Source organism: Cnephaeus nilssonii, assembly GCF_951640355.1.
Source record: "Cnephaeus nilssonii genome assembly, chromosome: 6".
Taxonomy (NCBI): domain Eukaryota; kingdom Metazoa; phylum Chordata; class Mammalia; order Chiroptera; family Vespertilionidae; genus Cnephaeus; species Cnephaeus nilssonii.
In genome coordinates, this window is record NC_137077.1 from 90,092,032 (window position 1) to 90,154,890 (window position 62,859).

The following is a 62,859-nucleotide window of genomic DNA, read 5'->3' on the forward strand; positions in this document are numbered from 1 at the left end:
CTGATCTCCCCAGAGCAATAGGAGATTCTGCGAGGAGAAAGCCTTTGTACTTGAACTGCAACTATTCCTGGAGTCTCCAGCATGCCAGGCTACCGCATCAGATTTTGGACTCTCCAAGCCTCCATAATTGTATGAGACAATTTCTTAAAATAAATCTGTCAGGATATATATCCTGTTGGTTCGGTTCCTCAGAGGAACCTTAACAAATGCATATGATGTCCTCAAGGTTCATCCATGCTCTAGTATGTGTCAGAATTTCCTTCAATTTTAAGGCTCATTGAAGATACCACATTTTGTTTATTCATTCATCCACTGATGGACACTTGGGTTGCCTCCACCTTTCAGTTATTGTGAATAATGTGTCTAAAAACAGGGAGATTCAAATATCTGCTCAAGTCCCTGCTTTCACATCTTTTGAGTATATACCCAGAAGTGAAATTGCTGGATCATATGATGGTTCTATTTTTAATTTTTTGAGGAACTGCCATGCTGTTTCCCATAGTGGCTGCACCATTTTACATTCCCACCAGTAGACACAAGGGTTCCAATTTCTTCACATCCTTGCTTACCCTTGTTTTTCTTCCTCTCTCCTTCCTTCCTTCCTTCCTTCCTTCCTTCCTTCCTTCCTTCCTTCCTTCCTTCCTTCCTTCCTTCCTTCCTTTCTTCCTTCCTTCCTTCCTTCCCTCCCTCTCACCCTCCTCCCTCCCTGCCTTCTTTCTTCCCCTTCCTTTTCTTTCTTTCTTTCTTTCTTTCTTTCTTTCTTTCTTTCTTTCTTTCTTTCTTTCTTTCTTTCTTTCTTTCTTTCTCTCTCTCTCTCTCTCTCTCTCTCTCTCTTTCTTTCTTTCTTTCTATTTTTTTTTTATTTTATTTTTTTTAAATTTCTTTATTGATTAAGGTGTCACATATTTGTCCTCATCCCCCCATTCCCATCCCACACCCCTCCCCTTGGATGCCCCAACCCTCTGTTGAACTTAAGCATTGGTTAGGCTCATATGCATGCACACAAGACCTTTGGTTGATCTCTCCCCCCTCCCCCCACCCTCCCCTATCCTCCCTCTGAGGCCCGATAGTCCGATCGATGCCTCCTTGTTTCTGGTTCTGTTCTTGTTCATCAGTCTATGTTGTTCATCATTTCCCCTAGATGAGCGAAATCATGTGTCACTATAGATATACTTATAAGAATTGAATGTGCGACGAGCAATAATAGTTATGCTGACAGGCAAATGAATCAGTCTGTAGTGAGTTTCTTTCTGGACCAACAGTTCTTTTGAGACCCAATATCAATGTCCACCGGTTCCCTATGAGTACATGTCGGCACTGACCCCTCAGCTCTGGATGGTGGACAAATGGTGGTAATGCAGGTCCGACTCCCTCTGGTTTGGTCTCGGCTGGACCCAGGGGCACTGCTTCACCCGGATCCAGGGGCCCACGGCCTCGCCCGGACCCGGGGCCAGGCTCACCCGGATCCAGGGGCCCGCGGCCTCGCCCGGACCCGGGGCCCAGGGCTCACCCGGCTCCAGGGGCCCGCGGCCTCGCCCGGACCCGGGGCCCAGGGCTCACCCGGCTCCAGGGGCCCGCGGCCTCGCCCGGACCCGGGGCCCAGGGCTCACCCGGCTCCAGGGGCCCGCGGCCTCGCCCCGACCCGGGGCCCAGGGCTCACCCGGCTCCAGGGGCCCGCGGCCTCGCCCCGACCCGGGGCCCAGGGCTCACCCGGCTCCAGGGGCCCGCGGCCTCGCCCCGACCCGGGGCCCAGGGCTCACCCGGCTCCAGGGGCCCGCGGCCTCGCCCCGACCCGGGGCCCAGGGCTCACCCGGCTCCAGGGGCCCGCGGCCTCGCCCCGACCCGGGGCCCAGGGCTCACCCGGCTCCAGGGGCCCGCGGCCTCGCCCCGACCCGGGGCCCAGGGCTCACCCGGCTCCAGGGGCCCGCGGCCTCGCCCCGACCCGGGGCCCAGGGCTCACCCGGCTCCAGGGGCCCGCGGCCTCGCCCCGACCCGGGGCCCAGGGCTCACCCGGCTCCAGGGGCCCGCGGCCTCGCCCCGACCCGGGGCCCAGGGCTCACCCGGCTCCAGGGGCCCGCGGCCTCGCCCCGACCCGGGGCCCAGGGCTCACCCGGCTCCAGGGGCCCGCGGCCTCGCCCCGACCCGGGGCCCAGGGCTCACCCGGCTCCAGGGGCCCGCGGCCTCGCCCCGACCCGGGGCCCAGGGCTCACCCGGCTCCAGGGGCCCGCGGCCTCGCCCCGACCCGGGGCCCAGGGCTCACCCGGCTCCAGGGGCCCGCGGCCTCGCCCCGACCCGGGGCCCAGGGCTCACCCGGCTCCAGGGGCCCGCGGCCTCGCCCCGACCCGGGGCCCAGGGCTCACCCGGCTCCAGGGGCCCGCGGCCTCGCCCGGACCCAGGATTCAGCCTCACCCGGACCCAGGAGCGCACGGCCTCGCCCAGACCCAGGATTCAGCTTCACCCGGACCCAGGGGCGCATGGCCTCGCCCGGACCCAGGGGCACGTGGCCTCACCCGGACCCGGGGCCCAGCCTCACCCTGACCCAGTTCCCAGCCTCACCCATACCCAGGGGCACGCGGCTTCACCCGGATCCGGGACCTACGGGGTTTCGTCTTCTTGATCCCAATTCCTGTTGGTCAATTCCCTCTCAGCAATTCCTTCGGCCATTTTCTCAGAGTTCCAGGGCAGCCACCGCAGAACTCGTTGGGCGGCGGGCTCGGCGAAGCTCCGGTGTGCCCGGTGCGCGGCGGCGGGCTGGTCCGGGGTGGCTGCGTCGGCCCTTGGGTCTGCAGCGGTGGCCGGTCGCCGAGCGTGCGCACCTGGCCGCTTCCGGGGTGTTGAGATTCTTGAAGGACTCGGAGGTCAGCAAGCGCGTAGTCTCCCGCCCCATGTCTCCCAGGGGCTCGTCTGTCCGTGCTCGGCAGCGAGTGAAGCCTTCCCCTCAGCCGGAGACCGCTGGGGGAACTGCACCGAGCACATTCCAGGCCACCATTGTGTCGCCTGAGCCGTAGTTTTTAAAGTGTGGTCTTTGGGTCACCGGCATCAGCTTCATCCCGCGTACCCCTCTCTTTTATTCTAGTTGTATAGCATCCGCTCAGTTAGCCCTCCGGTGGTTCTGGATGGTGTCTGCTCTGCTCTCCCGTTGTAGTCTCAAAACCGTTGTGGTAGGCAGCAATCAGGCTTCTGCCCTATGCCTCCATCTTGGTCCTTGTTTGTATAGTTAAGTCTTGATTGTTGTTGGTGTCACTGGGAGGAATTGTCCTCCAGGCCTATTGGCCGTGCGGACCCTCTGTGACTATAAAGGAAGAGTTGCTGTGCGGAAGACACGCCTATGTGCCGGGTCTTGGTGCAGCAAGGCTTCGGCGCTCACTGCGTCTGCCTCTTGAATGTGTCCCTTATGGGAGTGGTCGAAGTCTGGTGTCATCTCACACCGACCACTAGATGCCCTCATTTCTGGGTCTCCAATGTAGTGTAGGTCAGCTACTGCCTGTGGCCCCTCAGCAGGAATTACAGCATCCCTTATATTCGTGACCTGTTTCGGTGCCTTCCCCTTTTGGCTGCCTCCCTATCGCTCAGCTTCCCCAATCTCCCTAGGTGGTCGCTCTTGATATCCCCCTTTGTGGGCTGAGTGCAAAGTCTTGGTGTTGTTAAGCCTTGATTGCTGTTGGTACACTGGGAGGATGTGACCTCCGGCCCAATTGGCTGTGAGGATCAGCTGTGTCTATGCCGGGAGACAGCCCCATTCAACTAGACTTGCAAAATTGTAAAAGCCTCTGTGTTCAGCTTGGATGGGGCGGAGTTACAGGGCGGAGCCTACCGCCTTGGCTTCCTGTCAGCCCCGCCCTATGAGGTTCCTGTGTCCCTCCGTACTCCCAGCAAACACCTCTGAGAGAAAAGTGCCCTGGAGTTTCGCGCGCTGCCAAACAGTCTAGTCTCTCCCCCAATGAATCTGGATTCCCAGATTCTCTCCCGGAACTGGGTTTCCGTGTAGTCAGAATTGGGGCTCACCTCAGTCTGGCGCTTTTGTCTCCTTCCCTCCAGGGCGACTCAGCGGCACAGTCAACAGCCCATCCTCCGCGCACAATCCCCTGCGCGCCTCCGGTGCTCTGCTCTTCGCCGCCTCTCTGCATCTCTGCCCCACAGCCCAGTTTTCCCCAGTATGAGCCTGGCTTCCCCGGGTCTTTCCCGGAACTGGGGTTCAGTGCAGTTGGAACTAGGGATTCAGCACAGTCCGGAGCTTTTGTCTCCTTCCCGCTAGGGCAATCCAGCGGCACAGGCAACAGACCCTCCTCTGCGCGCATTCCCGTGCGCGGCTCCGGCGCAGCTCCTCTGTGTCTCCGTCCCACAGCTCAGACTCCCCCAGCATGAGCCCGGCTTCCCAGGGTTTCGCCGGGAAATGGGGTTCAGTGCAGTCGGAGCTGGGGTTCAGCACAATCTGGCGCTTTTATCTCCTTCCCGCCAGAGAACGCCAGCCAGGCCGTCAGCCGCCCCTTCCTCTCCGGCTCCGTCTTCCCCGCACGCTCGCGGGCTCGTGTCTCCGCCTGTGTCTCCATACCTCAAGCTTTTACGGCTTCTCTGATTTTCCTTGTGGTTTTCTTTTTCCTTCTAATTGTGGGCATTTCAGTCAGCCAGCTTTCCTGTGGTTCTGGATGATGTCCGTTTTGACTTTTAGTTGTGTTTTTGATATTGTTGTGCCCGGCTGTAGGTTAGGTGTTTAACCTATGCCGCCATCTTGGTTTCTCCCTCTTTCTTTCTTTCAATAGCCATCCTAATGAACATGAGGTGGTATCTCATTATGGTTTTGATTTCCATTCCCCTATGATTAGTGTTGAACACCTTTTTATGAGCTTGTTGGCCATTTGTATATCTTTTTTGGAGAATTATCTATTCAACTACTTTGCCCATTTTTAATTGGGTTATCTGATTTTGTTGTTGAGTTGTAGAAGTTCTGTATATATTCTAGTAGTAGCCTTTTATTGGATATATGATTTGTAAATATTTTCTCCTATTCCATATGTTGTCTTTTCACTGTTGATTGTTTATTTTGATGCACAGAAGTTTTAAATTTTGTTGTAGTTCAACTTACCTATTTTTATTTTTTCAGCCTTTGTGTTTGTTATATCCAAGAAATTATTGCCACCCACTATCATGAAGTTTTCCCCGTTTTCTTCTAAGATTTTTATAATTTATAGTTATGTTTAAATTAATTTTAAGTTAAGTTTTATAAATAGTGTAAGGTCCAACTTCATTCTTTTACATGTGGATATCACACACACACTTTTTTAAAACTATTCACTCCTTCAGAAATTCTATCACTTACCATAGGTTTAGTTTTTTTACCCAGGGGTGATCAAATCCATACATCCAGACTGCCTCTTTCCTGAATTCTAGTCCCCCATTATGGAATACCTCTTGGAGTCAGTGAAAGTGGGGCAGCCAGGAAATTCAGTCTGATTAATTACTCACTATTAGATGAGGAAAGAGAATATGTCCCATGCCCACTACAGTGTGGCTTAATGAGCAAAAGTAGTATAATTAGATGTAGACTGGACAGTTATCAAATAAACTGAGGTTGAGAGAAACAAGTATTATTAGGTACACATTGTACTGTTCCAGGGAGAGGCACATGGGATTGGGAACAACTGGTCTCTAGAAAGGTGTTTTCTCTTAAAAGAAAGGCACATTTCATGGGACTTTCTTGGTGCCTAGGTAATATGTCTCACTCAAATCCCTATGTTTTCCTGGTTTTGAGTCTATGATCACCAAGAAATTCCAATTCACATCCACTTCCCAAATAGAAAATTAGCTTTTGCTCACTGGAAAGGGCTCCTTTATAAATACACATCCATTAGCAAATGTAAATACAGTGATTATGTATCTGTAGTGAGCCTGATACTTTCTGAGTTACTAAGATAATTCAGTTTCTGGACTGATGCTCAGTTAATGACCTTTCCTATAGCTGGTCATGTGGTTTAGATACCCTGACCTTTCCTCCCTAAACATAACATCTAGGCCTCAGTTTTATTTCAATTCCAGGCCCAGAAAAGCAGCAAAACAAGGAGGGCAAGCCAGGACCAGCTAACTAATGACCCCCTTCCCTGGCATTGACCAATCAGTGGAGACCATGGCCCTGAAAGGATATACCTGGAATAGCTGATGAATATTCTATTAAGATCCTTCTCTAAGAACTCCTCTAAACTCCCAGCCTTTAAAACCCTCAAGACAAGCACCCAGCTCGCAGGGAGTGTGCTGTGCCTTTCCCTTCCCCCTGTTCATTCCCCACAGGCGTGCAAATCCCAAACTCTAAGGGGCCCCCATGAGTCTTGCAACCAGGGGAGCAATGGGCAGTGGCAGCTCATCCTGGGTAACTCCTGAATCTGTCTCCAAGGCCCTTTTCTCTGAACCAAAGTAGCCCTGCCTCAGCTCATTTCTTTCCTATTTCCAGAGGCCAAAGCAGACCACCTAGGACTCCTGTTGCTTCTTCTATCCTAAGCCCTTCCTGTTTCACTTTCCCCAGTGCTAATAAACATACGCTTGAAATTACCTGGACTTGTGTTGTGAAATCTTTCATGCAGGAAGTCAAGAACCCACACACTACTGGCCTGCCTGAGGCAGACTGCTATGGGCCCTCTCTCTGTCCAGTAACTAAATTAACTCCAATTAATATTAATATTAGTAATGGTGGAACATTTTTAGACTTGTATAATGCAGCATGCAAGGTGCTAAGCCCTTTATGTTACCAAGAGGATTTCAATGATCTCACAAAAATCCCATACGATAGGTCCTTTTTCCCCAAACTGTAAGAGAAAATTTATCTCAAAAGGTAGAGGTAGAAGAAATGAGCAGTAGAAGAAATGGGCTCCAGAGACAAGTTACAGGGGCAAAAGAAAAGGACCCTTCGAACTTAGGAGAAAGAGAGAGGCAAGGAGAACCGGCCTGGGGAGAAGAAGAGGGAGGAGGGAAGGGGCGGGGAAAGCCACAGGTGTGCTCCCAGGAGGGAGATCTCCAGGATAAGATCAGTCATTATCTCCATTTTATAACTAAGAAAACTGAGGCTCAGAGGCTTTAAACAACATTCCAAGGCCACCCAACTAGTTAATAGTAGAGGAGGGATCTGCATCCAAGCAGCGTGACTTTACTAGGGCATATACTTAAAATTAGCAAGAAGTAATGAGAACAGGGGGAAAAAAGTATCAAAAAAGGGGAGAAACCAAGATGGCGGTGTAGGTAAACACCTACACTGCTGCCTCTCACAACAATTTCAAAACTACAACTAAAATACAAAACGTCTATCACCCAGAACCAGGGGAAAGCTGGCTGAATGGAAGTTTTACAACTAGAAGGAAAGAGAAAAGAGCATTGAGACGTGCACAATTGCTGAAAAGCTGAGGTACGGAGGCACGTGAATCGGGCTGGCGGTGGTCGACTGGGTATGCAGCTTTTTTCAAACTGAAGGGAGACAAGCTCCCAATTACTCTGAACTCCTGTTTCTGGGGAGACACTGGGGACCCAAACTCCTACGGGGAGAAGCTGGACTGTCTGCCATTGGGTCGGAAAGTGAGAGTGACTTTCTTACAGAGGTGCGCCCAGCAATCATTGTTTACTGTGCGGGGATGCAAACCGCGGGGACTTGGAAACGTGGAAATGCAGAGATGGCTGACTGGCAGCCATTGCTGTTTGCCATGCCCTAGACTAGTGACTCCCTGAGACCCCGCCCCACATAATCTACAAACCCACCCAAGCTCCACACAGCGGCTTTTGCATATAAATGGCCTGCCCTATCGCAGCTTAACCTAATAAACTTTAGCTCTGGTCAGACAGCTCCAAAACCTCCAAACCCCAAGCAAAGAGGAGAAAACTGTAGTTCTTGCTGTAGCACCTGTTGGGTGGCCTCAGACAGTGACCTGCACCCCATTAGAGATCCAGAAGCTAGTGTATCTAGAGGTCAGTGTAAGACAACACCAGATTTCAACTACTCACATCCATAAATGACACATTCCAGAGGCAGACTCAGCGAGCACCAAAGCCCCATGAAGCAAGTCCTGCCCCATAAGCGTATCTCCAGCACAGCAGTTCTTCCCTTATAGACATAGCGGGTCCTCACAGCCAATTGGCCTGGAGGTCAATTCCTCCCAGTGACACCAACAACAATCAAGACTTAACTACAACAAGGCTGTACACACAGTCCACAAAGGGGTGCACCAAGAGTGTCCACCTCAGGTAACTGGAAGGCCGACCCACTGGGCCATATAGGACACCTAGCACACAAAGCCACCCTACCAACTCAGGGAAGCAGCGAAAATATGGAGACAAAGAAACAGATCACAAACAAAAGAAATGGAGGAAAACAAACAACTGGATATAGAGTTCAAAACCACGGTTATAAGGTTTTTCAAGAATTTCCTAGAAAAGGCCAATAAATTTAGTGAGACCCTCGAGGATATGAAAAAAAGCCAACTAGAAATAAAACATACACTGACCGAAATAAAAAATATTATACAGAGACCCAACAGCAGACTAGAGGAATGCAAGAATCAAGTCAAAGATTTGAAATACAAAGAAGCAAAAAACACCCAACCAGAAAAGCAAAAAGCAAAAAGAATCCAAAAATTTGAAGATAGTGTAAGAAGCTTCTGGGACAACTTCAAGCGTACCAACATCCGAATTATGGGGGTGCCAGAAGAAGAGAGAGAGCAAGATACTGAAAACCTATTTGAAGAAATAATGACAGAAAACTTCCCCCACCTGGTGGAAGAATAGACTTACAAGTCCAGGAAGCACACAGAACCCCAAACAAGAGAAATCCAAAGAGGACCACACCAAGACACATCATAATTAAAATGCTAAGGGCAAAAGACAAAGAGAGAATATTAAAAGCAGCAAGAGAAAAACAGTTAATTACCTACAAGGGAGCACCCATACGATTGTCAGCTGATTTCTCAACAGAAACTATGCAGGCCAGACGGGAGTGGCAAGAAATATTCAAAGTGATGAATAGCAAGAACCTACAACCAAGATTACTCTACCCGGCAAAGTTATCATTCAGAATGGAAGGTCAGATAAAGAGCTTCAGAAAAAGCTAAAGGAGTTCATCACCACCAAACCAGTATTATATGAAATGCTGAAAGGTATTCTTTAACAAGAGGAAGAAGAAAAAAGTAAAGATAAAAGTTATGAACAACAAATACATATCTATCAACAAGTGAATCTAAAAATCAAGTGAATTAAAAATCTGAGGAACAGAATAAACTGGTGAATATAATAGAATCAGGGGCATAGAATAGGAGTGGATTGATAATTCTCAGGGGGGAAGGGGTGTCGGGGGTACGGAAATAGACTGGACAAAAATCATACACCTATGGATAAGGACATTGTGGGGAGGTAAGGGCAGAGGGTGGGGTGGGAACCGGGTGGAGGGGAGCTATGGGGAGGGGGGAGGAGAAACAATTGTAATAATCTGAACAATAAAGATTTATTAAATTTAAAAAATAATAAAATAATAAAAGTATAAAAAAAATGCTGGCCAATGAAGAACTTAAACAACACACAATACTTAGCTCTGTGATTACTAGCAAAAAAGGCAAAGAGGAATACATAACAGGGTTAAATAGCTCTCACTGTTGAGTTATAGAAAGCATATTTGTACATTATGTGGACAAAAAGGGGCCACATCTAAGCCTGACAAGCGCAGGGGAAGCCTTCGGGGAGGCCTTACAAACTCAGAGACCTGAAGTAACCACATAGGATGGTCTGAAATTAAAACTCTAAGCAAAAGCAGTTCATGGCTGGTAGTCATGTCTTAGGCTAGAATCTTCCCTGACAAAAGTCAGTCTTTCCCTTAACTGAGCCTGTCTATGGCCTTTTTTTTTTTCCTGAGCCCATTTCTTCTATAGCCACACTGGCTGGGCTAAAGGAACTTCTTTAAGGAGAAAAGATAAAACATATGAATAAGAAAATATAGGGAATCACTGGCTGTTTTGACTCAGTTGGTTAGAGCAATGTCCCATACACCAAAAGGTCATGGGATTGATTCCCAGTCAGGGCACATACTAGTACCTAGGTTGTGGGTTCAATCCCAGGCCTGTTCAGGAGGCAAACAATTGATGTTTCTCTCTCTCCTTCTCACTCTAAAAAAGAAAATAAAAAACACTCCACAAACAAAACAACAAAAACATGTCCTCAAGTGAGAATAAAATAAAAAAATTAAAAACATAAAATAGAGGAAAGAAAAAGCTGACAAAGGCAAACAGTAAAAGTAGTGGATTAATTAACTATACAGCTAGTACAAAGGTTAAAAGGTAAATGTAGGAAGATCATGTATAATTACAACAATAAATTAAGAGACACACAAGAACTAAAAATAATGACAAAAACATAAATGTAGAAAGGATGAGTAAAAATTGTAGTGATTCTAGAATGTGTTTGAACTTAAGTGACTGTCACCTTAAAATAGACTGCTAGAATGCTATAAACATAGCTTGGTATAGCACATACAAACCACAAACCAAAAATTGACAAGAGATATAAAAAAAAATAAAGAAATCCAAGTATGACACTATTGAAAGTCAACAACATGCAAGAGAGAAAGCAAGGGCATAAAAACAAACTGAGAAGAACAACAAAAACAATTAGAAAACAATGAATAAAATGGCAATAACTACATACCTATCAGTAGTTACTCTAAATGTAAATGGACTAAATGCTCCAATCAAAGAGATAGGGTAACTGAATGAATAAAAAAAATGACTTATATATATTGTCAATAGGAGATTGAAAGACACACACAGACTAAAGATAAAGGGGTGGGGGAAATGGTATTTCATAAAAGTGGAAATAAAATGAAAAAAAGATGGGGTAGCAATACTTATGTCAGACAAAACAGACTTTGAACCAAGGGCTATAACAAGTGACTAAGGCATTTCATAATGATAAAGGGATCAATCCAACGACAAAATTCTTGTAACTATGTATACCTAATGTGGGAGCACCTGAATATATAAAGCATATATTGACAGACATTAAGGAAGATATCGACAGTAATACAGTGATAGGAGGGGACTTTAACACCCCATTGACATCAGTGGATAGATCAATCAGTCAGAAAATCAAAAAGGAAACAGTGGCTTTAAATGACACATTAGACCAGATAGACTTAGTTGATATTTTTAGGACAGTTTACCCCAAGCAGCAGAATATACATTCTTTTCAAGTGCACATTTTCCAGAATAGATCACATGTTAGGTAACAAAACAAGTCTCAATAAATCTGAGAAGATTGAAATCATATCAACCATCTCCTCCAATTACAATGGTATGAAACTGAAATCAATTACAAGAAGAAAACTGAAAAATATAAACATGTAGAGGCTAAATAACATGATACTAAACAATGAATGGGTTAACATGAGATCAAAGAATAAATCAGAAGAGACCTTAAGACAAGTGAAAATGAAAACAAAACAACCTAAAATCTATTGGACATAGCCAAAGCAGTTCTAACAGGGAAACTTACAGCAATACAAGCCTACCTCAAGAAACAAGAAAAATCTCAATACAACAATCTAACATTACATCTAAAGGAACTAGAAAAACAAGAAGAAACAAAGCCCAAAGTAAGTAGAACAGAAATAATAAAGATCAGAGTGGAAATAAAGTCTGAACAAAACAATAGAAAATATCAATAATATCAAGAGTTGGTTCTTTGAAAAGATAAATAAAATTGATAAACCTTTGCCAGACTCATCAAGAAAAAAAGAGAGCCCAAATAAGTAAAATCAGAAATGAAAGCAAAGTGACAACACCACAGAGAAACAAAGTACTATAAGGAAATACTATAAATAATTTTATGTCAACAAATTGGACAACCTGGAAGAAATTATAAATTCCTAGTTATATACAATCTTCCAAGGCTGAATCAGGAAGAAACAGAATATCTTAACAGACTGATAACTACGAAATCAAACCAGTAACCAAAAACTTCCAACAAACAAAAGCCCTGGACCAGATGGCTTCACAGATAAATTTTACCAAATATTCAAAGAAGAATTAATACCTATCCTTCATAAACTATTCCAAAACTCGCAAAGCAGTGGAAGGCGTCTAAACTCATTTTATGAGGACAGCATTACCTTGATACCACAACCAGACAAAAACACTACCAAAAAAAAAAAAAAAAAAAAAAAAGAAGAAGAAAGAAAAGAAAATTATAGGCCAATATCTTTGATGAACATAGATACAAAAATTCTCAACAAAATATTAGCAAACAAAATTCAGCAATACATTTAAAAGATCATACAACATGATCAAGTGGGATTTAATCCATCAGGCTGTTTTAATATCTGCAAATAAATTAATGTGATACACCACATAAACAAAAATGAAATATAAAAATCACATGATCATATCAATAGATGCAAAAAATCATTTGAGAAAATTCAACATCCATTCATGATAAAAAAAAAAAAACTTAGCAAAATTGGTATAAAGGGAACATATCTCTAGGTAATAAAGGCCATATATGACAAACCCACAGTTGACATCATACTCAATGGTGAAGAGCTAAAAGCCTTTTTTTTTCTTTTTAAAATCTGAAAATCTTTAAAACATATTTTTATTGATTTCAGAGAGTAAGGGAGAGGAAAAGAGAGATAGAAACATCAATGATGAGAGAGAATCATTGATTGGCTGCCTCCTGCATGCCCTTCACTGGGAATCAAGGATGCAACCCAGGCATGTGCCCTTGACCAGAACTGAACCCAGGACCCTTCATTCCTCATGCTTACACTCTATCCATAGAGCCAAACTGGCTAGGGCTAACAGCTTTTTCTTTAAGATCATGAACAAGAGAAGGATGTCCACTTTCACCACTTTTATGCAACACAACCTTGGAAGTCCTAGCCACAACAATCACATAAGAAAATGAAATAAAAAGCAAATTGGAAAGGAAGAAGTAAAACTGTCATTATTTGCAAATGGCTTAATACTATATATAGAAAACTCTAAAGAATGTACCAAAAAACTATTAGAACTAATAAATGAATTCAGTGAAGTTGCAAGATAAAAAAAAAAATATTTTTCAGGAATTGGTTGCATTTTTATACAGCAACTAGAGGCCCAGTGCTTGAAATTTGTGCATGGGTAGGGTCCCTAGGCCTGGCCAGCAATCAGGGCCGATCAGGTTCCCTGCCTCCCTGCCTTCTGCTTCCCTTGCTCCCTCAGCGCCCTGAAGCTGCTGCTGCTGCTGCTGCTGCTGCCACCACTGGTCACCCATCATGTTCTGTGATGCCCCCTGATGGTCAGCACACATCATAGCAAGTGATTGAACTCCCAGTCTCCCATTTGAACTCCTGAGGGGACACTTTGCATATTAGCCTTTTATATAGATAGATAACAAACTATCAGAAAGAGAAATTAAGAAGAGAATCCCATTTACAATTGCATAAAAATAAAAACAACATACCTAGGAATAAATTTAACCAAGGAGGTAAAAGACCTGTACTCAGAAAACTATGTATAAGGTATTAAAGAAATACACTGAAGAAGATACAAAGAAATGGAAGGGTATAGCATACTCATGAATAGGAAGAATTAACATCATTAAAATGCCCATACTACCCAAAGCATCTTACAGATTCAATGAAATCCCTATCAAAATACCAATATAATTTTTCACAAAACTAGAACAAGTACTCCTAAAATTTAAATGGAACCACAAAAGATCCTGAGGAGTCAAAGCAATCCTGAAAGGAAAACAAAGTTGGAGGTATTGAGTTACATGATATCAAACTATACTACAAAGCTATGGTAATCAAAACAGCATGCTATGGCATAAAAAAGCAAAACACATAGATCAATGCAACATAATAGAGAGCCCAGAAATAAACCCATGTTTCAGTTAATCTAAGACAGTGGAGTCAAGAATATATACTGGGGTAAAGACAGTCTCTTCAATAAATGGTGTTGGGAAAACTGGACAGATGCATACAAAATAATGAAACTGGATTGCTTTCTTATATCCAAGAATAAACTCAAAAGGGATTAAAGATTTAAATGTAAGACCTGAAACCATAAACCTCCTAAAACAGTGATGGGCAACCTTTTGAGCTTGGTGTGTCAAACTTCGCAAAAAAACTGAGCATAACTCGGGTAGTGTGTCACTTTGAGGAAAAAACATTATTTCGCAAATGTTTCATCCTCGGCATGCGGCCGCCTCAGTGGCCGCGTGTCATCAGAAATGGCTACGCGTGTCAGTGCTGACACGCGTGTCATAGGTTCGCCATCACTGTCCTAGAAGAAAACATAGGCAGTCAACACTTTGACATTGCTCTTAATGATTTTTTTTGGGGGGGAGGGATATTTCCTTGGGCAAGGGAAACAAGAAAAAAACAAAAAAGCAAATGGGACTGTCAAATGAAAAAGTTTTTGCACAGCTAAGGAAACAATCAACAAAACGAAAAGACAACCCAGTGAATGGGAGAGCATATTTGCCAATGATACATCAACACCAAAAAACCCCCTAACAATCCCATTTAAAAATGTGCAATGGACCTGATTAGATACTTATCCAAAGAGGACATACATACGGCAATTAGACATATGAAAAGATGCTCAACATCATGAATCATCTGGGAAAGCAAATTAAAATCACAATGAAATATCTCCTCACACCTGTCAGAATGGCTATCATCACTAAATCAACAAACAAATGTTGGCAATGATGTAGAGAAAAGGGAATCCTTGTGCACTGTTGGTGATATTGTAAATTGGTGCAGCCACTGTAGAAAACAGTACTGAGGGTCCTCAAGAAAATTTAAAATAGAACTACCTTATGACCCCAAAATTCACTTCTGGATATTTATCTAAAGGAATCCAAGACACTAATTTGAAAAGATATATGCAGCCCTATGTTCATTGCACCATTATTTACAAGAACCAAGATATGGAAGCAACCTAAGTGTCCATACTTAAGTGGATAAAGAATGAATAAAGAAGATGTGGTACATATATAATAGAATATTACTCAATCATAAAAAGAAATGAAATCTTGCAACAAAACAGATAGGCCTAGAGGGTATTATTCTAAGTGAAATAAGACAAACAACACAGGATTTCATTCATATGTGGAATTTACAAAACAAAGGAACAAGCAAAACAGAAACAAAATCACATACAGGGAACCAATCATTGGTTGCCAGATGGGAGGGGGTTTAGGGAATAGGTGAAAAAAGTGAAGAAATTAAGTACAAATTGCCAGTTACAGCCCTATCTGGTTTGGCTCAGTGGATAGAGCATTGGCCTGCTGACTCAGGGTCCCAGGTTCAATTACCAGTCAGGGCAAATGCCTGGGTTGCGGGCCATTCCCAGTAGGGGGTGTGCAGGAGGCAATGATCAATGATTCCCTTGCATCATTGATGTTTCAATCTCTTTCTCCCTCTCCCTTCCTCTCTGAAATCAATAAAAAAATATTTTAAAAATTGCCAATTATAAAAACAGTCATGAGGAAGTAAAGTAGAGCATACAGGAAAGTCAATAACATTTTAATAGGTATGTATGGTTTTAGATGGGTACTAAATTTAATTGGGTGATCACTTGGTAAGTTACATAAATGTCCAATCAATATGTTGTACTCCTGAAACTAATATAATATTGCATGTCAACTGAAATTGGCGGGGGGGGGGGGGGGGGGGGGGGCGAAAGACGTCCAAGTTCCTGTACAGTCCAGTTGAGGCGTGTACTGCCCATTCAGAGGTAAAATAACACATTCACATACTGCATATTAAGGCCTGACAAGAGGGAGGATCAGAATACTGGTTTCTCAATTCTCTGCTACAGCCTTTTTGCCCGCGGTGTTTAGTAAAGATCGGCCAATTTCTTCAAGTCAATCAACTGTGGAGATTAGTACATCTGCGCTAATAGGCAGGGGATCAAACATCCTGCACCGGGCAGGACGGCAAGGGAGGTCGCAAGTTGGCATTAAGCCCAAAGGCTGTGGTCAGAAACCAGGACCCGAGGGTCCATCACCCGCAGCTTTCCCACCTCCAGAAAAGTCCCGCCACGAGCCAGCCGCGCAGGCGCAGTAGTGCAGAGAGACCACGCCCAAGTCCCCGAGTGAGCACGCGCAGTGGCGCGGGGCGTGGCAGCGCTGCACGCTCCTCAGGGGATGGAGTCGTAGCCACGCTTTTAAGGTCAGCGACCTTCTCTCTGATACCGCAACCTTCTGGCCTGAAGCGAAGCTGTCTTCCCCGGGAAGAGAGTGATCACGGTGTCGCGTGGTAACAAAGCTTAGGACCAGGAGAAACGAAATGAGAAAGGACGTACTCCGGTGTAAGTGCTAACTGGTGGCTGTTTGGGAAGGGGTGGGGGCCGTCGGGAGCGGGAAAAACCTTCGCCAATAGGGGGGCGGAGCTGACGTATGATTGATAGGCGAGAAACTATGCAAGGGCGAATGGGAGGTGAGTGAGGGCGGGATCTGCATTTGAACCGGAGCGGTGCTTTGGAGTAATAATAACTAACACGCACCTGGGACTTCAATAACCAATCTATGCTAACCACTTTTTATAAATTACCTTATTTAGTGGTCATTAAAATCTTATGGATATGCAGTTTTATCTATCTCTCCTTTACACGTGGGGAAACTGCGGGTTAGGGGTATTAACTTAGGCAGGAATACAGCTGGGGTCCCAAGTTTAGAAGCCTGACCTCAGAGCCCATACTGTTGATGGCTCTGCCCTACTGCCTGCCCTTCAGAAAAATCAAGGTGGAGTGGGATCCAGTCAAGAGGATTCGGTTGAATGGAATTGACCAGATTGTTGGAGGATGTGTTATGAAAAGTGGAAAAAAATACTATAGCAGGTTTTTCCTACACTATGTGAGAGCTCTGAGGATGGAGCTGGGAGGCCGGGCCATGTCCCCTGCTGTGGCAGCATTGCAGCCCCGCTGAGTGTTGTGACTGGATTAACAGTAGGTGCAGAAAACGTTTTCTTTTGGGGCTGTGTTGTCTCCCAGGTGTGTGAAGTTAAAGCATTTTAGGAACTTAAAATGGGGATAGTGCTTTTAAATTGTTCCTGTCTTCTCTGACTGCCATAACAAAATGCCATACATTGGGTGGCTTAAACAACAGTGTTGTTTTTTGTTTGTTTTCTATTTTAATTCTCACCCGAGGATATTTTCCCCATTGACTTCTAGAGAGAGTGGAAAGGAAGTAGGAGAGGGTAGAGAGAGAAACATCGTGAGAGAGACACATAGATTGGTTGCCTCCCGCCCCTACCAGGGCTGGGGAACTTGCCACTGAGGTACCCTTGACCAGGACCCTTGGGTGTGCAAGCTGATGCTCTAACCACTTAGCAAACTGGCCAGGGCCAGAGTTCTTTTTTTTCCTTACAGTTCTAGAAGCTGGGAAGTCCAAGATCAAGGTCCCAGCCTATTCTGTTCCCTGTCCGGGACCCTTTTCCTCTCTTGCAGAAGGTCGGTCCCCTTCTTACTTGTCCTCACATGGCTGGTAAGGAGAGAGGTGTCTTACTCCTAGAAAGCCACCAATCTTAATAAGGATTAGACCCACTGTTATGCCTTAATTTAATCTTAATTACCCTTTTCATTTTATGCTAATTACCTCCTAAAAGCCCTCCCTCCAAATAAAATAGAGTCTCATGTTGGGGGTTAGGGCTTTCACACATGAATTTGAGGGAGGGTGGAACACAGTTCAGTCTGTAGCAATAGTTTATACCCAAGTAAATAACAAGTGATAATTGAAGACTGAAGAAAATGAACACTTTCAAACCTTATATGTACCTGAGGTTCTTTCACATAACCTCTTATTACCTCATTTAATGAACGTAAGGTTTGTGCCTTAGCACTGGTGGGGAATTCTAGGGAAAACTTGTGTGGGAGGTCATGGTTGTCCTTCAGACAGCCAATCTGAAGAGGTCAGAAAAAGCTACACCAAGCATTCTTAAAGCGTGCTTAGTGTATCAACTATTGGTGGATTTATCCAAATCCTTCTTTAACTTCTGACTTAGCTTGTTCTGTTTCTGGAATAATGAGATCAATAATTACCATCCACGGGGAATGAAATAATAATTACTTTTTTTTTTTAATCCTCACCCGAGGATATTTTGAGAGAAAGTGGAAAAGAGAGGGAAAGACAGAGAAATACCGATGTCAGAGAAACACATCGATTGGTTGCCTCCTGCACATGCCCCAACCTGGGCCTGGGTGGGGGAGGAGCCTGCAACCGAGGCATGTGCCCTTGACCGGAATCGGACCTGGGACCCTTCTGTCCGTAGGCCGACGCTCTATCCACTGAGCCAAACTGGCTAGGGCAGTAATTACTTTTTTTCTGTATTGTTTCCTGTTGTTATTCTAAAGTTTGGTAACCAAGTCTGTTTTCACCTTACTTACCCTGGTGAGAGAAGAGTGAGGAAATACAAAGCCTAGCTGCTTGAAGGTCTGGCAGATGTGCGTTCAAATCTTGGATTCAGGCAATTGCTGTGAGACTGTGGGCAAGTAACTTAACCTTTCTTTAAAATATATATATATTTTTTTTATTGATTTCAGAGAGGAAGGGAAAGGGAGAGAGAATCATTGATCGGCTGCCTCCTGCATGGCTCCTACTGGGGATGGAGCTTGCAACTCAGACATGTGCCCTGACCAGGAATTGAACCGTGACCTCCTAGTTCATAGGTCAGTACTCAACCACTGAGCCACACCAGCTGGGCAAATCACTTAACCTTTCTGAGTGTCAGTTTTTTCATCTATAAAATAGAGCTAGTAATAATACTGACCACATGGTTGTTGTGATGTTATATTAAAACAGTTTGAAACTACTAAAGAACTGGCCTTGGACTAGATATTTAAGTTATGGGACATCCTCCACTCACACTTCTTTTTTTTTTTTTTTTAATTTCTTTGTTGATTAAGGTGTGACATATTTGTCCTCATCCCCCCATTCCCATCCCACACCCCTCCCCACGGATGCCCCCACCCCCCTGTTGTCCTTAATCATTGGTTAGGCTCGTATGCATGCACACAAGTCCTTTGGTTGATCTCTCCCCCCTACCCCCACCCTCTCCTACCCTTCCCTACCCTCCCTCTGAGGCCCAACAGTCCGGCCAATGCCTCCTTGTTTCTGGGTCTGTTCTTGTTCATCAGTCTATGTTGTTCATCATTTCCCCTAGATGAGTGAGATCATGTGTTACTAGAAATATACTTATAAGAACCGAATGTGAGACGAGCAATAATAGTTATGCTGACAGGCAAATGAATCAGTCTGTAGTGAGTTTCTTCCTGGGCCAACAGATCTTTTGAGACCCATTTTCAATGTCCACCAGTTCCTTATGTGTACATGTCGGCACTGACTTTTCAGCTCTGGATGGTGGACAAATGGTGGTAATGCAGGTCCGACTCCCTCTGGTTTGGTCTTGCCTGGACCCAGGGGCGTGGCCTCACCCGGACTCAGGGGCACGCAGCCTCACCCGGACCCGGGACCCAGCCTCACCCGGACCCAGGGGCGCGCGGCCTCACCCGGACCCGGGATCCAGCCTCACCCGGACCCGGGACCCAGCCTCACCCGGACTCAGGGGCACGCGGCCTCACCCGGACCCGGGACCCAGCCTCACCCGGACCCAGGGGCGCGCGGACCCACCCGGACCCGGGATCCAGCCTCACCCGGACCCAGGGGCGCTCACACTTCTGAAGAACACAAACCTCCACCTACAGCCCCCATGTCAAGATGGCTATTTATTTATTCATCAAATTTTTATTGAATGCCTGCTAGTTGTCAAAGCACCTGGCATTCTGAGTGCTAAGGGCAGGTAAGAACAAGACAGACAAAGTTCTTTCTTTTATGCAGCTTATACTGTAGTGGGGAGGACTAAATAAATTGAGTTGAGTGCTAAGAGCTATGAAGAAATTAAGTGCAGGGTAATGACATCAAAGAGTGACTTAAAGTAGAGCGGCCTGCGTGTGTGCATGCACATGTATTTGGAAGGAGGGTATTTGACCAAATAAAGAAAGAGACTTCTCTAGGAGCTGAGCTGTAGTTAAGGACTCATCATTCCCTCTATGAGGGACAGAAAGTGCAAAGCTCATTAGATCAGGCTGGATGCTTTAGATGTCTGTAGGCTGACCAGTGATCTGTTTTTAAAAGGGCAGGAGCCAGACAGAAGGCTCTGATTCTTAAGGCCAAAACATTTTTTGGAGGCAGCTCTGTTTTGTGCTAGAAATGGAAGGTAGGATGAACTAAGAAGCAAACTAAAGATGTCTATAAAATAAGGATATGTACATTAACCTGTGCCATGTAAGAAAAACTGTAATTGTACTTGTAATTCTCTGCCCGTGTGTCATGATTTTACTTACAGGTCTCCCAACAGGATAAAGCAGCATTTGTCATGCAAATACCACCCGGCGCAGAAGTGAGGGAAGACTGCTGCAGAAGTGAATACAGGCAACATCTTTGATCCCAGGGCACAGGTCTTTGAGAGGAAACCTCCAAGCCTTTCGTAGAGGCATTGGAAGGCTATCCAAGCAGCAAAAGTACCTCAGGTGAAAAGCAGGGAGTTTCTGTATAAGGGTTTTCGTATTCTGCATTCTTCTAGAGCCCTTTGTGATAAATGTCACTGGGTGGATTGCAGGATTTAGTATGGCTTCATGGGTATATGCACATGATGAAGAGAACATGATCTCTCTCTGCTTGCCAAATAATGTACAGCCTAAGGAGAAAATCCATAATTAGTATTGAGACTGATCTTAGGAACTGTTCTAGATTTCAAGCCGGTTCTTCCTGGCTCATCAGAGAACTACCAGATATTTTTCTCCCCTTAGGATCATGGCTGATAAAAACCAGGAGATTGGTGGCATCCATTTCCCTTTTCCCTTCACACCCTATTCCATCCAGAAAGACTTCATGGCAGTGCTATACCAGGTGTTGGAGGATAGCAAGATTGGGATATTTGAGAGTCCAACCGGCACTGTAAGTATGAACAGTTGGCCCAAGAGGGCTCTTGGGAGACCCTGACTACAACTAGTCAGAGGTTTATTTGCCTCTGTAGAGATTTTCATGGTTTGGAGTTGGGCAAAGTAGTTCTCTCAGTTTATCTTTCTGAATAATGCTCACTTCCCTCTATTAAATTGTTAAACACAACCCCAGGTTCTAAAGACAATTAGGCTACAGGCAAAGGAGAATTTGAATGGCAGTGGAAGCATAGAACTGAAACTTTTAAGACTTCTCTGGGCACACAACTGCTTTGATATTGAGCAACATAGAAATTACTTCAGCTTATTCACAGATTTAACATGTTGATGTAGTCTCCAGGCACTTGGTTACTGAGTGCTGGAGGGATCCAATCAAGGGCCCCTAAGTTTTTTCTTCCTGGCCTGGAATGAGTGATTTATTAGACATTGTCTGTTGAGGTTGCTAAGGCTGTGGTAATCAGTTCCTACTTCTCTCTTACACGTTACTTATTTTTTATAGCAAGTACTATGTGATAGTGAAATGTATGTGTTGCTGTGAAGGTCCCTCAACTAGGCTGTGACCTCCTGGAGGATAAGGACCTTGTGGTCTCACCTTTGTGTCCCTATCATCTAGCAGAACTTGGCCCATTTGGCCCATAGGAGGCTCCTAGTAGGTGTGTGGAATGAATGAATAAAAGGAAGTAACTCATTCTTTTTCTCTCACTTGCTGATGGAAGCATGTCACTCTCTCCTGAGATGACATGACCTCCTGGGACAGGAAAAGTGCAGACAGGGGTACTATATTGTTTCATTTTGTTCTTTCATATACACTGAGTGGCCAGATTATTATGATCTCTGAATGCATAATAATCTGGCCACTCAGTGTATATCCTATAGAATAAAAGGCTAACATATATATATATATATATATATATATATATATATATATATATATATGCTGAGTGGCCAGATTATTATGCGTTCGAAGATCATAATCTGGCCACTCAGTGTATATGTAGTGAGTGGGAGAGAATAAGTCTTGCAATTAACAAAATGTGGGTCATAAATATAATGTGCAGAGGTATTTTTTTCAGTAGTATTCTACTATCACTTTTACCCTTCATTTAACCCAGTGCAATATGACTTCTTCCCCTACCAACCCACTGAAATATTTTTAGGGTCAGTAGTGACTTCCTGTTTAGTAGATCTGGATATATGAAGCCCTTATTTTGACCATACTGTAACGTTTGACGTTATAGAACATATCCTCCTCTTTTGTTTAAAGCAATATAAAAATTTTAATCAAAGAATAACGCATATTATTTTAAAAGTCAAATTTATTGCCCTGCCAGGGTGAGCTCAGTTGGTTGAGCATTGACCCATGTACCAGGAGGTTACTGGTTCGATTTCCGGTCAGGGTACATGCCTTGGATGTGGGTTGATCCTCAGTAGGGGCATGCAAAAGATAGCTGATCAATGTTTCTCGTCAATATTTCTATCTCTCTCTCCTTCTCCATTCCTCTCTCTGAAATAAATGAACACCTTTTTAAAAAAAAGTCAAATCTGGTGCAATGGGCCGGTGCTTTTAAATATTTTGTCTGTTTCTTAAGAAATGTACTTTTCTCATATAGCACATTTTGAAATTATAACCTATGTGCTCTTGTTTCTTGATTTGTGGATTTTAGTGATTGGTACCTTCCTCTTGTGATGGATAAGATGTAGCTTTCTTACCATCTTTTTCCCTTCCTCTCCTGATGTAATTAGCTGTTTTTAGTCTCTGCTAAGGCAGTATACTATAATTGTTTTTTCATTGAGTAATTTTATTTTTCTAGAGTTAATAATTGCCTTTTAAAAGTTTATTTAGTGTTCAATATGCTTATGCGAACTCCTCACACATCATCCAGTAGTCTCTCAATATGATACAGATTTTCACACTGTCCAAAAGTACAGTTGGCCCTTACCTGTGGGTTCTGCACCCATGGGTTCAACCAACTCCAGATAAAAAATATTGGGGGGGGGGGGGGGAAAGCAACCTTGTTGCTGACATGTTCTATGTAGTTAGACCTACGACAGTTGCTGAACATGTACAGACTTTTTTCTTATTATTACTCCCTAAACAATATAGTATAGCAATTATTTATGTAAAATTTACATGATATTAAGTATTATAAGTAATGTATACATGATTTAAAGTGTATGGGATTATGTGCATAGGTTACATGCAAATACTAAGTCATCTATCTATCCTAAATAATAAAAGGCTAATATGCAAATTGTCCCCTCCACCAAGAGTTGACAGGGAGTTGACCAGGGGGCGGATCGACTGGCCAACTGTATATGGCCCCTCCCCCCAGGCGAGCCAGGCCCAGTCGGCCCTGATGGGGCAGGCCGACTGGACCCCGCCCATGCACAAATTCGTGCACCAGGCCTCTGGTGTATATATAAAAGCCTAAGCGACTGGAATGCCAGAACAACCAGAATGACTGGTCGCTATGACACACACTGACCACCAGGGGGCAGATGCTCAACGCAGGAGCTGCCCCCTGGTGGTCAGTGCGCTCCCATAGTCAACCTCCCGCGGACGGCCAACCTCACCAGACCCCTCCCAGTGGCTGGCCAACCTCCATAGTCCCTCCCCACAGCCGGCATGCCCTGGCCGGCAGGAAGGAAGGCCCTGGCCGGCCACCAGCAGGAAGGAAGGCCCCGGCCGGCCACCAGCAGGAAGGAAGGCCCTGGCCGGCCACCAGCAGGAAGGAAGGCCCTGGCCGGCCACCAGCAGGAAGGAAGGCCCTGGCCGGCAGCTGGCAGGAAGGAAGGCCCTGGCAGCCGGAAGGCCCCGATCGGCCCTGGTCGCCTAGGGACCCCACCCGTGCATGAATTTTGTGCACCGGGCCTCTAAGTTTTATATAAGGGACATGAGCATCTACAGATTTTTGTATCCTTGGGGGTCTTGGAACTAATCGCCCATGAATACTGAGGGACAGCTATAGAGCATTCCCATGAAACCTTTCATAAGCCAAAATGACAGTAAAGTGGAGAATATCTTCCAGTTCCCAAAAGTTTGCTTTATGCAAGTTTGTGTTATACCACTGTGCTTTTACAAAAGAGCTAAGTTTGCCTAATGCGAACTTTTGGAAAGTGGGGGATACCTGTGTTCCCTGTGTAAAGTTATCATCTTAGTCTGCTAGAGTTGCTACAACAAAATGCTATAGACTGGGTGGTTTAAATGACAGAAATTTATTTTCCCGCAGTACTGGAGACGAATGTCCAAGAGTAAGGTTGCAGCAGGCTTTAGTTTCTGGTGAGGATCCTCTTCCTGGCTTTCAGACGGCCATCTTCTTTCTGTGTCCTCACATGGTAGAAAGAGAGAGGGGTCCGGGGTGGGGGTCGGGGGGGAGAGAGACAGAGAGACACAGAAAGAGAGAGATTTGGTGTCTCTTCCCCTTTTATAAGGACACCACCAGATCTATCAGAAGATCAGGGATACCTTTATGACCTCATTTTACCTTAATCACCTCCTTAAAGACTGTTTTTCCAATATGGTCATGAGCAGGTTAGGGCTTGAACATATGAATTTTGGGGGGGATAAGTTCAGTCCATAGCAATAATCAATTCCATTTTACCTTGGAGACTTCCTTGAAGTCCTTCACCCATTTGTTCTAATCTGAATTAGTTGTTCCTTAGATCTACTTCACAGCAATTGCTGGAGGATTTCCCTTTGCTCCTTTTTTTTTAAAAAAAAAAAATCACCTTTTTTTAGGATAATCGATATATAGTAATATGTATCCCTTTTAAGTCTACAATTCCAATGAATTTTGATAGATGTGAACACCCATATCATCACCACGATCAAGATGCAAGACATATCCATCACCCCAGAAAGTTCCCTGTACCTTCTGGAAGTGGCTCCCTGCTGCTGCCCCTCCATTCTCAACACACCAGCCTCAGCCATTGATCTGCTTTCTGTAGATTAGCTTTATCTTTCCACTATTCCATAAAAGTGGAATCAGATAGTATGTACTCTTGTATCTGGTTTCTTTTATTCACTCAGCATATTTTTGAGATTCATCCATGTAATGTTTATTTTTCCTTATTTTTTTCGGTAATGGATTCTCTGTTTCTTAGACACATATCTTCTTAATTTATTTCCTTGTTTTGGTAGAGAGTCTTCCTGAAAAGGGCTGTGTAAGTAAGTGTTTAAGACTTTGCTGGCCTAAAAATGTATTAGTTCTACTTGGTTGGTATTAATAGTTTGGCTGGATATATAAGTCTAGTTTCAAAATAATTCTCCCTCACAGTTGCTCCCTCTGTTCACTAGTTTCCATTGTTGCTGTTGAGAATTCCAGTGGTAGTCTGCACCTCAGTCCTCTGTGACCTGATTCCACCTCACCCTCCAAAGTTTTTAGGATCTTCTCTTTACCCTTTGTGTCTGAAATTGCATGCTAACGGACCTACTGTGCGTATGTTTAATTTCTTGTACTGGTTACTTGAGCACTTTCCATCTGGGTCATCTACCTCTCATTCTGAGACATTTTCTTGTATTTGATAATAATCTTGTTGGTACTCCCATTCACTGGGTTTGGGCCCCCTTGGTTAATCCTATAATTATGTTTTCTTCTAATTGCTCATCTCTTTGAGCACCATGGTTTGTTTTTGTTTTTGCCTAAAATTCTACTTCTTTAAGATTTCTTTAACTTCATTGTCCAGTCTTTCTATTCAGTTTATTTTGGCTGTCATCTCTTAAATATTTAAGAACGTGTTCTTATTCTGTAATTAAAAATAAAAAAAAAGCATCCTGTTCTTGTTTCATGGAAATAATATCGTTCTGAAGATATCAATTATAAAAAAAAAAAAAAAAAAAAAAAAAAAAGCAACAAAAAAAAAAAAAATGAAGATATCAATTATAGTAGTAGTTGGAAGTTTTCCCCCCCTGCATTGCCCCTCTTCCCCCAATTTGGGGTATTACGTTTTGAGGCTTTCCTCAAATGCCTGGCGATCCTTGGCTGTCTTCTGTTGGTGTTCAAGCCGATGCCACTGCAAGGCTGAGTGACAGGCCTGTGATGGAGGCTGTGGCCATAGGCCCAGCCACTGTTTGGGGCTTCCATTTGTCAGTATTTGTAGAATTTTCCCTAGGGCCATCTAGTTTTTCCAGAGAAGTCTCTCCTTTGAACTCTTGCCTAGTGGATCCAAGCCTGACAGCCAGTATTTTTGAGGGACTAGAGACGTGGCTTTAGGTACACAGTCTCTCAGTGCCCTGCTTTCAGCCCTCTTCCCCACGCTTCACTCCACCTGCTGTCTCCAGGGCCTCCGGGCTCAGCTTTACCAGAGAATAAACTGTCTGCTGTGAGGAGTGGGGACTGCAACTTGGGGGTCTAATTATCCTTAAAAGAATTTCAGTTAATCCCTTTGTTTTCATTGTTATTCCGTGGCCCTGCTAGTTTCCGGGCGTTTCTGAGGGGGGATCTGAGGAGACTTCTGTAGACACCTGGGCTCCGTGTCCTTTACTCTGCTAGGTCGGTTCCATTTCTCTGCTTTCTCTCCTAAAACTTGTTACTATCCCTTCTTCCACTTTCTTGTTTTTGTGGGTGTAAGCCTCTCTTATGCCTTTGTTATAATTTTAATGTGTTTCAGAAAAGACGCAGAAGAGCTAGAAGAGCATGTGTACATTCCACCTTGTTTAACCTGAAGGCCCAACTCCTCCCTCTCAGGTCTTTCCGTCTTCAGCTCCTTGTCCATCCCAGGCATCCTCTCCTGCTGCTCAGCCCTTCATGTTGGTGCTCTCGGTTCTGTGGCCTCATCTGTGTACTTCAGTTGCCTTCAAGAAGAAGCCACTGTCTTCCACGTCCCACCCCTAATAGAGCTCCCTCCTGTCCTTGTGCCACACTGCCTGCAAGGGTGCCATGCATTACAGGCTGTGCCTCACCTTCCAGTCCTCTGCCTCAGATGCCCGTTCCCCCCCCCCCGCCCCGATGATGCCTATTTTCCCTTAAGTGTCATCTTTTTAAGCCTTTTATGAGACCACCACATTGAATTGACCTCTTGCCTTTGTGCCCACTGTGCCTTGTATAGCATTGCAGTTCTGGAGTCCGTGTCCCGCAGGAATGCATAACCCTTCAAGTCATATGTTTAAGTTTGTGCCTGTGGGTACTTTCTAGAGAGCTCTGTGTTCCCACCATCAAGCCCAGTGGTTGCTACAGCTCCTGTGTAGGTGTTTAGAAAGAATGAATTTAGTTTTCTTTGCATAAACTTTTTAAACTGTGTTATTTTAACAAAATCCCCAGGAAATAACATTGTACAAAGCTAGGTATACTGTGGGTACTTTATTAAATTTATTTCATAACAGGTGAGCAGTTGATTATACATCTTTGTAACGTTTTCCAGCCTAAAATTTCTGTGGCCTTATTACGGAACATGGATCTGCAGGGCTTTGGTGGTCTTTTTTCCTTGGTGTTAAAGAGTTTGCCACTGTTGTTTCTGGAAGATAACTTTGCCCTCAGAAACTTCCTCAGCTCACTTTCAGGAGGAGGTTGCTGGCTATCTAACTAGGCATCTGTGCCTGGACCATGTTACATGGGGGACGTCTCTCCTACTCCTCACTTGATGACAGCTGAAGCTGATGGCTCCCATTCCCAGGCAGCACAGAATGGCTGCCCCAGGCTTTCCTGGAGGCTGCTGTCTGCAAGTCTTTGTCACTCAGTCTCTATCAAAAATGGACAGAAAGGAAACATATGGGGCTTTTCTAAACATATGTGAGCCATCCATTCTTCAGAAGTACCCATCAGTCACAGAGCCTTCTGAGAATTTGATGAAAGCGAATAGATCCTCATCCCAAGTTAATAGTATTTTATTATCCTATATAATAAAAGCCTAATATGCTAAGTGTCCAGTTGTCCATTCAACCAATCAAAGCATAATATGCTAATGATATGCTAAGGCCTCTCAACTGCTCACTATGACATGCACTGACCACCAGGGGGCAAACAGTTGACCAGTAGATTAGCTTGCTGCTGGGATCCGGCCAATCGGGACTGAGCAAGACAGGCTGGACATACCCTGGAGCCCTCCCGCGGTCCCTCCCTGGCTGGCCAACCTCTCGAATCCCTCCCTGGCCCAATTGTGCACTAGTGGGGTCCCTCGGCCTGGCCTGCGCCCTCTCGCACTTAGGGGCTGTCGGAGAGCTGGTTTCAGCCCAATTCTGCAAGCCAGACTGAAGGACCCCAATGGTGCACAAATTCATGCACCAGGCCTCTAGTTACTTAATAATAGTAACCCTACACCCCAAAAAAAACAGGCCCTGGTTGCTAATTTATGTACCAGGTGTTCCCTCTAATCTTGGTGTAGGTATTAACTTTTATGTGTATTAACTTAATCAATGCTTGCAGCAACTCGGAGGAAGGTCCTACTATTACTGGTATTCCCATTTTGCATTTTTAGAAACAAGCCTAGAGAAGTTAGCCTAAGGCCACAGAGCTGATGGGTGGAGGAGCCAGTATTTGGCCCAGGCAACCTGGCAGTGAAGTCTGAAGCTCTAGCTACTATGCTCTGCTGTTTCTGCCCAACCTAGACACACCTGTATTTCACTTGCAGTTCATTCAAGCCCAGATTAGGCTCAGAACCTCACTCTGGATACTCCGAGATCACCCCTGGGTTAAGCAGGCTTGGGAGAGTGATGGCCTGGACAGGAAGGTGGTGGCCCTCCTGAGATTCACCTGAAATGACCTGCCCTTTGGATACCAGAAGCAGCAGCTTTGTGAAACTCATGGCAGCAGCCTTTCTGGAAGGACTGTTATAACAAATCCTGGCAACGTGGGTGGCTTAAGCAACATAAATTTGTTCTCTCCCAGTTCTGGAGGCCAGAAGTGAGAAGGAACCAAGCCTCCCAACAGCTTGGTTTCAGAGTTGGTTCTTCCTGAGGGCCGTGGGAGAAGGGTCTGTTCAGGCCCCGCTCCTTGGCTTGTAGATGTCTCTTTTTTTCCCCCTGTCAATCACCTTCCTTTTCGGCCTGTGTGTCCAAATTTCCCCTTTTTATAAGGACAACAGTCAGATTGGATTAGGGCCCACCTCATCTTGACTAAATACACCTGCAATGACCCTGTCTCCAAATAAGGCCACATTCTGAGACATTGGGGGTTGGGACTTTGACATGGATTTGGGGGAGACAAGATTCAACCCCATAACATGGACCCACAGGGAGAATTCTGGTCTTTAAATCAAGAATTGTGTTCTTGAGAGCCGTTGGTTTGCTTCAGCAAAGTTATAAACACCGGGACTATGGGGCTGGTCATATTCTACCTGCACACCAGCTGCTTGAAAGGTGTTGCTCCTCCTCGGCACATGGGTAGCATTTCATGCTCCACATGTTTTTGCTTTAATTGTTTTGGGGGCTATTTATCTACTTTCTCACTTCTAGTTATGTTGAGTTACAGTAGTTATGTGTAACCTGATAAGCCACTTCAAATTCTTTCAGGAGCAGTGAGTTGTATAACTAAGCTAAGAGCTTCATTTTCTTGCTAATTTCCTTCTCTTCCCCAGGCTGGTCTAATATTTAAAGTCAGACTTTCTTTGACGCTTCAGTAAAATGGGAAAGGTCATTTGGGAAGCTTGGTTTGTTGTTCTCTATTTCTGAAAACATGTTTTTCCCGTAGGGAAAATCCTTAAGTCTTATTTGTGGGGCCCTTTCCTGGCTCCGTGACTTTGAACAGAAGAAACGTCAAGAGGAGGCACATCTCCTTAAAACTGGAACTGCCCCCTCCGGTGATGGGAAGGACCAGCCCCCACTTATTTCATCCTCACATCAGGAGACCCCAGACACTCTGAGGCCCACTGGAGAACCTGACTGGGTTACTCAGTTTGTGCAGAAGAAAGAAGAAAGGGACCTGGTAGACCGGCTAAAGGTGAGATCCAGCGTAAAAGAAGTGGCTGTGATCTAGGAAACAGGACTTCGGTGATTATTTGGGATTGATTCTGAGATTTAGATAGTGTGCTTCGCCTTTGCAGTGCCTCTTAGCTCTCCTGCCAGCTTTGTTGAGTTAATGGTGCTGCACCCTTGCTATCTTTTTTTGTTGTTAACCCTCACCTGAGGATATTTTTTCCATTGCTTTTCAGTGAGAGTGGAAGGGAGGGTGGAGAGAGAAACATTGATCAGAGACTCTCACATTGATCAGTTGCCTCCCCACACATGCTGCCCCGACCGAGGGCGCAGAGTGAACCCATAACCCAGGTACGTGCTCTTGACTGGGAATCGAACCTGTGACCCTTTGGTGCATGGGCCAGCACTCTAACCACTAAGAAACATTGACCAGGGCCTTGCTGTCTTTTTAAAGCTAATGTCAACAGGCCTTCTCTAGACAAGGGGTTGGCAGTTCCCATTCATTACCCACCTGGGAAAGGAACCTATCTCTGTTGCCATTGGCAACATGGTTTCATAGCTGCAAACTCAGTAAGGAATGCATTTGATTGTGAGAGTATGTGGCTCTGGGAGGGGGTATGCAGACTTCCTGCAGTGAGCAGCGAGGCCGGGACCTGGCGAGGCTCCGGGTCTGGTGATGAGTGCTGGCCAGGGGAGGAGAACCGCCCTGTGTGAAGAGGCACTAGGCTGAGCAGCCCCAGACTCTGTAAGAAAGGCTTGGTTTGGGGCTTCCTGCAGTAATCTCCTTTATGGCTTCTTTCCCCTTTAGAAGGAGCAGATCAGGAGGAAGAAGCGAGAAGAACGCCTACAGCAGCTCCGTCACAATACACAGCTCAAGTATGCAGCCAAGCGTGAGGTGAGTGTCATCTGGAGTGGCTGCTTGGGGCCTCGAGGTGTAGCTCCTTTGGGTGAGTAGCCAGGTCCTCAGGTTCCGTTCCCTGACCCCCACTCTCTAAGTCCTAATGACCCAATGGATGGGAGCTTGAGCCGAGGTAGTGTTACCTGGGATATTGATACCAGTAAAGCAGCAAGGCGCGAGTAAATGGGGTGTGTGTGTGTGTGTGTTGTCCTTGGGGACGGCCACACTGAGGCTGACTCTGTCAAAGGTGGGGCATCAGTACTGAGGTTATCTTTCCCCTCCTGCACTGCTCCTGTACAGAGACAGGAAGAAGAAGAGACTGAGCGTCTCCTCCGTCTCAGCAGGGACATACTGGCGGCAGGAACAGAGGCCGAGCCGCTGGAGCAGCTAGCATCTGGGGAGGAGGAGCTGGTCCTCTCGGAGTACGAGAGTGATGAGGAGAAAGGAGCCCCTAACGGGTAAGATAGCACTTCTGCTCCACCCGCCGTCCTGCTGAGCCCACATGGGAGGCAGCTCCTTCGTTGTGCCAAGAAAGAGGCAGGCTTCCTTGTCACTCTTCGGGCATCTGAAGGGATGGAATGCCAGCCACTGCCTCTTTTCTCTCAGCCAGGCTCCTCCTCAGGGTGCGTAAGTGATAATGGCAGTGATAGCCAGCCCCCTCTCTGCCGGGCACTGGCTGCACGTGTGTAAATGCCATTATTCTCACATCAGTATTTGTGTCTTCCCTTTACACCTGAGGAAGCTGTGGCCCAGCCGGGTGTGATGCCTTGGCCAAGGCCACAAGGCCAGGCAGCGAGGAACTGAGACTTGAACCTGCCCACCCAGCTCTAGATCTCAGACTCTTAAGTACCAAGCTGCATTGGGTACAGGTGCTTATCCACACCACCATCTTGGTTCCTGTGTCCTATGATTTAAATCCAGGCCTTTCAGACAAAGCTGACTGAACAGTTCTTAATTGACAGGAAACTAACCCTGTAACTAACTCCTTTTCTAATAGCCCAAGGCAATGAGCATTTCTGCTTTTTAAAATAACTGAATTGCTAGGTGAACAAAAACAAAAACAAAAATCTATGGATGACCCCACCTTATACACAAGGTAGAGTATATCTGAAAAAGGATTTTGTGTTTTCTAAGAAGCTTAGACTAATAACGTTGACTAAACAACCAGCCAAGTAATGCAGGTTGACTGACAGTCCCCAGTGCTGATGGGCTCCTCATTCATTCCTAGAAAGGGCGGACTTCGTTCATTCACACATCCAGCCTTGCACCGAGATCCTGCTGAGTTTGTGCCCTATGTGGCATGTGATTTATTTATTTAGTTTTTTAATTTAAGTTTTTTGTAAATTCTGAGGGGAGAAGAGATTGATATGGTCATAAGTGACAGCATCTTTTATTCTCTCACCCGGTCATTTGGAGCTTCACTCAGGAAATGTACATGGAGTTGCTGCTGTTTGCAGGCTATGGGGAGGGCGGGGGAGGGGACGATCCGTAGAAACAAGACACACCCAGATCCACCTGTGGACAGGAGAGGGTGGTTGAGGAGACAGAAGAAAAAACGGTGTTTGAAAGAGATGAATATCACAGGGACCATGGCAGTGTGTCACAGGGCAGGCAACCCTGCCAGGGGAGATTGAGGAACGCTGCCCAGACCAGGTAATGTTTATGAGGAGATCTTGAAGTTGGCTAGGTAAAGGGAAGAAGTGAGGGAGAGAGCATTCCTGACACAGAGCACAGCATGCCTAGGCTCTGATAGAGTGATAGAGTCAAATTCTCTTGGTGAGAAATCTCATTTGCTGGAGGTTAGACAGTGAGAGGAGAGTAGCCTCGGATGACAGTCAAACATTGACCCTAGGGCAGTGATGGCGAACCTATGACACGCGTGTCAGCACTGACACGTGTAGCCATTTCTGATGACACGCGGCCGCTGAGGCGGCCGCATGCCGAGGATGAAACATTTGCGAAATAATGTTTTTTCCTCAAAGTGACACACTACCCGAGTTATGCTCAGTTTTTTGGCGAAGTTTGACACACCAAGCTCAAAAGGTTGCCTATCACTGCCCTAGGGTTTTGTTACTACCATGTTCTTTCTCTCTCTGTCCTCTCCTGAGTGGCAGTGGGAGGATGGCTTTGGTGTTAGCCTGGGGCGTCTCTCTGACCGAGAGCACAAGCAAGCACGACGGCTTTGGTGGAACTTCATTACTGGGGTGTGTGTGTCTCCTTCTAGCTCAGAGCGCGATCCTCAGTTCGTTTCTCAGTTGTTTAGGTCTAGGGCTGTCGCTGGCACGTGGTAAGATGCTTAGTAAGTGTGTGTCTAGTAGGCCTGCGTTTTCAAGAAGAATGTTTTTCTGTGTTTGTTTTTCTCTCAGATTAGAGGAGGATGAGGATGACCTGGAGGAAGAACATGTAACTAAGGTAAGAGGCCGTGTCCTGTGCTTTGTGCTGTGATTGGCCTGGGGTCCAGGGAAAATGCGAGGGTCCCTCCTGTAGGTGAGGAGCCTCCAGCCCACTGACTGTCTCCCCAGACCCAGACCTTGGTCTCTAGGTGCTCACCTGGCCGGCTGGTCTGGGCACCTGGGAAGACATCTCGTGGGAGTGGTGTCTGGGCTCATGTGCCGCAGGACGTGGAAGAACAGCCATTCTGGGCCAAGGACCCTGGGTCTCTCTCTGCATCAGGGGTTGGGGAAGGCCAGGGCAGGTCAGAGTGAGAGCTCTTTGTCCTTTGGATGTCTGATGGCATGCTTCTCTTTTGCTCATATTTTCATTTGCATGGAAAGCTATGAGGCGTATGTGGTGCCAACACTTCTCAAATTCAGATCATTTGCTTTCATTCACGTAATACCTTTGTTTTCTCTGTTGAAATTGGACCCCTCTCCCTTTTTCTCATTTCCTCTCCTCACTCTTCTAAATCTTAGCGGAGTACAGAGAAAGAGTGTTCAGCTCAGCCTCCTCCTGCTTTACTGCCAGCCCCACCCTCATGCCCTTGGGAGGAGTGTGTGGAACGGCCCCTCACCACGCCCCAGAATCTTAGGGACCTTTTCCATGTCAGGAGTCACCACTCATGGAAATACCTTTCCTAAGGTGGCCCAGCCCTCCAGAACAGTTGGATTAGGGGCTGAGCTTGACTGATGGGAGGAGTCCCATCTGGTGGGCATTCTCTTGAACTTCAGGAGTTGAGGATGAGGTGGGGAAACCCTGGTATTTTGCTAAGATCTTCTGTGGGACAGAGTCACCTTGCTTTAGGTTTGTATATTTGTGGCCCCTTTCCCCATTCCCTCAGCCCATCACCCATGGCATTCCTTGATGTGCAGAGAATATTTGAGGAGGTTATACTGTCTTTGAAATCCCTTGCTTTTCCTCGGCGCAGATTTATTACTGCAGTCGGACCCACTCCCAGCTGGCCCAGTTTGTGCATGAGGTACAGAAGAGCCCCTTTGGCAAGGACACCCGGCTCGTCTCCCTCGGCTCTCGGCAGGTAGACAGAGGCAGGGCGCCTCGGCCCTGGTGCCATCTGCTCCCTTCCTTGTGCCTTTGTCTTCCTCTTCCAGGCAGGCTGAGGAAGGGGAGGATAACCTCTTCCCTGGCCTTGCTGACCCTTGGAAGGGAACGGGGGAGGGCTGCTGTGTATCATTTAGCCAGCACCATTTCTTTAACTCTTGCTCCTCTGTCTCATAGAATCTTTGTATAAACCAAGACGTGAAAAACCTGGGTTCTGTGCAGCTGATTAACGACCGCTGTATGGAGCTACAGAGGAGCAGACACGGTAGCCACCTGCACCCTTGAGCTAAAGCAGCAGCCTCTGGGACCATCCTGTGGCCTCGGGCAGTGCTGGGAGTGAGGGGGAGGGGCCTGGGCCAGCCCGATACAGACATGGTTTCTTCCTAAAGAGCCTCTCCTTGGGAAAAGGTGTTTTTGCTTTCTGGGTCAGTGTTAATTCCAAAATCCGAGTTTTGAACAGAGTAAAATACCAGAGTGTCATGATGAGACCAGAATAAATAGTTCATGTAAGGGTTTTGTAGACATGACCTTACCGGCCTGCTCCTGGCCACAGGACAGTTACCGTTCTTTCTGCCTTTGCCCCCGTGCTGCCCACCCGCAGAGAGCAAGAGCCGAGCTGAGGACCAGGAGCCCAAGAGGAGAAGGCAGGCATCCCGGGCTGCCTGTCCCTTCTACGGCCATAGGCACCTGCAGCTCTTCCAGGACCAGGTGCTGCTGGAGGTGAAGGACATCGAGCAGCTGGTGGCCCTGGGGAAGGAGGCTGGGGCCTGTCCCTATTATGGGAGCCGGTTTGCCATTCCAGCTGCCCAGGTGAAGACCGCGGAGGGTTGGGCAGTAGCTCTTGGCTTTCACTGCAGCCTAGGCCGTGAGGGAATTCCTTCCTCCTCTTAGTTTGGGAAGGTGTCACCGGCCATGGTTGGACTGATCGACACACTGCACACTGATGACACGTAACCCACTCTCTCCTAGGGCATCCGGTCGCAGGAGGCCCCAGGTCCCTTGGTGGCTGTTCTGCAGGGACTATGGCATTATGGGGGGTCAGATCCAGGAGAAGGTGTGCATTCCTAGTTGAAATACAGTGAGAGATGCCAGGGCAGACACCGAGAGGAATGGGAGCTACAGAACATAAATCTGTTTCCAAATGGCTGTTCAGAGTGACTGTCCTAACTGTGTACTTACTGCAGCATTTGAGAGGACTGTTTTTATTATTTAAACAGAAAAGCTGCCAATTTAACAGGTCAAAAATTATACTGTTATTTGGTTGTTATGATTTAACATTTCTTGCTACTTCCTTCATTTGAGTGACTTTTGGAAATAGGATATTATTTGTAGAGAATTCCATATAATCAAGAAAAGGTTAAAGTCGATTTTAAAAGATGCAGGGAACTGTGTTAGTAATAATTTCGTGTGGCAGTAATTGCTCATCAGTCTGTTTCCCTGGGCTGCGTGTGTGGTCCTCGGAGCAATGCAGCCCTCCCAGCACTCCCCTGTCCTTCCCTGGTCTGCCGCAGCGAGGGTTAGCGCTGTAGACACTGTGTGCCAGTGCAGTAAGATGTCCTGAAATTCTTATGATCTTGACTTTTTAAGGCCCTTTTCACCTCATTTTTGCTTTTATGGTATCCCATGGAGCTAGCAAAGGCAGGTACTTTCCATATTCTACCCCTGGGACAACTGGGGTCGAGAAAGGTTAAGTGGTTTATCTGTTTTCTCACAGTAGGTGAGTAATGGAACCATATTAAAACCTGGGTCTTAAGTTTCCAGTTTTCTGGATTTTCACTTGGTTTATCAGTATGCTTTTAACTGGAAAATCGTCATAACACCAGAGCCACTAAAAAATGTACAGAATGTTTTTATTTTTGTTACCCAACCCCACTTCTTAACCCTGTTTTGACAGTTTATCAAGCCCATTTTGCAGATGAGGAAAACGAGACTCATGGGAGCTGAATGACTTTCCCAGAATCACACAGCTGGGCAGTGACAGCTCCTGGGCCGGAGCCCTGGGCTGCCTTCTGCTGCACTCGTGGTTTTTACCTTTTTTTTTTTTTTTTTAGGAAACTTGGGTGCCTCGGGGGCTACCTTGGGGGTATGGACAAGGCTAAGCAACTGGGGTTCCCCTCCCCATAACCCCACTCTTGGTTCAGTCAAAAGTCAGATCAGCTTTACTTTTGTTTCATATATTTGATGTTCTACATCAAACTTTTGAGGAGTCTGTTGCTAAAAGCACAGTACGATGCGATCCTTTCCCTGCACCTATTCTGGGCAGGAAATAAAACTGTTCACACCAGGAACTGAGGGCAGGCTGGTGACCCTGCTCTGGGAGGGAGTCCCGCCCCACTCAGGTGGCCCTATCTCCTCCCAGGTGGTGGTGCTGCCCTACCAGATGCTGCTGCACACGGCCACCCGGCAGGCCGCGGGGATCCGGCTGCAGGGCCAGGTAGTGATCATTGATGAGGCGCACAACCTGATTGACACCATCACAGGCATCCACAGTACGGAGGTCAGTGGATCCCAGGTAGGTCAGCCTCTCCCTCTGGAGCCAGGGTTTATCATGGGGCAAAGGATCATTTCCCTAACTGCCTGGACCTGGGATTCCTCCATAAATGGCGCTTGGTAGTGGTGCACTGCGTCAAGGCGGCAGCCTCATGAGAGGTGACTGCTTTGTAGCGGATCTCAGAACTGGGATCTAGCTCAGGCAGAGGGGCTGGTGCCTTGGTCTGCAGTGGCCTGTGTTGTCCTGAGTCCCTCCAGCCCAGGATGCTGCTAACCATTCCATGATCCAGGATAATGGCTTGAGAGAAGCAGGGTCCTCATGTAGTTAGATGATACTGCTTTGAGAGGATTTAACTGAAGAATGCTCAACATTTCTGAAAACTATTTATTGCCTGTTAAGTGCCATGCATTGTAGGAGTTACCTCTGATGTTCACGTCTACTCTACATTGGGCTGGTATTCCTATTTTACACTGAGAACTCAGAGATTCAGGGAGGTTTAGGCAGTGCCTAAGGTCACATAGCTAGTAAGTGGGAAACTGGGATTTGACCACTGGTTTCTGACCCTGAAACCCACGTGACATTCCACCACCTCTACTGACCAATGCCTGGGTTGATCTTCGGCCAGGACATGATGGTTACCTTGAACTATCACTCTTGGTAGGCAACATCTTTTCCCAGCCCAGTAAGAACTAGAGGGGGCTTCATTACCGAGAGTCAGCCTCTTGCTCTTTCCCTGGCACAGAGTGGCCCCTGCAGCAGAACCTGCCTGCCTTCCCTCTCTCAGGTCCCACCAGCCCACGGGCCTTTAAAACCCACACCTTAGTCTGTGACCAGCCCCACTCTCCTCACCTTGATTGCCTCCTATGTGTCCTGGGCTGGCATTTTCTAGCCACAATCTAGACCAGTGGTCGGCAAACTGCAGCTCGCGAGCCACATGCAGCTCTTTGGCCCCTTGAGTGTGGCTCTTCCACAAAATACCACGTGCTGGCGCGCACGTACAGTGCGATTGAAACTTCGTGGTGTATGCGCAGAAGTCAGTTTTCGGCTCTCAAAAGAAATTTCAATCGTTGTACTGTTGATATTTGGCTCTGTTGACTAATGAGTTTGCCGACCACTGATCTAGACAATTGGCACAGCCCTGTTCCACTTGCCCAGACCCTAGTCTGCCTTCATGCCCATTTCTTCTCTCCTCAGCTCTGCCAGGCACATTCCCAGTTGCTCCAGTACATGGAACGATACAGGTGAGACACCACCTCCAGAGGGGAAGGGAAAATCCCGCTCAGCCTCAGCACCCCTAAGCCAGCCTCTGAGAGGAGGCACTTAGGTTGGCATCTCTGCGGGGTGGCCTAGCGTGCTGCTGTCTCCTGTGTGTGTGCACCCACATAGGCCAGGGGTGCTCAGGACACAGCACCTGGCTCCGAAGGCCGTGGGCCACAGCCAGCCTGTTTTTCTGGGGGAGTATTTGTAGCTTGTGACCCAGTTAGAAAGACACCAGCCAGAAAGGCCTCAGCCTGGGGCACTTAGAAGGGAAGGTGCTGTTGGAGTAACCCACTTGCTGTCTGTTGGTTTGTCCTCAGGAAGCGTTTGAAGGCCAAGAACCTGATGTACATCGAACAGATCCTGTACCTGTTGGAGAAGTTGGTGACTGTGCTGGGTGGTAAGGAGCCCCGCCCCGCCCTAACTCCACCCTGCTCCGCTCGTTGGACTCGGCTCCCTGGACGCTGTCAGGACGTCTAACTTACTAGTAGATCTTTTTCAGGACCCTGGTTTATTCACTGTTCTGAGGTAGTAATAGCACTACAATACAAGTGAAGGACGTTTTACATAGTATGATAGCAGCTTGAGCGCTCCTGTGAGGACGGCAGCATGGGTGTGTTGACCCTCAGTGACACGAGTGAATGAAGCTAGAGCCTCTGGTTGCTGAGCCCATTGAGAGGAACTAGAACCCACTGGCTCCAGGTCCCATGCACCTTTCCAGCATTCTGTGCAGCAGCCCTTTCCTTCCCCGGGGATCCTTTTGAATGCTTTCATGGAAGCGGAAGTCCAGGAAGCCAGCGTGGTTGTTCTGAGGGGATTTTGTCTCACGTTGGTGCTCTTGGCTTCCGTCTCTGCCGTGCCTCCGTCATCGAGCAGCTGGGCGTGTCCTGTTGGCGCCTGCCTAAACTGGGGTGGCTACTCTGTCCCTGCCTCCCTGTGAAAAGAATCACCAGGCTTTGGTCTCCATATCACTTGTGGGTCAGGCTTTGAGGCTTTGAGGCTTCCTGGAACATCTGTCCTCAGTGCAGGGGGGAGAGGGGGTCTATGGGTATTAAAAATAGCAAAAAGCCGGTTCACAGACAAATGTTCTTATTTGACTAGTACACTGTGGAGTGTGAGAGGATGGGGCCAGAGGACCACCATCTTGACCTGTTGGAATTCTCTTTTAGGGAACATTAAGCAAAATCCCAATACACAGAGCCTTTCAAAGACAGGTAAGAGGGTGGCCCTCATGGGCCCAGGGCTGGTCTGAGCCAGTTCTGAGCTTCCCTCTGGGACCCCAACACCGTGGTCTTCAGAGCAGGACCCCAGGCTCGTTTGTTTACCCTTAGGGACAGAGCTGAAGACCATCAATGACTTTCTCTTTCAGAGCCAGATTGACAACATCAACTTGTTCAAGGTAGAGGTTTTACTGGTTCATGCTAGCTCATCAGATCTTATCCTTACCCCCACCTGTGGCAGAACACTGTGTTAACACTGGAAGGAATAAAAAGGAAATTCCTTCTGACCTCAATCAGTCCAGAGGGCTGAGGATCTACAGCACAGACATACCATTAACCCTGAAAAAAAAAAGTAATGTCAGTAACAAAACATAATCCAGGACCTAGGGTTGAAGGGTCAGAGAGATTAGGGGGGAAAGGTGCCTTTCTTTGTACTTAATAAGCACAACTAGAGACGCCCGGCCCTCCGCTTTACTCCATCTTTCTTGGGGCACGGTCTTTCCCCTGGGCTGCTGGGTAGAGCTGGAAGTTAATTTTGTGAGTGTGATCCTGCTGTTGGGCTGCGGGGAGTGAGGTCACAGCTGGGCCACTCTGCTTGACCTTTTCTCATCTTCCCCCTCCAGCTGTGATTTATTGCAGCCTCACAGTTTTGCTTGCTCCAGGCCTACATATTGGTGCTCTCCCCGGGGCCAGACTCACAACCTTATGATTCTAGTTTACTAACAATAACGGAACAATCACTGGGTTTGAGGCAGTGGGCCAGGTCCTGTGACTGTAGAGTAGGGTGTGCCATCACCATTCTAGAGCAAAGGAAGCCGAGGCTCAACGAGGTCACCCATTGTGCCCCATAGCCTGGATAGCTGTTGAATTTACCCCACCTTTTCATTTCCACAGCTGCTGCTTCAGTGCAGTCTTTTCCTCTGCTTCTTTCTGGTTTTCTTGATTTCATTCTGTCTCCCTTCTAATAACTTTTACAAACTATAGTCTAGTGAATCTTAATTGAAAGATACCATTCTTTTGAGAATTCTTTAAAGGCTCCAAAGTCATCGTCTTGCATTTCAGCCTACACACCAACCTAACTGCACTCCAGGTGTCCCTTGAACAAGTCCCAGGCTTTACCTCCTTTGTGCCTTTGCTTATAGGATTTTTTAAAGACTAACTCTTAATCCTTCAAGATCTAGCTTAGGTGCCATCATGGTGAAGGAAAGCAGAGGGACACAGCACCTTTAGGAGGGGTGGAGCCATGCAGACTTGTGGAGGCCGTGCCTGAGGCCTGGCAGGGGCCCTCTCGTGGGAGAGCCCTGTGTGGTGTGGGGACAGTGGGAGCGGAGTGACCTCAGAAAGGAGGTGACATGGTCGGCCTCAGGAGGCTTTGGGCTCCCCAGGAGATGGTGGTGACTCATGCTCCGGGGGTTTGGGAGAGTGGTTATCTGTTTTTGTTTTCCAGCCTGGTTAAGTGGTCCGTGTGCCTACAGCGGGTTTGGTCTTGCAGGTGCGGCGCTACTGTGAGAAGAGCATGGTCAGCAGAAAGGTACGGCTGCCCTTCCCTGGGGCCTGGTGGGGTCCAGCTGCACCCCTGCCTGCTGCCCTCATAGAGCCTCTCTCTCCTGCCCTGTGGGAACTCAGAGGCACCCTCGTCTCTATTGTCCTCACTGGGGAGCTTCCTTGCCGGGTTGGGGAGGGGCTGCCAAGATGCCTGGTGTTGGGGTGGCGGGAGGGTGGGTGCTGGTTGAGATGCAGATGAGAGATGGAAGCCTCTTGTCCACCCTGGCCTCCCTCACTGCTGCCCTCGTTTGTCTCTGTTGCTCTTATTCCTGCTCAGCTTTTTGGCTTCACAGAAAGGTATGGGGCAGTCCTCCCTCCCCCCAGGGAGCAGCCCAGACTGGCGGGGTTCCAGCACTTCCTACAGAGCCTGCAGCCCGGGATGACGGAGAGTGAGTCCGGAGGCAGGGCGGGGCTGCAGGCCCTGGGCAGGGATGTTCCTCACACATGGCCTCTCCCCAGAGAGCCCGTTAGTCCAACTGCAAGGAGGCTCTCTGCTCTCGCCTGTGGTCCCAGACTCTCTCCCTTCCACTCTGCAGCTCCCACAGCCCCTGTGGAAGACGGGGAGGCCAGGGTGCCTCGGCCTGCTTCCCCGCTGATGCACATCGAAGGCTTCCTTGAAGCTCTCACCACTGCCAACCAGGACGGCAGGGTCATGCTGAGCCGCCAAGGTAATCCGAGGGGAAGCCAGCCTGGAGCTGGAGGCCAGAGCATGAAAGGGGCCTTTACTTCCATCCCAGCACCTCCGGGGGTCAGGACGAAGAAACATGGTGATGCCAGCCTCCTGTGACCTGGGTAGGCAGTGGGGGTAGTGAGGAGGGAAGCAGGTGTGTGGGATGGTCGGTTGTCTCAGGCAAGGATGTGAGAGGAGCCATGTAGCCTAGTGGTTAAGGTAACATGGGCTTTAGCTTGAGCCTTGTTCCATCACCTACAAGCTGTGTCTTGGACCAGTTTCTTTGTCTCTGAGCCTCATTTTCCTCATGTGAAAAGGGAGCTAATAGTACTCTACCTCATGGTTGTCCTGCAGATTAAGTGGGATTTGATTTAAAGAGAAAGTGATTATCTCTCGTGCCTCCTACATGGACCCAGCTGGAGGTCCCCTTTGCCTCGGAGGATAGAAGTGTTTGTTGGGCCTGTACCTGCCCCCTTCCCATGTAGATCTTTTCTTTGTCTTTTTATCAGGCAGCCTCAGTCAGAGCAGCCTGAAATTCTTGCTACTGAATCCAGCAGTGCCTTTTGCCCAGGTGGTGAAGGAATGCCGGGCCGTCGTCATTGCGGGGGGCACCATGCAGCCGGTAAGGACACTGGATCCAGACTCCTGTGCCCGGGTATGGATGGGACAGTGACAGGAATGGTGCACAGTCAGGCCTCTTCACCTCATCCCTGGGTTCCCAAACCAGAAAGGGCTTGGCTTGAACAGGCCCAACAATGTCCACCAGGTGGCACTGCTGTGCTGTCTCACTGCTGGGCCTTGTAGGCTTGGGGATGGGGCCTTGCCACTGCTCCTGTGTGTCTGAAGCGGTGGGATCACACTTCTCCAGAGAAAGTCCTGTTGGAGTTTCTTCCTCACACTTAGTGCCTTAGTGCCACTCCCTTCCTGTACCCACCATAGATATGACCTTCCCTCTTTTATAAACTTAAATGTATTTTTAGAAAAGTATTATATTTTCATTGTAGAAATCACAGATAAGCAAAAACAGGGAGAAGGGTCATAATTTCACTAGCAAAAGATTCATTTGGTGCATATCATTACAGTTGTATGCATAATTTCTACAAATATACATACACTAGAGGCCGATGCATGAAGATTCGTGCAAGAATGGGCCTTCCTTTCCCTGGCTGCCGGCAGCCACCTTTCTGCCTTTGCTCCATCCAGAACCACTTTTCCACCTTCCCACGCTGCCCAGATGCCCTGAGCGGCTGGGGCGGTGCGAAATGCCTGCATCGTCGCCATGGTGACGACACAAGCGTCCCGCCCCCTGCCACTCAGCATATGTGTATGCAAATTAACCCGCCATCTTTGTTGAGTTAATTTGCATACTCCTGATTGGCTTATGTGCATTGCGAAGGTACGGTCAATTTGCATCTTTCTCTTTTATTAGAGTAGATATTTTTAAAACAAAAATATGGCATTATCTGTAAATGCAGTTGTTATAATTTGCTTTTTCTCACTCAGCAACAGAATGTCATCCACATTTTTCTTGTCAGTAAAGAAGCATTTATTCCACCATACTTTGGCTATAACATGAATGTATTATATTTTATATAACCACTTTTTTTAGGTATTTAGGTAATTTCTAGTTTTTCTCTAGAAAACAACAGAGTTTAAACAATAGAGTGGTAAATGTAACCAGTCCCTGCATAGTGGTTATTTCCTTAGGAGACGTCCTAGAACAGTGGTCGCTAACTGGTGGTCCGTGAGGTCCAAAAGGTTGGCGACCGCTGTCCTAGAATAGGACTTCCTACATGAAAAGCTACTCGGCATCCTCAAGCGGTCTGTTCCCAAACTCAGCTGCCTGTCAGATTGCCCCTGTAGCTTTACTGTTTTCCATTCTTTCATGTGTCTAGACCTGTATGTTTTTTTCATTCGTGTATTAAAATAATTGGTAGTCATTATGGCTCAATGCTCAAATCCATTGTGGCCTGTGGGAACCTCCCTGCTGCTGCTGGTCCTTGTGATGTGGCCTCCTTAGTCTTAGGATGCTTTCTTGCTTCCTGGCACAACAAAACACCCCAGACCACCCGGTGCTTTCTTTGCCCCAGATCTGGAATCATTCATTTCTCCAAGGCGCCCTAGTTTCTTTTGCTGGGGATGGGTACTTAGAAACCAAGATCTGGGTGCTATGCGCGTGCAGTGTTCCTGGATGATTACTGTTTGTGGGTCTTTTCAGTACTGACCTGGGAAATATATTTTCAGACATCATGAGACCATATAGATATTTCTGATTCAAAAATCAACCAATTTATTTGACCTTATTCTCTATCTCATTTCTCAAGCTAAACTTGTTTTCTTTATCCTATACTAGAGGCCCAGTGCACGAATTGGTGCACGGGTTGGGTCTGGCTGGCCTGCCTTGATCAGGGCCTGATCAGGGCCAGGCCAGCTTGGGGGAGAGGCTGCAGGCAATTGGCCAGCAGGTCCTACCCCAAATAGGGGTGGGGAGGCCAATTGGGGGTCAGCGGCTGGGGGAGGGGCCATGGGAGGTTGGCTGTCTGGCCCTGCCCCTGATTGGAGTTGGGGGGGGGATGCTGCAGGAGGTTGGCCAGCTGGCCCACCCCCTATTGGGGTGTGGGGTGCAGTCAGGGGCGGGGATGGCCAGGGGGAGAGGCTGCAGGCTGATGGGGTGCTGGGGGCCTATCGGGGGCAGGGTCTACCAGGGGGAGGAGCTGTGGGCCAATGGGGTGGGGCAGGCAATTGCAGGCTGGGCTGGCTGGGGGAAGGGCCGTGTGGGTGTTGGCCAGCTGCTCCACCCTTGATTGGGGTGGGAGGGGCCAATCGGGTGGGGCCGACCGGGAAGAGGGGCCGAGGGAGGTTGGCTGCAGCCCCACCCCCACTCCCCCAATCTGGCCGGTTTGCTGGCCACAGTGGGCATCATAGCTACCGATCTTCCGGTTGTTATGGCGTTCCAGTTGCTGGCTTTTTATATATCTACTAGAGGCCCAGTGCACTGGCGGGGGGGGGGCGGTCCCTCAGCCCGGCCTGCCCCTTCTCACAGTCCAGGAGCCCTCAAGGGATGTCCTACTGACGGCTTAGGGGAGTGGCCTAAGCCACAGTCTGGCCTCCCTCTGTGGGAGGCAACTGAGCTCATCAGGGGAAGGCGTCGATCCCATCACCCCACTGCCACTGCCACTGCCAGCCACGGCAGCTGCGAGGCCTGAGCCCTGGGCCTTGCAGCTGCCGGGGCTCAAGGCTGCCTGAGCCCAGGCCTCCACTCAAGCTAAAAAGTTTCAATTATAGAAGATAAATAAATCCCAAGAAAAATGGCAGCAGCCATGGAGCTGGAGAGAGCAGGAGGCTTGGGTTGCCCCTGGCAGTGGAGGAAGCCAAGCTTCCTGGCTGGCCCTGGCCTCCGCTCAAGGCTACAAAGTTTCAATTATAGAAGATAAATAAATCCCAAATACCAGGGCCTCCGCTTGGGTCACTGGGGGACGTGGCTGGCCTGCAAACCACCACAGGCCCCTCGGCTAGGCCGCCCCACGCCCCAAGGGAACCCCCACCCTGTCTGGGACACCCCTCAGGGCAAACCAGCTGGCCCCCACCCATGCACCAGGCCTCTATCCTATCTAATAAAAGAGTAATATGCAGATTGACCATCACTCCAACACACAAGATGGCTGCCCCCATGTGGTCAAAGATCCTGCCCCCATGTGGACACAAGATGGCCAGCAGGGGAGGGACCTGCAAGGGAGGGAAGTTGGAGGCGATCAAGCCTGCAGGGGAGGGCAGTTAGGGGTGACCAGGCCAGCAGAGGAGGGAAGTTGTGGGTGACCAGGCCTGCAGGGAAGGGCAGTTGTGGGGGATACAGGCCTGCAGGGGAGAGCAGTTGGGGGGGACCAGGCCTGCAGGGGAGGGCAGTTGGTGGGGACCAGGCCTGCAGGGGAGGGCAGTTAGGGGCAAACAGGCTGGCAGGGGAGCAATGAGGCATCAATCAGGCTGGTTAGGGGAGTGGTTAGGGGGTGATCAGGCTGGCAGGCAGAAGCGGTTAGGGGCAATCAGGAAAGCAGGCAGGTGAGCAGTTGGGAGCCAGCAGTCCTGGATTGTGAGACGGATGTCCCAGATTGGAGAGGGTGCAGGCTGGGCTGAGTGACACCCCCCCCATGCACGAATTTCATGCACCAGGCCTCTAGTCCTATCTAATAAAGAGGGAATATGCTAATTGACCATCACTCTGTCACAAAGATGGCTGCACCCACAGCTGAGGCCAAGTTTCCATAAGGAGCCTTAACGAGCAATCAGCAGGGATCTGAGGCTATTCCCTCCCCCGCCCCCATGGGGCTTGACAGGGGACCTCAGGCTGCACCCCACCCCCACCAGGTGGGGCTTGACAGGGGACTTCATGCCACACCCCCCACCCCGGCACCAGGCCAGGGGACCTCAGACCGTACCCCCCGCCCCAGCACCAGGCCAAGGGACCTGAGGCTGCGCACGCCTGCCTGGCTTGCCTTGACAGGGGACTCAGGCCGTGTCCCCCACCCGGCGGGGCTTGACGGGGGACCTCAAAGCACGCCCCCCACCCTGGTCTGGACTGGGGGACCTCAGGCCACACCCCCCTGTCCTGGCGCTGGGCCAGGGGACCTGAGGCTATGCCCCTGCCCAGCGGGGCTTGACAAGGGTGGGATTGGCTGGGTCTGGATCTAGCCCAATGTGGGGGGGCCGGCCGGGTCTGGGTCTCACACGATTTTGAGGTGCATGTGTGTAGGTGGGGACTTGACTCTGGGTCCCGTGGTGCACCCCAGACTCTGACAGGAGGAAGGTTTTCATATACATTTTACTACTTTTCTTTAAAATCTGACACTTCTATTATAGAGAAAGGGCAAATAGCAATATTAAATTATTTCCTCTAATTAATCCCCTTTTAATGTGCACGAATTTCGTGCACCAGGCCACTAGTCTTACCTAATAATAGACAAACATGTAAATTGACCATACCTTCGCTACGCCCATAGCCAATCAGAGTGAGTATGCAAATTAACCCAAAAAAAAAGATGGCAGTTAATTTGCATACATAGGCACCCAGCGCCTGTGTCCCAGGCACCCAGGTCACTGTGAGGTAAGGCCGCGTGGGCCCAGAGCAGCCTGGGAAGGGCCTGAGCCAGGAGGCTCCAGGGCAGGGCCAAGCCTGCAATCAGAACGAGGGGGCAGGAGCGGAGCCTGTGATCGCAGGGAGCTGGGGGTCCCCTGCCCAAGGCCGAAAGCCTCGGCCAGAGGCTTTCGGTCTGGGCAGGCCTGGGCAGGGACGGAGCTGGTGATCAGAGGGAGCTGGAAAGGCCTGGGCAGGGCCCAGCCCGCAATTGTTGTGAACTATAGAGGAAACACCTTTTCTGACTGCACATTGGCTAAGCTTCCTGTATGCCACTGGTAATATTCTTAGTAACTTGGGTAATAAGAATCCAAAAAGGTGATCTAGGGTTTTTCCACCAAACTCCTGGAGAAAAAATGAAGGTCCGCTGCTGGAGGGATAAGAAATGTCATATCCTGCCCTAGCCGGTTTGACTCAGTGGATAATGCCTCGGCCTGCTGACAGCAGGGTCTGGGTTCGATTCTGATCAAGGGCATGTACCTAGGTTTCAGGCTCCTCCCTGGCCGGGGCCCAGATCAGGGCTCATGCAGGCGGCAACCAATGAAAGTGTTACTCTCACTTTGATGTTTCTCTCTGTCTTTCCCTTTCTCTTCCACATTCTCTAAAAGTCAATGGAAACATATCCTCAGGTGAGGATAAAAAATAAAGAAAGAAATCCATATCCTATGAAAGACACATCTTGAAAATGCCTAAAGAAAGTTGTCATTTTTTCTTGGTGAAGGGACTGGAGTCTGTGTTGATGAAAACACCTTGGTGGCTGTGGTGACTGGCAGTGGCTGCAGCAGCAGGGTGATGGGGCTGGTGCCTTCCCCTGATCAGCCTGGTTGCCTCCCACAAAGGGAGGCCAGACTGCGGCTTAGGCCCGCTCCCCGTGGAGACCTCCCGTGGGGAGCAGGCCTAAGCCGTCAGTAGGACATCCCCTGAGGGCTCCCAGTATGTGAGAGGGGGCAAGTTGGGCTGAGGGACCCCTCACCCCCAGTGTACGAATTTCGTGCATCGGGCCCCTAGTAGATAATAAAAGGCTGATATGCAAATTGATCGAACAGCGGAACTAAGATGTGCACTGACCACCAGGGGGCAGATGCTTAACACAGGAGTTGCCCCCTGGTGGTCAGTATACTCCCATAAGGGGAGCACTGCTTAGTTAGAAGCCGGACTCACGGCTGGCGAGTGCAGGGGCGGTGGTGGGAGCCTCTCCCACATCTACGGCAGCACTAAGGATGTCTGACTGGCGGGAACGGGCTTAAGTTGTCAGACATCCCCCGAGGGCTCCCAGACTGCGAGAGGGAGCAGGCCAGGCTGAGGGACACCTCACACACCCTCTAGTATTAACATAATTACTTATTTGTTCTCACACACAATATACTTAAAATAGTGCCAAAAATATAATACCAATATCCTAACAATAACCTATTGGTCAAAGTTTTATTTCTTTGCTTTTTTTTTTTTTTTTTTTTTTTGCCTTTGAGTATATCCTGCCTGGATATGTGGTCACTGAGGACGTGAAGCCATTGCTATCAGGCTCTTCTGTGAGCGTATGTTGTGAATTTGATAGGTAGCTAGGCTTTTTTTGTTTCAGTTTGAGAGTTTGCCTTTTTGTTGATTTACTTCTATTTTCAAAATATGTAAAACCTCTGTGTGGTTCAAAAATTGAAACTATACAAAGATCAGAATATCTCACTTCATCCGTTCCCAACCTGTTCCCCATCCCATAGGTGAGCATGTTTTATTAGCTGGTCTATCCTTCTACTATTTCATGTTAATTTTTTTTTATTTTTTTTTTTTGCCAAAATAAGCAGATGGCTTTTTTCCTTTCCTTCAAATGTGGCATGCTCAGTTTCTGTTCACCAGTATGCTCTGGCGATCACTCTGTATCAGCACACAGGCACGGGCTGCGTTCCTTTCGTTGGCTGTGCAGGTTTCTAGTGGGTGGATGCAACAAACGCAGTCGACCAGTCCCTCTGGGAAGGCAGTCTAGCCCTCACCAACAACTTCACAAGAAATATCCTGTGCGTGTGTTAATTGGTTTGTTGAGCTGTACCTTCAGGGGAGACTCCTAGATATGGGGTTGCTAGTTTAGAAAATCTAAATATATCTGATTTGTTAAATATTGTCACGTTCCCCGCTGGCTGCGGTGGTACTATGCTGTATCCCACCTGCAGTGTATACACATGCCTGTTTCTCCAGAGTGGTCAAACTTTTGGATTTTTGCCAATTTGATAGGTAAAAAACTTGGATGGAGCTTTTAAAAATACAAAAGCATAGTCCTCGCGCTAGAGATTCTTATTCAATAGTTTGGGCTGGGCCCTGGCCATGTGAATATATATTTTTAAATTCCCACTGGTGATTTTGTTGCATATGCAGGGCTGAGAGCCACTGTGCCAAATTTCCTTTGCTATTCCCACAAGTAGTTAAATGGGACTGCCAACACTGGACACCATATAATTGTTTTATCCTTTTCGCTAATTTGTTATCAGCTTTTCTTTTTACCTCTTCTCTGTTCTTATGTACTTGCTCCCTCCTCACCTAGACTTTTGTCTTTCCAAGCAATTCTCTCTTCCCCTCTCTGTTAAGGCCCCTGCCTGCTCAGACCTGAGGCCCTGTCCCTGGACCTCAGGGAGGTCACAGAGCCTTGACGTTGTGGTCTTCAGGTTTCTGACTTTCGGGAGCAGCTGCTGGCATGTGCTGGGGTGGAAGCCGAGCGACTGGTGGAGTTTTCCTGTGGTGAGGATCCATGTTCAGGGTAGAATGGGCCACATAGTCACTTATGACCCTGTGTTGTCATAGTTGAACCATATGCTGTTAGTAGGCCGAAGGGGCTGAGGAAACATGGGATGGGCATCTCATCCTTTGCCAGCTCTCTCTGAGCTCGCCATCTCCGTGCTCTCGTGCTCTGTGCCCCTCTGTCCACCTGGGAGAGTTCTGAGCATTGCTGCTTTAGTGTGGAAACAGGTGGGTGGGTAAGTGATATAAGCGGCTACTCCTAGTCTGGAAGGCAAGGGTTGGGCAGTGCTCTTTCTGGACTCAACCTTGCACCTCCAGTTCTCAGCCTCTCTCTGGGTCTCCCCAGGTCACGTGATCCCTCCAGACAACATCCTGCCCCTCGTCCTCTGCAGTGGGCCCTCCAACCAGCAGCTGGAATTCACATACCTGAAAAGAGAGCTGCCTCAGATGGTTAGTACCAGCCATCCTGCCTCACCTTGGCCTTTGCTAGGGCAGGAGAGAGACTTCTGGGGTGGGGACACTCTGGCCAATCCCGAGTGTTCAAGCATTGTGCAACTTAGTACTGGTCCTCATCACAGCTGGTACAGGATGAATAGTGTCTAGGTGTTTATCAGGAAGGTCTGAGTTTCCCCACACCCCTCACCTCTGAGGCTGCTAAATAACTTTTCTTGTCCTGGCCAGTGTGGCTCGGTTGGAGCGTTGACCTGTGAGCCAAAGGGTCTTGGGTTCGAATCCCATTCAGGGCACATACCCAGGTTGCGGGTTCAATCCCCAGTGGGGGCATGTATGGGAGGCAACCAATCGATGTTTCTCCCTCTCCCGTTCTCTAAAATCAATGAAAGGTATGTCCTTGGGTGAGGATTTTTAAAAATAGTTTTCTTGACACCTCCAGCCATCTCTTTAGGATGAAGCTCATGAGAAACCATTTCCTTTTGCCATGGGGTTATAGCGAGCCCTGCCAGCAGGGATTCCAGTGCTGGGGCACTTCTCCAGTGGCATGCCTGGGGTTTTCAGTGCCCGATTTGACATAGATGGTGCCTAATCTCCAGTTGCCCACAGGACGTTGGGAGTTGGGGAGGGAGGACTTGGCACACACCAATGACCGGTGTAGCTCCGTGTGCTAGGACTGCGGTGTGTCAGCCGCTGCCAGTCACCAGGAGCAGCAGTTGAGTGTGTTTGGAGGGAGGGTGGCACATTCCAATTTGTGATTCCCAGGCAGGGGGCGCCACCTGGCCATAGGCCTCCCGGACCGCACTCACCCGAGAGTCTCTGTACTTGGTTCTGAGGTTAGGTAAGGTTAGGAGCCTCTTTGGGTGTGGTTTCAGGAGTGACCCCATGGAGGGCCCCTTGTCTTTCTTTCTTAGATGGATGAGACAGGTCGCATCCTCTGTAACTTGTGCAACGTGGTGCCTGGAGGGGTGATCTGTTTCTTCCCCTCCTATGAGTACCAACGCCAGGTCCATGCCCACTGGGATAAGAGTGGCCTGCTGGCCCGCCTGGCTGTCAGGAAAAAGGTGAGTGACCCCTCAGCTGAACCTTCCACTCTGGGGACAGTGACCCAGAATTCCCGTGGGATTTCTCCTGCTCATCAGACTGGATGGTCGGGCCTCCCATATTAGGGCGTCTCCCACCACTTCTAATCCCTGGTCACTGCCCAGAGGAGTCCCCCAAGCCCAGGCTGGTAAACAAGGTCTGGAGCAGATCTGTGAGCCAGGCATCCTGAAACCCTGTTCTGGGAGATGTCTGTTTACTTTCAGATATTTCAGGAACCCAAGCGAGCAAACCAGGTGGAACAGGTGCTGACAGAGTATTCCAGGTGCATTCAGGTGAGAGCTGGAACCCAGGCCTTGGGTCCAGACCTGTGGGGTTGGCGGCTGAAAACCTTTGGATGGCGTCCCAGCTTTGGGCTGTTCCTGCAGTTCCGTGGCCAGGCAGGAGGCATGGTGACGGGGGCCCTGTTGCTCTCGGTGGTCGGAGGAAAGATGAGTGAAGGCATCAACTTCTCTGATGACCTCGGGCGGTAAGTAGTGGGCTTCCCATCTCCCAGGACTCTGATGCCCACCTGCCCCTCACTCCAAGCAGCCCTCCCTCCGCCTGCAATCTGCTGCCATCTGAGTCTGCACCTGGGCTGACTGCGCAGTCAGCTGCATGGGGAAGTGATTCCGCAGCTTTGGGTGTGGCCCTTTGAGGCCAGGAGGAAAATTAGGCAGATGTAACTTTATCAGAACTCAATTCCCTGGCCTAGATTGGATCTCTTAGCGGAAAAACCCCTTTCCAGGTGGTATAGGGTGGGGAGGGAGAGGGAGAGCCACTGAGCACAGCTTGAGAACTGGAGTGGTAGGCTCAGCAGCTGTCATGTGGGTGAGGACCCGGCCCTGCGTCCTGGGCCTTGTGAACCCCAGGTGCCTTTGGCTCCTGTGTGCCTCCACTCAGGTGTGTGGTCATGGTGGGCCTGCCCTACCCCAACATCAAGTCTCCAGAGCTCCAAGAGAAAATGGCCTACCTGGACCAGACCCTTGTGAGTACCTTCAGGGTCTGGAGGATGAGGGGGCAGGGGCGGGGAGCTCTGTAGCCTCTTGAGCTAAGATATGATGTCACTTCCCCCACTGCCCCTGCTGTGTGCTCTGGAGGGAATGGCAGCATCCTCCATACCCTCTTGGGCTTCTCATGACATCATCCATTATATCAGCTGTTGGCATTGTGCCCGTGAAGCTGACTGGTCTTGCTCAGAGCCTGGCAGTGTCCTTTTCTCAGAACACAAGGCAGGGGACAAGAAACAGTTCTGATAGGTCATCTCCTTTGTGCTTCCCAGCCCCGAACCCCAGGTCAGGCCCCCCCAGGAAAGGCTTTGGTGGAGAATCTATGTATGAAGGCTGTCAACCAATCAATAGGTAAGCTGTGGACTGGCCCTGGATGAAGAGTTGGGGTGGGATGGATGAAGAGTGAGGTGGCAGGATGGGATTTTACCTACCATCTCTCTAGTCTGAGGTCTGAGGAGGGGAAAGGGACACACAACGTACTGTCGGGTGGGTAGGTTTAATCAGAGCCCCAACCTGTCCCATCCAGGGAGGGCCATCAGGCACCAGAAGGATTTTGCCAGCATAGTGCTCCTGGACCAGCGGTACGCCCGCCCACCTATCCTGGCAAAGCTGCCAGCCTGGATCCGAGACCGTGTGGAGGTCAAAGCCACCTTTGGCCCTGCCTTTGCTGCTTTGCGGAAGGTCAGTCCTGCCTTTTTCTTCCTGAGAACACTCCCACCAAGATCCCCACCTAGTGTTTCACTGTCTTTCCCTGTCTCCCCAGTTTCATCACGAGAAGTCTGGCCTTTGAGGGATGGCCGCACCCATCTGGAATCCCTGGTTGCAGGATCCAGGAACAGGTGCAGAAGCCAGTAGGCGAAAATTAGGTCGATCCTGAACAAGCAGTGGTTCCTGGCCATCCTTGAGGCCATCCCAGGGCAGTTCCCCTCCCTGAAATTGGATCTTTCTTCCTGTTCACCACACCCAGTCGAGCCCCCCTCTCCCCTCGGCCAGCTTCCGTGGGCAGCTGTGGAAGCTGCACCTTCCACTTCAGCGTCTGCCCGTGCTCGTTTCTCAGCACCCACTTTCTCAGAGGCAAGATGGAGCAGGCCTCTCTGCCTCTCCCTTTTTAGCTAAAATTCGTGTTCTAAACCTTTACTTTTCCCTCAAAATTAAGAATATTCCCCATTTCCAGCCCCTGGTGTCCTGGGCTCTTCTGCCCTCCGGCTTCTGGTTACTTTGACCCCTGCCACCTGGGGATTAAGCACCATCTATGACACGTCGGGCACTGAAGTCATTTGCAAGTGGGAGCAGAGCCCTGTGCGGTGCTCCCCGCCTGCTGGCCCCTGACCAGTCCCACAGCCCTCCACAGCATGCTACCTCCTGGGCTGGTTCTAGGTCCCTCCAGTCGGTGGGACCCCTCTCCCTCTCAGCCACTTGAGAAAACTCCAAGATACCTCTTCCCCTGGCATCAGCAATTACACCAAGGGCCATTAGGCTCTCAGCAGGACTATTTTTACCCTGAGACTTTTTTTTCTGTGTGAAAATATCCCTCCCTCCATCTGCAACAGCTGCCCCGTTGACTACACCTCCCTTCCCTGGCCCCAGAGAGAGGGGGCTTGGTCCACTCGGCACCTTTCCCCATTGCCTGAGACCAGGGGGAGCAGGACAGGCCCTGGCTCGGAGATGTTTGCATTCTGCACAGCTGTAGTTCCTTAATTAAAAGTGCACTGTTGGTTGATGCTCAGTTACATTTCTTTATTGATCTGTGTACTGCTGAATCTCAGTCTCAGGGAATAGAAGAGCATGCTAGTGAAGGAGGTAGGTGGAGCACAAGCAGAAAGCGAAGGCCCCCTCCCACCACCCTCAGAAGCCAGCCTCCCTGCTCCTTGAAGATGGTCTTAGAAACAGGAAGAAAAAGGCAGAATGTGTATGACGCACCCCAATCCCTGGCCTGGGAAGCAGCAGTGCTCTGTCCTACCTTTGCGCCTCATGACCAGCTTGTTAAAGAGATCCGACATCAGGTCCCCGCCTTGGCCTGTGGCTCTCACTGCAACAGGAAAGCCACGGGTGAGGGAGGAGGAAGGGACCAGTGTGAAACCTGCTCCTGGGTGACAACCTCAGGCTTTAGTCACATTTGTCCTCTTTTTCTTCACGACTGACACATCCCCGCCCTCCACAGCCATCATGTCACCACCAGCTCTTGGATCCAGCACCAGGGCACTGATGAGAAAATGGGTAACATTTGAGTAACACTGTCACGGCCACCCTGTGAGATGGAATTAATTGTCATCTTCAGAACATTTCACCCCAAAGCCACACAATATACATTCTTCTCAAGTGCACATGGGTCATTTTCAAAGATAGACTATATGTTGGGACCCAGTCAAAGTCTCTTAAAATTCAAGAAGATAGAAATCATATCAATCATCCTCTCAGATCACAATGGCATAAAACTAGAAATCAACTACAATAAAAACAATAAAAAAAATTAAACACCTGAAGGCTAAATAGCATGCTATTAAATAATGACTGTGTTACCAGAGACATCAAGGAAGAAAAAAAACATCATGGCAACAAACAACAATGAAAACACAACAATCCAAAATCTATGGGACACAGTGAAAGCAGTCTTGAGAGGGAAGTTCATAGCTCTACAGACCTACCTCAAAAAACAAGAAACAATGGTAATAAATTATCTAACCCTACAACTCAAAGAGACAGAAAAAGAGCAACAAGAAAAGCCCAGTGTAAGCAGAAGGAAGGAAATAATAAAGATCAGAGTGGAGATCAATGACATAGAGACAAAAAACAAAAACAACACAAAAACCAATATTAAAGATCAACAAAACGAAGAGCTGGTTCTTTGAAAGGATAAACAAGATTGATGAACCTCTATCCAGGCTCACCAAGAAGCAAAGAGAGAGGAACCAAATAAAAAAGATCAGAAATGAAAGAGGTGAAATAACAACGGATCCCACAGAAATACAAGTGATTATGAAAAAATACTTTGAACAACTCTATTCCAACAAAATGGACAACCTAGATGAAATGGACATATTCTTAGAAAATATACAAGCTCCCAAAACTCAACCAAAAAGTATTAAAAAACTTTGAATAGGCTGATAACTACCGAAGAAATTGAAACAGTGATCAAAAATCTTGCAACAAACAAAACCCTGGTCCAGAAGGATTTACAGGGCAATTCTACCAAGCATTCAAAGAAGAACTAAAACCTATCCGCCCACTATTCAAAAAACTTCAAGAGGAAGACACTTCCAAGCTCTTTCTATGAAGCCAGCATTACCCTAATCCCAAAACCAGATAAAGACACCACACAAAAAAAGAGAATTACAGGCCAAAATCCTTGATGAACATAGATGCTAAAATCCTCAAGAAAATTCTAGCAAATCAGATTCAGCAATACCTTAGAAAGATCATACACCATGACCAAGTGGGATTTATTCTGGGATGCAAGATCAATATCTGCAAATCAGTAAATGTGATACATCACATAAACAAACTGAGAGGCAAAAATCACATAATTACATCAATTGAGGCAGAAAAAAGCATTTGACAAAATCCAACACTCTTTCTTGATAAAAATTCTCAGCAAAGTGGGAATAGAGGGATCATACCTCAACATAATAAAAGCTCTATATGACAAACCTACACCCAACATCATACTCAATGGACAAAAACTAAACCCATTTACCCTAAGAACAGGAACAAGACAAGGATGCCCACTTTTACCATAGTACTAGAACTACTAGACAGCGATCAGACAAGAAGAGGGGAAAAAAGTCATCCACATTGGAAAAGAAAAAGTAAAACTGTCCTTATTCACAGATGACATGATACTATACATAGAAAACCCCAAGGACTCCAAAAAATTACTAGACCTAATAAATGATTTTGGCAATGTAGCAGGATACAAAGTTAACACCCAGTAATCTATGGTCCTTTTATACACCAATAATGAATTCACAGAAAGAGAAATGAAAAAAAATCGCATTTACCATTGCACCAAAAAAATTAAGATACCTAGGAATAAACTTAACTAAGGATGTAAAAGAGCTGTATTCAGAAAACTGCAGGACATTGAAAAAAGAGATAGAGGAAGACATAAACAAGTGGAAGAACGTACCATGTTCATGGATTGGTAGAATCAACATCATTAAAATGACCATACTACCTAAAGCAATCTATAGATTCAATGAAATACCTATTAAAATAGCAAAGGCATATTTCAAAGATCTAGAACAAACTCTACAAAAATTCATCTGGAATAATAAAAGACCCCGAATAGCCACAGCTATCCTGAGAAAGAACAAAGTTGGAGGGATCACAATACCAGACATCAAGTTATATTACCAAGCCACGGATCTCAAAAGTACCTGGTACTGGCATAAGAACAGACATATAGACCAATGGAACAGAATAGAGAACCCAGAAATAGTCCCAAGCCATTATACTCAATTAATATTTGACAAAGAAGGTAAGAGCATACAATGGAGTCAAAACAATCTCTTTAATAAATGGTTCTGGGAAATTTGCTCAGATACATGCAAAAAAATGAAGCTAGATCACCAACTTACACCATACACAAAAAGAAACTAAAAATGGCTAAAGGACTTGAATGTAAGATGGGAAACCATAAAAATCCTACAAAACTCCATAGGCAGCAAAATTGCAGACATATGTCGTAGCAATATCTTTACAGACACAGATCCTAGGGCAAGAGAGACTAAGGAGAAAATAAACAAATAGGACTACATCAAAATAAAAAGCTTCTGCACAGCAAAAGAAACCATCAACAAAACAACAAGAAAGCCCACTGCATGGGAGAACATATTTGCCAATGTTATCTCTGAAAAGGGTTTAATCTACAACATTTACTGGGAACTCATGCAACTTAACAAAAGGAAGATAAACAATCCAATCAAAAAATGGGCAAAGGATCTAAATAGACACTTTTTGAAAAAAAAATTCAGAAAGCCAAGAGATATATGAAAACATGCTCAAAGTCACTAATCATTTGAGAGATGCAAATCCAAGCAACAATGAGGTACCATCTCATACCTGTCAGAATGGCTATCATTAACAAATCAACAAATGACAAGTGCTGGAGAGGATGAGGAGAAAAAGGAACCCACCTTCACTGTTGGTGGGAATGCAGACTGGTGTAGCCATTGTGAAAAACAGTATGGTGTTTCCTCAAAATTTAAAAATGGAACTGCCATTTGACCCAGTAATACCATTTCTAGGAATATATCCCAAGAAAACAGAAACACCAATCAAAAAGGATATATGCACCCCTATGTTCACAGCAGCACAATTTACAATAGCTAAGATTTGGAAACAGCCTAAATGCCCATCAGCATTTGACTGAATTAGAAAACTATGGTATATCTACAATGGAATACTATGCTGCTGTAGAAAAAAGGAATTCTTACCATTTGTAGCAGCATGGATGGAACTGGAGAGCATTATGCTAAGTGAAATAAGCCAGGCAATGAAAGAAAAATACCACATGATCTCACTCATTTATGGATAATGAAGAATATTATAACCTGATGAATAAAAAGATAGATACAGAGGCAGAGAAGCATCAAACAGATGGTCAAATTATAGCGGGAAGGTTGAGGAAGGTTGGGGGGGAGATAAGAAATCAACCAAAGGACTTGTATGCATGCATATAAGCATAACCAATGAACGCAAGACACTGGGGGTAGGGGGTGGGGATGAGGATGTGAGGGCATGTGCTGGGGGGTAAAGGAGACCGGGGGAAGGTCAATGGGGAAATAAAGGATACACATGTACTACTATTAGTAATTCTTTAAACAATAAAAAAAGTAGAAACCAAAGTTCAAGAATCCCAGGCAGTATGGCTCAGTGATTGAGCATCAACCTATGCACCAGGAGGTTGAAGTTCGATTCCCAGTCCGCGCACATGCCTGGGCATTGGGCTCGGTCCCAGAGTGAGGCATACAGGAGGCAGCTGATCAATGATTCTCTCTCATCCTTGATGTTTCTATCTCTCTCTCTCCCGCTCCCTCTCTCTAAAATCAATAAAATGATATTTTAAAAAGTTTTTTAAATTAAAAATAAATAAAACAATTGTTTAAAAAATGCCAGAAAACAAATTTAAAAATCATAAAGTAGAACTTTATTTGGATCCTGGTTCAAAAAACACATTGTAAGAAATATGTGAGATCATTGGAAATTTGGGATACTAGAGTATTTGAAGATAGCCTACATAATAAAAGCATAATATGCAAATTGTCCCCTCCACTGGGAGTTCAACCACTTGCTATGATGTGCACTGACCACCAGGGGGCAGCATGGAACATGGCGGATGCAGCAATGCAGTGCTGGCAGAGGGTGGCAGTAGAGGTGCTGTTGGCCCTGATGGGCTGATAAGAGAGGACCCCTGAGGGATGGTGGAGCAGGTGAGAGGGCGGTGCCAGGACAAGGTGGGTGAGAAGTGGGATTTGGAGGCCCTAATCTTGATGCTAGGGGTGACTAGCTGCAGCGGCAGGGGGCAGGCCCACCATCCAGGGTCCCTCCTCCTCCCCTTCCCCCAACTCCCACCCCCCACACCCCCACACACCCCATTAACCCCCCACCCCACCCCACCCCCGGTCCCAACCTATTGTTCAGCAGACAGGGACCAGAGGCCAGCAGGCCCTGATTGCCCAATCAGGGCCGGCCCTGGACTGAGATGGGAAACTGGGGGTGGGTGGCGGCGACCAACTTCCCACAGTGCCCTGGTGGGGACTACAACCTCTCACAGGCTACCTGGGGACAGGGGTGACAGCGACAGAGGTGCTGAGAGAATGTGGGGTGTCTGCAGCACCAGGAAGCCCCCACGCTCAGGTGTCCGGTGCAGGTGAGGAGCCGGGCCGCACCCATTCGGCCTCTTCCAGGCACCTGTTTGGCCTCTTCCGGGTAAGCCTGGATGCAGCCGCAGGGACCACTGGGGCCGGTCAGGCTCCCTGTGTTTTCCTGCAGGAACCATATGTGAGGCGGGCCAGGAGAGAGTGTGCTGCTCGCCTGGCTTCTGTGTGGCGCTGCTGGGCGGCCCAGAGGCCCACACTGTGCCATGGCCCCCGCACGCAGCGCATCTCCCTGTTGGGACTCGTGCTGGGTGACTCAGCGAGGGGGGAGGGGGGGGCGGGGCGGGGGGGGGGGCTTGCCAGCAGACCCAGGGCCCAGAGGTCAACTGGGACCTGTCCTTCCATGCCAGACCCTTGCGCTTTGATCACCAGCCATGTCTAAGGACTGCACCCGTGCATGAATTTTGTGCCCTGGGCCTCTAAAGAATAATTGTGTGATCATGACATTGTGTTATGTTTTTTTAAAGCGACTTTATCTTTTACAGATATATGCTGAAGTGTTTATGAATTAAATTATATGAGACCTAGGATTTGCTTCAAAATAGTAAGAAAGGGAGGGGGATGGGTAGAGCATATGTGACACATGATTGATCCTGAGTTAATAGACAGTGTAATTTGGTGATGAGTACACAAGGCTGATTATGCTATTCTCTTGACTTCTGCATATGTTTAAAATTTTCCACAAAAGAAAATTTTCCTAAAAATGTACTTCATAGGTTTGTAATGAGTATTTTTTTAAAATTGGTTTTTATTTATTTTTTTTAATTACTTTATTGATTAAGGTATCACATATTTGTCATCAACCCCCTCCATTCCCATCCCAAACCCCCCCACACGCATGCCCCCATCCCCCTGTTGTCCGTGATCACTGGTTAGGCTCATATGCAAGCACACAAGTCCTTTGGTTGATCTATCTCCCTTGTCCCCACCCTCCCCTACCTTCCCTCTGAGGTCTGACAGTCTGATCAATGCTGTTCTTGTTCTTCAGTCTATGTTGTTCATCATTTCCCCTAGATGAGTGAGCTCATGTGATACTAGGAATACACTTATAGAAACCGAAAATGAGACAAGCAATAATGGTTATGCTGAGAGGCAAATGAATCAGTCTATAGTGAGTTTCTTTCTGGGCCAACAGTTCTTTTGAGTCCCGATTTCTATGTCCAACAGTTGTTTATGTGTACATAACAGCAATGATATTTCAGTTCTGGATGGAGGACAAATGGTGGTAATGCAGGTCCGACCCTCTCTGGTTTGGTCCTGGGCAATCTGCGGTGACGCACATCTGCTGACTGCTAGTATGGCAAGGCATGGTCAGCGTATTCCATCTCTGGACTGTTTCTCTTCTGTCTTCATGGCTGGAGCACTCCTGTCAATTCCTCTCTGTTGCAGGAATCCACATGGTCTCGGAGTTGTTTTCTGAAAATATACAAACATATTCTTGACCAAAAGTTAATAAAGGAATATTTTCTATAAATTTGACTTGCGATCCTTTTTCATTTTTTTGCCCAAACGATTTTCCTTTGGCTTGTTTTGACACCATGTATGTTTTACCTGGGTGTCTTGCTGTTAGCATTACAAATGAAAGTTAATTTTCTAAAGTAAAAATTTTCTAGATGTAATTTATTAACAGGATATTTTTCCTTACATGATATCCTTCTACTATCCCCCCTTTTTTGGTTTAAATATTGAGAGGCTTTTGGAAATTTTATGCTGTAATCTTGATAGCTTTTAAATTTTACTTTTTTGCACTAAAATGTGACTGCTTTAGGTTCATTATATGTTATGCAATTTTACCATGAGATGAACTACCAATAAAAGTTTTAGTTAACACTTTAGGAACAGCTTTTTTTGTCCAGTACAATTGATTTTTCTAGATTATTTGCTTATTTTGATTGGCCAATTTAAATTCGTCTGAAAACTTGACTACTATTTTACTGTCAAATTTAATACTCTAACAACCATCTTGTTTTACCCTGTAAATATTAGTGGAGAGGATTATTTGCCTTCTTGAGTAGGCCCTGAGCATTCCTGGTGCTAGGCTGGATTTAGATATCATAGACCCCAGTTTCCCGGATCATGGGTGCAAGACATCTCCATCAAGTCTTGTTGCAGTGAGAGGGCATCTGCTGTCGGCCAAGTCTCTGTTACCTGGGTCCCGATTTGAGCTGGGCATGTGAAGCTGAGCAGCCATGGGGGCAGGAGATCTCCCTCAGCAGGGGTGAGGGTTCAGGCCCCTGCAAACTTGGGGGGTGAAGGTCTGTGCCCCACCTCTGTTGATCCCCAAGTTCTCTCCTGATGGCCCCTATGCGACTGTGCCTGTCTTAGGTTGTTTCTTCCCTGAGGAATCTTACCCGTCTCTGGCTAACCAGCCATCCTCCGGGGCCAAGCAGGGTGATGTGAGGTTTAGTTCTGTCTCCTTGGTAGCCTATGCCCCCATGGCCTCCACGCCCAGCACCTGCCTTGGGATCCCCTCACCTGCTGGCAGGGTCCCAGCACTGATCACATATCTTGTGGAACCCAGGTTTCTTCTCCAAGGAGGCCCACCTCACCCCACTGGGCAAGAGACAGATCCATGGTACCAGCCATCACGAGGTTTCAACCTTGGCATGAACAGAAGCTCAGGCAACAGCTGTGGACAATTGGATTGTGAGAAGCAGGTCCCTCTTGGCCAAAAGGGCAAGAGGGGCCAATTTAGAATGCTCAGGTGCCTTCCCAGGGGGCCCTCTACACAGAGGAAGGGATTAAACCCTTTCATGTCCTTTTTAAATTGCTGCCAGACATTCAAAGAATTAGTTTGTAAGTTTGTTTGGGATAATTGTATAATATGCTGTTGCTGTTGTAATTCTAAAATATCTAGAGATGTGTTACGTTTGTCTCCAAGCACCAAACAGATGATTTTTTTTTTAATCCCCATGGGTGCGATTTTCTAATCCCTGCTGCTCTTCTTGTCCTTCTGGCAGCCCTATTATACGCATGTTACTTCGTTTCATGTTGTCCCGAAGCTTCCTTAGGCTCTCCTCCTGCTTTTTAATTTTTTTCTCCAATTGCTGTTCAGATTGAGCTTGTTTCTGTACCTGATCTTCTAACTCACTAATTCGGTCCTCTGCTTCTTGTAGTCTACTGTTGAAACTTTCCGTGGTGTTTTTGATTGTAGCTATATCACTTTTCATTTCTTCCTGATTCTTGCATAAGTTGTTGATTTTCTCATCCATCCGATGTATAAATTCCATGACCATTACTCTGAACTCCTTTTCGGTCATGTTGCAAGCTTCAGTTTCACTAATTTCCTTTCTTGGCGACTCCACATTTTCTTTCCTCTGTGAGTTATTTCGTTTCCCCATTCTGGCTATTACCAGAAAGCTCAAGCTTCCGTTTGCATGGACCTGGGCCGTGTGCTGTGGGGACTTCGCTCCACCCTAGTTTCACTGAAGTGCTCTGACACTAGGACGTGTGGCTGCCTTTGGTTGGTGGGAACCAGACTTGCCCAGGATCAGTGTCCCCAGTGTTCTGTGTGGTCCCATGTGCACATTTAGAATCAGGGGCCCTGTCTGCACCACTCTGTTGGTATGTGCCGAGAATGAGATCCTTAGCATGTGCCAGGAGTCAGAGTTTCCCTGTGTCTGCACCAAGACTCGAGTGTCAAAGTCTCTGTTGCCTTGTGCAGTTTCTCGTTGAGAATCAGGGTCCCTGTGTGTGCACGCACCAACAATTGGGGTCTCTGGCTCTTATTGTGAATGCGCTGTGAGTCAGGGATCCCAGGCAGCTGTGTCCGGCGTGCCAAATTCCCTGAAGTGGAGCTGCGTCCTGTGTGTGCTCTCTCTACTGAGCCAAACCGGCTAGAGCGCACATTCTTAAAATCCTGAAGGTGAGCTGGCTCAGTGCACTCTCCCAGGGTCCCGGAAGGGGGGCGGAGTCCGTCCTGCGCGCCAAATTCCCCAAAGGGAAGCCCCTCTGTGCACGCTCTAAGAATCCCCAAAGGGGGAGCTGTGACCCGCGAGCCAAATTCCCCCAAATTCCCCGAAGGGGAGCCCTCTGTGCGCACTGACAGATTTCCCCGTCGGGGAGCTGCTTCTGTCCCGCGCACGCAGGTGCGCGCGCGCCAAATTCCCTACGGGGGAGCGCGTCCCTGCGCAAAGCTCGGCAGCTTGGGCGAGGGGCGGGTCTAGCAGTTACTATGGTGCTTTCCGGGCGCCTGTGGGCGC

The 62,859-nt window shown here is 47.6% G+C and overlaps 1 protein-coding gene across 1 annotated transcript; it reads left to right on the plus strand.

Moving 5' to 3' along the window:
- The first annotated feature begins 16,176 nt into the window (after nt 1-16,176).
- On the plus strand, nt 16,177-53,499 carry LOC307100973 (ATP-dependent DNA helicase DDX11-like). The gene is made up of 28 exons (XM_079773670.1): nt 16,177-16,319; nt 20,351-20,534; nt 20,814-20,961; nt 29,588-29,836; nt 30,620-30,706; nt 31,010-31,167; nt 33,076-33,121; nt 34,074-34,181; nt 34,382-34,469; nt 34,806-35,014; nt 36,564-36,716; nt 37,890-37,936; nt 38,273-38,352; nt 39,122-39,166; nt 39,284-39,351; nt 40,665-40,703; nt 40,995-41,106; nt 41,254-41,385; nt 41,897-42,009; nt 49,167-49,239; nt 49,586-49,689; nt 50,604-50,753; nt 50,997-51,065; nt 51,159-51,259; nt 51,673-51,761; nt 52,052-52,130; nt 52,306-52,460; nt 52,543-53,499. Exons 3-28 carry the CDS (start codon nt 20,818-20,820, stop codon nt 52,632-52,634), a joined length of 2,790 nt encoding a protein of 929 aa, XP_079629796.1. The 5' UTR covers nt 16,177-16,319; nt 20,351-20,534; nt 20,814-20,817; the 3' UTR covers nt 52,635-53,499.
- The last annotated feature ends 9,360 nt before the right edge of the window (nt 53,500-62,859 follow it).

Coding starts and splice junctions, on each gene's coding strand:
- LOC307100973 (XM_079773670.1), top strand. CDS start 20,818: ATGGCTGATAAAAACCAGGAGATTGGTGGCATCCATTTCCCTTTTCCC. Junction 36,717..37,889: donor CGGAGGTCAGTGGATCCCAG/GTAGGTCAGCCT, acceptor TTCTCTCCTCAG/CTCTGCCAGGCACATTCCCA. Junction 40,704..40,994: donor AGAGCATGGTCAGCAGAAAG/GTACGGCTGCCC, acceptor ATTCCTGCTCAG/CTTTTTGGCTTCACAGAAAG.